This window comes from Talpa europaea (genome assembly GCF_964194135.1).
Source record: "Talpa europaea genome assembly, chromosome: 9".
NCBI classification, from domain to species: domain Eukaryota; kingdom Metazoa; phylum Chordata; class Mammalia; order Eulipotyphla; family Talpidae; genus Talpa; species Talpa europaea.
The window spans coordinates 47,163,926-47,236,014 of NC_140076.1; the positions used below are offsets into that span (position 1 = coordinate 47,163,926).

At 36.3% G+C, this 72,089-nt stretch overlaps 1 protein-coding gene across 1 annotated transcript; it reads right to left on the bottom strand.

Moving 5' to 3' along the window:
- Positions 1-11,666: 11,666 nt before the first annotated feature.
- Positions 11,667-54,240, bottom strand: PTGFR (prostaglandin F receptor; the record flags this gene model as incomplete). The annotated part of the gene is made up of 2 exons (XM_084241591.1): positions 11,667-11,969; positions 53,443-54,240. The coding sequence occupies 2 exons, from the start codon at positions 54,238-54,240 to the stop codon at positions 11,667-11,669; spliced, it is 1,101 nt and encodes a 366-aa protein (XP_084097717.1).
- Between the last annotated feature and the right edge of the window lie 17,849 nt (positions 54,241-72,089).

The window sequence follows — 72,089 nt, forward strand, 5'->3', positions numbered from 1 at the left end:
TCTAATTATTGAATTTTTAACTCAGCAAGTATTTATTCAAAATAGCAGTGTAGCAAGCAGGAAAAGGGTATTGATTCCAAGGTGACTGAAGCACAGAAACTGAACTGTTGCTTCCTTTTTTATATAAATCTTTGGCAAAAAGTATATAAAGATTAATATGATATTAAAATTAGTGTTTGAATTCTAATTCTGATTCTTAGTAAACTGGTATCATTTTTACCTCATTTAGCCTCCATTTTCAGAAGTGCAATACCACAGAATTATTATAAAGATTAAATGAGGTCATGTGTGAAAAAATAGTCATTAACATTAATTGGATGTGTAATATGTCCTAGCACTACACTGAACTCTTCATGCATACTCATTTCCAACTTTTACAGAACCCTGCAAGAGAAGTTATTATTTTTCTCTTTTCTGTGTTACTTCAACTACTTGTATCTTCTTCCAACATAACGCTTGACAATATATCATCATTATTTATTAAAATGCTTGTTTCTCTCCTAGTGCAAGTTCCTTCAGAGAAATTAATGTGCCTTATTGATCTTATTCTTAGAATCTAGCTTTTTGTTTTAAAGCATACATATGTGATGCTTCTGATTATTAAGTCAACCTTGAGTAGTTTATTGTGGTTTCTTTGAAACAGAGTAAGATCTTTCTGGTGAGTTTATTGCCCTGGGAAGCAATGATTCCAAAGGGAAATAGACTTAATATTTCATCCATTTTGAGCATATTGAATTTATCCCCTATTCCTTGCCTATAAATTAAAGAATTCTTTTCCTTAAGTGATTCATATGCTTTAAAAATCCAAATTATTGATTAACTTACTAAGCTTGAAAACATATGTTACCAACAAAAGGCAAAGTACATTTCTCAGACCACCCAACAGGTGTACCCAGCAGATACAAAACACTGCTGAGAGAAATTAGAGACCTAGCTAATAGATATGCTGTGATAATAGTTTAGAGGTGTCAGAATTATAGGGGTGTTCAATCTTCCCAGTTGATTTACATGTAACACAATCATTTCCAAATTTCAGCAAATTTTCTGGAGAAATTAATAAACTAAAATTTATATGGGAATGTAAGGGATCTGCTATTGCCAAAATAGTCTCAAAAAAGAAAAACAAAATTGAAGGACTTAACACTAACATTCCAAACTTACTCTAAAACTTACAGTAAAGCCATTATAATGCATAAGCTATGGTGTTGACATAGGCTAGACCAATGCCAAATAATAGTAACAATAATTGAATGCATACATTTAATTGATTTACCAAAATGTCAAGAGATAAAGAGAGATTGTTAAGAGATTTCACTGGTGAGAGCCACACTATATCTTATCCTTCCAAAAGGGAGCGCTTCCCTCTTACCTCAAGCTAGTAAAATGGTTTTTGTTATGGACTGAAAGTTTGTATTGCTCCAAAATTCACATGTTGAAACCTTAACCCCCAATATGATATTATTAAACACTGATATATAGTATTAGAAGGTAGGGCCTTTAGGAGATATTTTGGTTTAGATGAGGGCATGATGGTGGCATCAGCAGATGGGATTAGTGCCCTTGATTTTGGACTTCTCAGCCTCCAGAACTATGAGAAATGTCTTGTTTTTTAAGCCACCCAGTCTATGGTATTGTGTTATAACAGTCTGGTTTGCTCATAACAGTTCTCAGAGTGCCCTCTAGGCACTTAATTCATTTCCCTTGCAATTAAGAGTTACAGTGGATAGATGCCTGATGCCCTGGAAATTTAAGACAAAAGAGGCTGACTACCAATTGGTAGAAGAATCAAAAAAAGTGACTCCTTGTCACTGGCTGGGAGTTGTTGGGGGTGAATGTCATTGCATAATGTTAACTGGGAACAGATGGGGGCCACACAAGAGTGAGTCCCTGTTGAAACTGTGGTTAGATCCCATCACTGAAAGGGAAAAAAAATTCAAAAAAGAGAAGTCTCGCCTAATTAAAAAAAAAAAATAACCCAGGATGTTTCCATCAGCAAGTCATTTAGATGTTTTGAAGAATAAATCTGTTTCATTTCTTATTGTGGGAATCTTTTTTTTTTTTAAGATTTATTTATTTATTATTTATATAAGCACTGGGTACAGTCAGATGCGGGGGAGGGTGAGAGAATTCAGATACAGTCAGATGCGGGGGAGGGTGAGAGCCAGAGCGGGAAGCAGAGCAGGCAGAAAGACCGAAGTACACTGTTGAGGGGAGCAGTGGGCGGCAGGAGAGGTCTGCTGAGGGGAGCAGCAGGCGGCAGGAGAGGTCTGCGCACCATGTGGGACCCTCCTCTGGTGGCCGGGGAGCAGCCGGGGATCGAACCAGCGCTGCAGAGGCTGACAGGCAGCTTCGCAACCCAGTGCTCAACCGCTGCGCCACCGGGGAGGCCCAATTGTGGGAATCTTAGGTAGCACAATTAGATTGATGCAATCTCATATTCAATTCACAGCACATTTATCAACATTGGTCCAGACCCAGGCCCTCATCTTGGGTCTCTTTTATCCCCCATATCTTGCGTGTCTGCCTTTCTACCTGCCCAAAGGTATCCAGGGCAGTGTTTCTAAGTTTTACTTCAAAAACTGTGTTTCTGAAATGTAAATATCTTCCAATTTTTGCTGTGCTTAGCTCTAGTTCATCCCTTTTGAAATTGTACAGTATCTCATCACATGAATGAATGGTTTCTTCAGCCAGTACCTCTTCTAAACATTTCAGTTGTTTCTAGCTCACCATTGTTTTTAAAAAATGCCACAGGGTACATTCTTATGCTTAATTCTTTAAGCATACATGAAAAAAAAAATTCTCCAATAATACATCTGGTAGATTTTCTGTATCTTTAAGATGTGTTCCTATCTAGTTTTATTAAATACTTTATAAATTTATTTTTTTTAATTTTGTGTCATTTGCAATCAAGTTCTCATTTCTTCCATATTACTGTCTCTACTGGCAATTATTTACTGTTTAATTTTGTTGTTTTATTAGATATAAGCTTTCATTTTCTCAGCTCTTACTGAGTGTATATAATACATAATTTAGAAGCATTTTTAAAATCAGATTTCTGAAACTAAAGAAAAAGGAAATAATAGTGCCTATTATGTGCTAACTCTACAATGAACATTTTATAACTGTTAACTTACATAAACCTTAAAAGCCATTAAAGAATAACAATCATTATCTATTTTTAGTTAAACAAACTAAGGTTCCAATTATTAAAGAAATAAACTGTGTAACAATACAAATAGTGACATTAAATTCAAACTCACTTTGATCCCAGACCTCTTTCTTTGTTGGCAAAAGCATATTTTCCCCCTAAATGGCTTTAAATATAAATATACACAAAGTACACATTTCATACTAGTGAAGACACAAGCATACCTAGTTTGGTAACTAATTGAAAGGTCATATTTGATAAGGGAAACTTTTCTTCAGTAACCCCATTCTGAATGAAAACTTTCAGCCCCATGTGTTTACCCAATCAATGTGATAATGACACATTCATTCCTTGTTTCTCTTTCTCCCTCTGTCTCATGAAGAATCAACGCAAGTGAAGAAGAAAAAACCTAGTAGCTCTTTCTGGAAAACAGAGCAAAATTTTGTTTCTTCAGAAACCTCAAATTACAATAGTCAGTCATTCTACTTCTCCAATTAGCTGACATTAATAATGAGGCACTATAACTATAATTGTCAGGGCCTTTTTTTATAATTAAATGCATTTAATTATAATTAAATACATTTTTTATAATTAAATGTATTTTCTTACATCATTGTTCATTTTTGTACATTTTGTACATTTTGTACATTTTTGTTCATTTTGTTCATTTTCATTTTTGATTTCTCCCCTCAGGTGTAGTCCACGCAGTTCTCCCACCATCACAGCACCCGTGATCCATCCCCACAGTCCTTTGTACTCTTGCCTCCCCAATTTCAAAGTTCTCTGTTTTGTGTTTTCTTTGGAGTATTTCTCTGAAACTAATTTTATAAAGTAATGACAAATGTCACAATTTTCAGAAAACTATATCCTGCGCTGTTTTCACTAGTTCTAAGTTTAAGTTTTATAAATTAATATATTTGACACTGACATTTCAAAATGACATATTTAGAGAAGTGACTATGTAAGATATTTTATCTGTTTTTATGTTTGATATCCTTTGCAACTCTCCCAGTAAATAATGATATATTCTTTTTAAGAGAGAAAAATATATCCTGGTAAAACTATCTCACGAACTCTTCATTTGCTGACTTGTTTGTTTGGTTTTGCTTTACTTACCTTAGAAATGCTACTTATTTAGATTTGTATGAAAGATTTTTATTTTTAATGCCTTTATAATAAGATTTTAAGTCCAAGTATTATTAATTTTGGTCCATCATTCTAATTGATTTGAATAAAATCCACTATGAATATTTAATTGTCCCCAAAGTAATAGCACTATATTTTATTTGGGAATTGAAAAATGTTATGGACAATATCCTTGCTCTGTACTGAATTTCTGTCCAAAATTCATATGTTGATGTCCTAATCCCCAGCTTCTCAGAATGTAACAATTTAGAGAGAAGGTGTTTAAAGTGGCAATTAAACTTACGTGTGATAAATACAAAGGGAAAAGATGATTTCTGCAAACAAGGAGAAAGGCCTCAAAAGAAATCAACCCTGAGGATACCTTTATCTTACACTTGTAGCCGCCAGAACTGTGAGCCAATAAATATGCTGTTTAAGGAATCTACTCCACAATATGGTTATGGCATCCCTAGTAAACTGGTGGAACTCCTAATTAACCCACTTACAACCTGGAAACTATTGTTGATCACAGAACACATCTGGCAAAAAGGGAAAATATCATTACATAAAGTCATATTCCTACTAGTAATAGTCTTAGTTCCATTGCTGAATACCAAGGGCACTATTCCTTTCATTAACTGATCTAGACTGGTGTTTCCCAATCTAGTTAATAATAGAAGTTAGATTAACTAAATTCAAAATTTCCAAAAGTCTAATGAGAATATAGCCAAGGTAAGATTTAAAAAACATAACTACTTTTTTTTCTAAAATTGCTATCATATGTTGGGTTATACATTCAGGATAAGAAAAAGATCACTATCTCACAAAAAAAATTCCATGAAAACTACAAAATCTAAAGATCAAAAACAAACTACCAGTTGTAGAAAATTACATAGAGGAATATATTTATAATGTTTGAAAACAGAAAGACTTTCTAAACAAAAACAAAGAATTCATAAAAGATTTGTTTTGCCTAAGTAGAAATATAAAAGCTGATGATAAATAACACCTTTAATGCAAAAGAAATACAGCCTGGAAAAAAATGTTGGTACTATACTTTTATTGTATTATATATAATTGTTAATATCTATTATGGGCTGAATTTTGTTTCCCTACAATTTACATGTTAAGCTCTATCTCCCACAGTGATGGTATTTGGAGATGGGACTTCGGGCAGTAGTTTTCCAAGAAACCATAGGGGTGGGGTCTCCATAATGGGAATGGTGATCTTAGCAAAAGAGATCAGTCTCTCTCTCTCTCTCTCTCTCTCTCTCTCTCTCTCTCTCTCTCTCTCTCTCTCTCTCTCTCTCTCTCTCCCCCAACATGTGAAGATACAGAAATGAAGTAACCAGAAAGAGAACCCTCTTCAGGTACCTAAAAACTTTCACCTTCAGAAATATGGAAAATTTCTGTTGGTTTAGCCATCCAAGAGTGTATGGTACTTGGTTAAAGCAGCCCAAGATGACTGAGACAGTACTTCAATATCCAATGTTCTCCTCCAATAAGAAAAAAATTAACATATTAAAAGTGGGTAAAGGTCAGGAACAGGAAATTTACAGAGAAACACAAGTGACTAATGAAAGTAGGAAAAGATGCTCAGCTTCATTAGCAATGGAAAATACAAGTCATAAACCAAAGTATGACTTAAATGTGATTTATTTTTGCCAAGCAGATTGATGACAATAGAATGATTGCTGAAACACATGGTAGGTGATGCCAGGAATAGGACATTTTCTCTTAGCAGAGAATGGAAGTACACATTGTACAATTTAGCAAAGCATATCAACGCTGAAAATGAGTATGCCTTACCCCAGAGGCTCCACATACAAGAAGAAACAAGTATAAGGAGGAGAATATTAAAATAACATTATTTGAAAGAGGAAAATAACTGGAAAAAAAAGAACTCTCAATGTTCAGTAAGAACACTGTTATTTAAGTTACATCTATATTATGTGAGATTATTTTGCTGTTAAAAATAATATTCTGTGTGTACTGACACAGACTGTTGAATAAAAAAGTTTTGGAACACAACTGTATATCTAGAATGAATTTACTTTTTAAACTTAAATATAGGTGTATGCTAATGTAGGATTGCCTCACTTAAGAAGGGAAAGTTAACATGACAATAGAATGGATTTTGTTAATTTGGGGTTTGCCACTGGACATTGAAAAAAATTCAAGTGAGCTAAAAATGAAATTATAAGACTGAGTTTATATGCTTTTATAAGTGGACATGTAAAATGGCCTTCACATCCAAAATACAGTTCCTTTAGATGTAAATAATTGTCTCTCTTATGAATACCATAAACATGTATGTTCATTATTCATTCATAAACTATATTGTTAACTAAAAAAATGCTTTGGCAAATATAAAACTTTGGGTGGCATAAAAACCTTTCTTCTAATTGCTTATCATATTGTTTTTGATTGATATTTTTTCAGGGCAGAAAGATAACTCTGCCAAAAATTCTTTGCAGTAACTCCATATAGCTAATTTGAACTAAATGTGTGGCATATATGAAATTACCTATGAAGATGACTAAGATTTAGTTTTGTCTATGTTTTGGGTTCCTTCAAATACTGTCTTATTTGAGTTTGAAATGAAGTGACCGTTCTCACTTGGAGAAGAGGAAATGTGGTCGAATCTTGCTCCGTGCTGCTACACACTTTGGGTTTTCTGACAGTTTGATAGAATTCAATATGACAGAGTATATCAAGGTAAACATGTTCTGTCATGAGAAAATTTAAACTTAAAGGCAAAAATATATTTCGAACATCCTCATTTGTCAGAAAGCAATCATTTCAGGTAATGATGCAATTAAACAATGCTTAGACATGGTACAGAAATGTCTTTTCCCTGCACTTTTAATAATCAAGTTTTTCACTTTTTATTCTAAATTTTTGATCATCTAAAATGTCTACAAATTGCAAATATCACAATATATATGTGGTATTAATTCTCCCTTAATTTTAAAGATTACAAGATATTTAGAGGAATGAATCTAAAATATTTTCACCCCATGTTTCAAATTTTTAAAAAAAGCACAGTTCCAGTTTGAATTATCTAAAGAAGGCAAAGATGCAAATAATTAACCTGATATAGAAATCATTAGTGTTGCCCACCCAGATATTGTTTTTAATCCTGCTCCTGGTCATATCACAGCACGTCACCTATCTCTTCCCCCATATAACTTGTTTTACCCAGAAATGTGAATAAAGTATATGTATTATTTCCAGGTGGAAGTTCTAAGAGCCAGTGCATGTTTGACCACTTTTATTGTTTCCTCTCTACCATGGGAAAAAGTAACTTACAAGATGGTGGCGATTTTGTCACCTGAGGTTTAAACGATAATAATGAGAAAAACTCTCCTTCTAAGTGGACAGAAGCCATAGATGAGATACAAATCTTTGTGGGTTTCTCACACTGAGATTTGGGAGTTGTTTATTATCACAGACATACCTCAGGTCACTTGACTGACACAGCTGGGCCACTGTCTTAGAAATGAGCAGATTCCCATCCAAATTATGACCTGCCTAGGTAAGGTGAGACACAGAAGAAATAAAAAAAGCAGATGTCACAGTGGGTAGTAAAGGGATCCAAAAGGTAATGAGAGAAAATAAGTTGAAATGCTTCTCATCTAATAAGAGGGAAAATTATACTTTAACTTTCAAGAGTTCTAAGTTTTTTTAAAAAAACACTCTTCCTTAAAAAAAAACCACTCTTGATAAACACTGTTTCAAGTTTATTACAAAAATCATTTGTTTGAGGTTTTAAGCTAGCCAAGCACTAAAATTACATGATGCAAGCAACAAAATATACATACCACTATTTAATCTCTGGTACAATCTGAACAAGAATAACAAGCACAAAATACACTTATTCACATAACACATTTCATCTACTGTTAGACTATATCAGTAACAATTTGAACTCCAAAATTATTGAAAGGTAGTAAAACATTCTCACACCCAGATGAAGTAAGAAAATTCATTCCCACTCTTTATATTTTAACCATAGACAATTTATTAATTTAGAACAATGATGGCGATACAGGTGAAGTTAACAAGTTTCACAAAAAGTTCACCCTATGCTCTTAACTGGGTTCTAAACTCAGGTTAGACACAAAACTAAAGCAGGTTTTTAAGTCTGAAAGTGAGCAAACAAGACTATTATATAAGATAGATGTGTATGCATGTGCACGAAAGTGCTAACTTTTAAGTATTTTCTCTTCAGCAATAGAGTAATTAGAAGCAACTATCTACCTTTAAGGATATTTCTACCACAGAATTAAATCCATAAGTAAAACATCTGATGTTTGACAATGCGCCCAAAGCTAATTATGAGTTGACATTATTTATTTTTATATTCATAATCATAAAAATCCATCTATGTATTGTTATATATTGACATCATTTTTCTAAAAAAATTCACTAACATCAGTAAAAGTCTGGCATTTCAAGTCATTTGCCCAGAATAATATAGTAGAATCCCCCCCATATATATTATGGTCAAATAAATTGTTAAGTTGCTTAGATACTATTTCCCTAATGAGAAGGGAGGTCCAGTTACTCTAGTGGTCTAATTATAAACTTTAAGTTGAACTTGAAAGTTCAAAATTGGTAAATTTGTTGAGCACTATTTGCACTCTATGTTTTCAGTAATCTGAACAAAAAAAAAACTTCTACTTTGAATATTTATATGAAAATTATTGCTCTACACTATTACTCACTATACAATAAATTACCAGACTACACCAAAATCTATATAACAGAAATCAAAACATGCTCACTTCATTTCCTTAGATGGAATTCTAAAACAATAGAAAATGTGTATTCTTTTGTGAATTTATTTTCAATTTTTTGGTGTCTACCTCTTGCATTTAATATTGAAAAACCAATTTAGTGGCCATAAATCTATGCTTAGTTCATACAAATAACCCTTCTGATATATGCAGTGACCTCCCTGACACTCCCCAAAACCTTGCATGTTCACACTTTCCCACACACAGTCATGTCACATTATCTCCTCAGTGCAGACACACATGGCCAGGTTTCCTCAAGGCAATGATGAAACATTTCTGCCAGAAGGTCTCAATGAAATCTTCATTTCACATAGAAGAAACTATGTGAAAGTTTCTCCACACCTCTCCCCAGACGATATACATGGAAATGGTGGCTGCAGCATCCTATCCAGCATGAAAAAAATAGAATCTACCTCGGATTCTTTGTACCTCAGTTCACAGGACACCAATACTCTGACATAGTTGTGGTGGGAGGAAGCGGAAAGAGCGGGATATCTCTTCTAAAGTCATTTAAAAGTTGTTCTGGGCTTTAACTGCTCTTAAAATACACAAAGACATTTAAATATTGTAACATCAATGACAGATAATGACTTTTTTAAGCAGATACTTGACTATATGTGTGTACACACATTTTATACATTTTATTTATAGATCTACAATAACCAATATATAATTGTCAGTTTAAATTAAAAATACAAAAAAACTGTAATTCCAAGCTCTTTTTTTTTTTAAAGATTTATTTATTTTTATACAAGAACCAGATGCACAGGGAGGGTGAAAGGATTCACCAGAGACAGAGCGGGGAGTAGAACAGGCAGACTGACAAAATACACTGCTGAGGGGAGCAGCGGGTGAGTCAGGAGAGGTCTGCTTCGCCATATGGGATTCTCGCTGGCCAGCAGGGATCGAACCTGTGCTACAGAGACTGCGGGCAGCTTCACCGTGCAGCGCTCAACCGCCAGCACCACCAGGGAGGTTCCCAAGCTCTTTTTACACCATGGAATTTTTGCCTGTAATTCAGCTTGGTGAGTGTTTATCACCTACTATGGACAATACATATGACAATAGTGTAAATGTGGGTGCTTAATCATTTATAGGTCTTAAATCAACAATATCATGTACTAGTGTGTGTATGTATGTATATTTCCTTTCTTTAAACTCACTGGGAAATAGTTGTTTTTAAATCTTCAGTGAGGCTAATATATTTTCACTTATTCATGAGAATTTTCCAAAATTCACCAAAGCTAACAATCATTTCCAATGTAAATTACCTGTCAAAACCAAAAATTTGTGAATGTAATAATTTAAGCTTGTTTGAACTACACAGGTTCCTACAGAATCTGAAATCATTAGCACAGGAAGATTAACTTTACAATGGATACCAGTTAATGACGGCAAAGAACTCTTTTATAGAAGTGCATATAGATAGCAAAACTACCTATCCTATAAACTGATGGATATAAGACATTGAATGATTACTAAAAAGCTTTGGGTTGAATTATACAAATAATCAAAGAAAAGGTCTAAAGTATTATTGGGAAATCAAGAGAGATAATTATTCCTTGATCGCTTAAACATTTTAATGATTCCCAAATCCCTAATTGTCCACCTTCCCCTTGACATGAACAGCACAAACTTTAGAAGATGCCAGATAAATAGAAAACAGAGACACACTAGCTGTAGATAGTTTTGAATATTGTATATGTTGCTTTTCTCTTTTTCTCAGACATAGAAATTGTGGCTCAAGGTAAAAAGTCTGCCCATGCTCTTTGTACCTACTGCTAGGGTTTCAGCTCTTTGCATTATCCATGGTCATTTCTCTGGAACTGCCACAATGCAAGTTGCCTGTACATGTGATGACATAGAACCATTGTTTCTCTGAAAATTATTTATTGTACATTAGAATTTTCAAAGCATAAAAGGATTATTTGAAACCTGTGCAAATCTATGACTTACCAAAAAAAAAAAAAACCCTTCAAAAAACAATTGACCTTTATAAAAATAAATGTAAGCAGTCATGTTTGTCAAATATCACAAAGATGAGGTCAATCTAAAGAGGCTAGCCAGCTCAGGCAACCTGACAGCCAATTCTGGTAAATGCGAAGGTCATTAAAAGAAGCCACAGTGAAACTCATGTGACGTGACCATTTGTATATTAATTGTGGTGACATAATGAGGGTTAAATTAGACCCAATCAAAAAATGAGTGCACTCCTCTGCAAGAAATAGCTGTAGAGCAGTTACCCCAAAACAGCCATTCCACTGTGCAGGTAGCACTATAATATACTTTAGCAAATAGATCAAGTAAATGCTTTTGGATTCAACAGACTCACCCATTCCAAAAGCATGACCAACACAAGCCTAAAATTATTTTCAGTTTCACTCCCAAGGCATTGTTTCATTGTATTACCTTCAGTTGAAAAAAACAAGTGAAAATTCACAATGATGCTGTAATTTAACAAATTTCAAAAGCTGACTCTGACAAAAGTGCCTCCATACTACCTGACTTTTCCAGTTAGGCTTTATATATTTATCCAATTAACTGAAATATTGCCAACATTTTTCTCAATTTTGTTCTAGATCTATGCTGACTTACTGTCCTATTAAACTAGGAGCTTGCTGATTTACTTTCTCTGCAACTGGTGATTCAGAAATAGCAGCAACTTTTAAGGATTTTTTAATGGAACTCAGCTCCCAAACATGTAAGCTAATGATATGTACTCCACAACAGCGCCTGGCAAGTTTGTACAGATTCTTAAGGACAGCCTTCCGCAGAAGAATATATACCCAGGGATCTAAGATTTGATTCCAGGTTGCCATTCGGAGTGCAAAAAGTGTTGTTTCACAGGTCTCCAGGGATTGATTTCCATTTATTCCAATGTTGGCCATTGTCACCTGCAAAACAAACAAAACAGAGAATCAGCTGATACAGAAATTTTCTTGACCCTATGGTTGTTAACAATGCTACATGGTATTTATCTCACTTTTCACAAAATGATGCTATTTTGCAAAATAATGACAAAAAAAGAAATGAACATAGCAGAAATTCTGATACATCTACCTGAAACTTTGAATTCAAACTGACATCAGAACTATAAAATGATAATTTAAATGGTGAGCCAAATGTATACAGACCCAAAGGGGGATAAAAAGTGACTTTTTCTTAATTCTGGGCTGAAGTATATAGATAAGCTATAAATAAGAAGGATTTTTTAATGAATTTAAAGCATCTGATACTGAATTTCACATGCCTGGTGATATTCTAGAATATTACTTTTAGAATTTTTGACTTGGTATATATTTGACTTATAACGATATGTCTTCTCTTTCATATTCTGTTTTCTTTGCCTTTCACACTAACCTTAACTTCCCTTAAAAAAAAAAAATCCAAAACTAAGGCCTTTGAGAAATGAGATGCCCTCTTTCCTACCATTGAGACTTAAAAATAACTGTGAATTTTTATCTTATGTGTTTATATCTGACCAACCATTTATGATGTTAAAGTTGATTTGGGGGAATAAGTTCATAAATTGTCCCAGCTACATGTTAGAACTGATCTAATCACTTGGCCCAGCTTTACCTTCAAGTAAACAGTTGCAGAACAGACGAATAATGTGTCTCTGAAAACACCTTAGATATAAAAGCAAATGTGAAATAAATGAACAAAGATGAAACTGAAAACTTAAGAAAGGCTTGGGCCATTACACCACCATGATTAAGACAGGATTAACAAACCCAAATGAAAAGAAAATCCAGTCTTCTTGATCTTCTTAATTAAACCCTTACCAGAAGTAAATGTCTTAATCTAATGATCCTAATGGCTGACAGACAAATGTCCCTTATCAAAATCTGCATTGTCTACACAACAAAGTACAGACTCCTTAGCATCTGGAGTCTACTTCTGACCTCATCTCCCATCAAGCTCATCTCTCTTACAAATATCTTATTTTCCAACCATTGTGAAGCTCTCACCCAGATTCACCATGCCCTTTTGAACTTTAGTTTGTATAACCCTGTTTTGAACTACTCCCCCTTTCTCTGCCAGATAAACTCCTATCATGCTTCAAAACTTATGCAAAAGGTGGACTCATCTCCATGAAACTTCCTCCATATTAACTGGGATGAATGAGCAAGTGCCCCCTCCTCTATGTTCCCGCAGCAGCCTGTCCTGACCCCATTATATCACAACCACGCTGCATGATAATTATGCATTTATCTGCATATATATGAGTACCTCTTCTTTTTCTTCTTATTTCTAATACCCAGTATAATGTGGATGCCTAGGATAATACTCAATAAGTACTGGAATGAATAAAATTATATATATATTTTTTATTCCTTGAAGCTATTTCTAGAAGCACAGCAAGTAGTCATCAGAGAAGCATCTGATCATCCATTACATTGCTCTATTTTGAGGCTTAAATTTTGAGTGTGAATACAAGAGCATGAACTAGTGAAAGATTCCAAGGTTCACTTTCTAGGGGAATAATATATCAAACTGTAGACCTAAAGGTTCTGTTCCTGATAAGGCTGACCAAATTTCAACACAGAAAATTACACTCTCCACACTATAGTACTTGAGTCTGACACAGACTCATCACTGCCTCCTCAGTCACTCAACAGGATTGAATAAACAAATCTATATGGGCCAAATTCCTGAATGAAGAAAGCAGGGCAAAGACCCAAATGGCAGCTGAACTGAGGTATTTCCACTTCATATTTTTTCTTTACTCACCAAGTATTTATTATCTGCTATATGCTAGGTAAGGTACTATGTGCTGAGAACTCAGTGACAAATGAAACAGACATGTGTCTGCCCACATGAAACAGTCTAATTGCTGGGTTTTGGGGTCGGCAGGAATATGACAAAGATGAACGAATAAATTTCTCCTACCTCATGAATATATTAATTGAACACATGTCTCATCAATTACCAGGTGTGTTTCTGAGACTCTCAAAGCCCAGTTGAGACACTGCTCTGTATAGCTGGAAACAAAGATGCTCAGTATAACTGTATAGAACATCTGAGTCCAGTTTAGAGATAATGCAAAATAAAAGTGCCTGAATAACATGGATTGCACTTCTCTAACTTTCCTCTTTCTCTGAAAACAGTGGTGTGGCCCCTGCTGTGAAAAGACGCTGAGTTCTCTGCAGAGGGAAACCAGTGCCCAGGTTTCTCTCCAAATACCAGGCAGGGACCAGGCACTCTCACTGTCTATCTTTCGACTTCTAGCCTGGTTGACAAGTTACTTTAAAGCCTACCTGGGGAGAAATACTAATCCCTTAGCTATCAATAGAGATGTAAGTGGGATAGTAATATTAGAGAAAGATCATTAATATATTATTGATACTAATATGTTGTTGAAAATCCAAGACAATTTAAGTTTTCAACAAAGGATAAATTATAACAATTTAATGTAATGGAAAAATATGCAAGCATTAGTGTTTGTGATTGTTAATTTTTATTTAAAATTTTTATTGAAGTAACACTGCATTATAACATGATATAAGCTTCAGATATGCATTATTTAAAATCACCATGTGAATATACAACATTAAGTTAACCACTGAATGTCCAATTCTATCCTTCACCATACAATTGTTCACTTTTACCCAATTTACTAGCTGCCACCACCACCCACCCCCAGCTGCTTCCCTTCTAATGACCACTAATTGGCCTTATAGTCTAAGAGTTTAGCTTTACTTATTTCAACCATTTGTTTTTTCATATATACTACATATGAATTAAATCATACAGTGTTGTCTTTCTCCATCTGACTTATTTCACTAAGTATAATAACCTCTAGTAGGTCCATCCACATTGCTTCACATGGAAGGATTTCATCATTTTTTATAGCTGAATAGTATTCCATTGTATACATATATCACATCTTCTTTATCCATTAACTTTTTAAAATTCAAGTTATCAAACTGTATTGACTAAGCAATCCTAATTTTGCAAAAAAAATTAACATGTAATTTTGCTCATAGAAAAAAGATATTTCAGTGTTTTCACTGATTAACTATAGACAATAGAACTGCAAGGATTTTTATTTTCTACTTTAGGTTCTCTCTAACTTACTAATTTTTTTTAACTAGATACTACATTTTTTAGTAATGTGTGCTTTTCCCCCCAAATAATTAGCTGAAATGTGCACAACTATGTATAAGTAGTGATGTGCTATAGAACTTCCAGAAAAATTTAAGACTAGCAGAAAAATTTAGACGAGCAGAACTGTGAGTGCTGGGATAACAAAGAATGTCTGCCATTTTCCCTGGATTCTGTCAACAGTCACTTCATAAGCCTTCAAAGTGTTCTTTTCTGGCTGGTACACACAAACTTGATTACAGAGAGTTGTGTACAGGTTCTCCTCACAAACACAGCCTTTCATCTCATGTCCAAGAGCAACTGGGCACATGAAACTAAAGGAACATTACAAGTTATTTTCCAAATATCTTCCTTTAGAACTTGGCACACTATGACTCATCTTTGCTAATGATTAGAATTCAAACTGAAGAGAGGACAAAACGAAGTGTTTGTATTTTCTATGGAAAAAATCAATTAAAATGATACTTATGAACATTCAACACTAAGATGAGACAAACATAACAACGCCAAAAAAAGAATAAGGGAAGGAGAGTTTTTGTTCATTGTCAACTGCAAGGAGCAAAAATGATAGATTATGAAATAAAATCTCCTCCATTTGGGCAACAAAATACAATTGCATCAACTGTTAAGGTCACTGAAATTAATGACTCTGTCAGGCTACTTTATTACAGATAACAGCTCATACTCATTATAATTTTATTGCGGTTACTCCATCATCCCTTACCCTAAGTCTGTATATCTGTTAGCCAGTGTCAGGACCCCAGTGGCTTTTCACAATTTAAAACAACAGTAAATTCCAGAATTATACTTAATCATACATTTAATTATGATTTCTTCTTATGAAATTTCTCATGGAATAAAACAGAATAGATTATTTACCTGTGCTAGAAAAGCTTGTCTTACATGCTAAACCAAATAATCCTCATAATAATGCTATGACAGATGTATTGTTATCTACCTTTTACAGATAAGGAATCTATGGTTGAACAAGATAAGGGACCTGCCCCTTGGTGTCAGGGCCTAAAAAGAAGCCTGCCTAGGGTCTGATTTCTAATTACTATACCAAACTGCCTCCGGACCCTGCAGCTTATAATATTTGGTCAATCTTCTTACTTATCTTGGTCCAGAAGACTAGAGAAAGTTTCTGAAAAAGTGGAAGACACTTAGAGAGGTCTTAGCCTGAAGGAGCAGAGACCTTTTAGCAGTCCCTGGAATTTGTTGCAACCTCCTAAGTAGAACCCGTCCTGGTCCGGCCCTGCCCTGCCACTCTTCTGGTCAACATTTCCATCTGCGTCAGGGCAATGACAGGGTTGGAAGGAGAAAGCAGCATAGAATTCATACCCTGCTCCAGTTCTAAAAATGGCTGAAGACTTTTGTTTCCCCCCTTGAGATTAACAGATACATACACCCTGCCTCTGAGACAAGCCAAGAATGATAAGGCAGAGGTCACCCCTAAAACTGGTCTTCCAGATGCAACTTATTTATTTATTCATTTATTTCATTTCAACCTTTTTATTGTACCTATCAAATAATTCAAAGGTGCCTATTTACCTAAGGTTAAAGAATACTAGTACAGATTGAGTGTTTGTTTGTCTGCTTGTTTGTTTAAGGTGAGAAATGAAACATCAGCCCAGAAGTCTATAATTCCTTAGGGAAGGGTCATAGTCTGGTCAAAATTGAGAATCACTGGGAAGGTGAAGAAGAGAGACACAGATATGGAAAGTTCACCTGGACAGGGATCTGAGAAATGCAGGTAGGTGTACCTACAAGATACGACCACAGAAACTCCTCTCTTAAAAAGAAGTTAATTTTGCTAAAAGATTTTGCCAATTATTTGTGAATTCAACAGTTGTTAAATCAAACATACTAATTAATTAGTTTGATTTAACTTTAGAGAAGCTTTGGCCTATCTACTGCTGGCCATTGAATATTCCTGTCAGTATCCAACATTTCCAGCCCCAGGAGCAATGCGGGGGGGGGGGGGGGGGGGACACACACACACACACACATCCCCTGGCGTGGCTCAGGCCCAGTGTGAATTAAGGAATTCCTTTATTCCCATGTGTCAAGGAAGGGGCAAGAGGGAAGGGAAAGTCATGTTGGCACTTTATATATTTTAACTCATTTCATCCTCACAAAACTCTCAGAGATAGTCACTATTTTTCTGACACTGCAGATAACGAACCTAAATCACAGAGACATTTGTTTGCCCAAGTTTACACTGCTGATAAGAGGTAGAGGCAGAAATTAAATCCAAGTTTATCTGGCTTCAAAGCCTGTGATCTTTTACTCAACTATTCCATATAAAAATATCATGGTGACATATTGTATTTATCAGCTAGATGATACAAAGAAAAAGCAGCTAACATTCAGTGAGTAATTATTATGTTTCAGACACCATTTCAATACTTTATTTCTACAACTATATTTAATCTTGTTAACAAGTCTGTGGAAATCACTATTATCCTTATATTAAAATGAAGGAGATGAGACACAGAGGATGATATAACTTATCCAAGATCACCCAACTAAATGTGTTTTTTAAAAAGAAGTAGTAAGGATTCATATAATGGCCTCCTTGACGTAATTTTGTCTCACAATTCTCTAGGCTTTTATTTATGTCTGCTATGTCTAGTATTTCTAGCTGACTTGGTATTCTTCCCCCAGTATTTCTATTAATATGCTTTCACTAGTATCTTTTTCTTTTAACATCAAGACCCTCTAATAACAAATGGACTGCTCCAAATCGCTTGTGTCCATCAGGACAGATGCAACTGACAGATACATCAGATGACTTGTGACCACTGAGGTGTCCTGCAGAAGGATGGTTGTCAGAAAGATGAAAAAGTAGAAGAGCTCTATCTGTTTCTGAAAGGAAATATTTTTAAATTTTAACTAATAAATGTAAAGGAACAGAGTAAGTCAATGCTCCGCATTTTTCCCCTGTTCATATGTAGCCCATGAGGGGTGACATGATTTTCATTTTCACGGTCTCTTTTTTCTAACCCTTTTGACCTTTTTTTTTTTTTTTTTTTTTTTTTTTTTTTGTGGGACCCTCGCTGGCGGCCGGGGAACGAATGGGCGCTGCAGAGGATGCAGGCAGCCTCGCAGCCCAGCGCTTAACCAATGCATCACCAGGGGAGGCCCTAACCCTTTTTACTTTTTTTTTTTTTTTTTTTGGTGGAACAAAATCAGATTTAATCAGGAGCCAGCAGCCTTGAGTACACGGGATGCTACTATCACGAAGGCATCTGCCCACACTGGGGAGAAGCAGAGACATATGAGGGGATACTAAGGAAGGGCTGAGGCTAAAGATTTCAGAGAAATAAGCAGGGCTTTCCAGGGACTGCCTTCAAGCCCACTTTTCTTCCAAGTTTGGTCTTGCTGGATCTGGCAAGGAGGTGATAGGGCTGCTTTTTGCTATGATAATGAGGCTGAGGCTTAACCCTTGTCTTCTAGCTCCATCTTGGCTTCAGCTGGTTTTGCCTGGTTTTCTGGTTTTGTCTCATCACAGGGGCTGCGGGAACTCCTGTGGTACCCGTGGCTGATGCAAGTCAATGTGCACTGTATGTCCTGGCAGGGAGTAGCATTTGCAACTTGGCATTTTCTCCTGTCTTACCCAGTGGTTTAAATCAGAAAACTACGAGTCCTCCCCCCCTTTTGACTTTTAACTGGTCTACTGATGTCCTTTGGAATCTTGTTTTTTATTGTTTTTCTACCCAACTGATGGCCCTCCTTACTCCATCATTTCTGTTCTTTGGCATTGGTGAAAATAAAAAATCAGTAGACAAAATTTGTAGATCTTAGAAGAAAATATATGCATGAAAATATGTATATTTGTTTATTATATGTCCTGTCCCATTATAAACGTGATTTGAGGCATTTTACTTTCAACTATGCTTTTGAAACTGTAACCTCTGTTACTTTCTAACTATGATTAGGTATCTCAAAACCCACAGTTAGGCTAACAAAATACTGGTTATGCTTTAAACATTGGCAATGACAGATACAATCATTTTCATCCTAATCAAAAGATGTTTATCTAAAATGTCATAACTAAAGAATTAGCAATTCATTTACGAATTAAAAACACACAGTTGGAAATCACTGTTTCAGGAACAAAGACCACTTCTACTTCGTTTAGCAGCTGGCAACACTTTTATTTTATTTTTTTTTTTTAATAGAGGCATGTTTTATTTATTTATTTATTTGTTTGTTCGTTTGTTTTTATTTATACATGCACTGGGTACAGTCAGAAGCGCGGGAGGGTGAGAGAATTCACCAGAGCCAGAGCGGGGAGCAGAGCAGGCAGAAGGACCGAAGTACACTGCTGAGGGGAGCAGCGGGCGGCAGGAGAGGTCTGCGCGCCATGTGGGACCCTCCTCTGGTGGCCGGGGAGCAGCCGGGAATCGAACCGGCGCTGCAGAGGCTGCGGGCAGCTTCGCAACCCAGCGCTCAACCGCTGCGCCACCGGGGAGGCCCAACACTTTTATTTTTATTGTTTTTTTTTTTTTTACTTTTTTATTTTATATATTTTTTACATCTTTTTTTTATTTTTGCACAATTTATGCATTTTCATCTTGGTTATAGTCCCCATACAATTCCCACCTGCCTTGTTTTGATCCTACTCCTTTCTCACCCCACCTCCCATAGTGTGTCTCTGGTTTATAGTTGTTTGTTGATTTTGATTTTTACTTTATTATAATTAATCTTTTTCCTGGTCCCTTATTTAGGTTTTCTAAATTCCTGCTATGAGTGAGACCATCTGTCATTTTTCTTTTTCTTTCTGGCTTATTTCGCTGAGCATGATCCCTTCCAGCTCCACCCATGTTGCTGCAAATTGCATGAGTTTATCTTTTTTGAATGCTGAGTAATATTCCACTGTGTATATGCACCATATCTTCTTGATCCAGTCATCTGTTTTTGGGCATTTGGGTTGTTTCCATAGCTTAGCTATTGTAAACAGTGCTGTTATAAACATAGGGGTGCAGGTGCCCTTTTGAATTAATGTTTTTTGTGTGTCCTTTGGGTAAATACCTAGGAGTGGAATTGCTGGATCACATGGAAGCTCCATCTTTAGCAGGTTGAGAAATCTCCACACAGCTTTCCATAGTAGTTGGACCAGTTTGCAGAAGAGTTCCTTTTTCTCCATATCCTTACGAACACTTGTTGTAGCTAGTTTTTTTACTATGTGCCATTCTCACTGGTGTAAGATGGTATCTCATTGTAGTTTTGATTTGCATTTCCCTGATTACAAGTGATGATGAACATTTTTTTTATATGCCTGTCAGCCATTTGCATTTGCACTAAAAACCCCAAACAGCCAAAGCTCTCCTGAAAAAAAAAGAAGGGAATGGAGGCATCACACTCCCAGATTTCAAACTATACTACAAAGCCATAATAATCAAGACTACATGGTATTGGAACAAGAACAGACCCACGGACCAATGGAACCAAATAGACAATCCAGAAATAAACCCACAGATTTACAGTCAACTAATCTTCGAGAAAGGAACAAAGAATATGCAATGAAGCAAAGAAAGTTTGTTCAATAAATGATGCTGAGAAAACTGGATCACTACATGCAAAAGAATGATGCTTGACTACTACCTTATACCATGGCAACACTGTTTTAATAGCAAAAGCAGCTTGTAGCAGTAAGGTGTTTCAATAACATATCAACCCTAAAACACATTGTTTTTTCAAAGAGAAATTTCCAACAGGCAAACTTGTTTTATTATTATGGTGGCTTGGAAAGATTTTCTGAAGTGTTCTCTAAATTTTTTATAATTTATTACTTAATAGGAAGTGAGGTCAACGTTTAATGAAATGAGTGTCCCTTAAAATAAAAGATAGTCCTGATTTTTAAGAGCAAAACCATCAGTCATTGAAAAAGCCAACCTAAGCCCACAGGGCAAATGCAAAGAAAAGCTTTCAGCAATTTTATGGGTAAATATTTGTATATGCTCCTTATGGATAAATAAATTGTGACATACAGAATATATCCTAGGAAAGGGTCTGGGTCAGAATTACAATCAGTATATTTATCTCCAAAGCATAATATGAATATAGCTCAAAATTAAATTAACATTTGCCTCTGGATAGGAAAAAAAATCAGATCTTGTAGATTATCTACTCAATTTAAAATTATTCCATTTCAAGTGGCACTGTGTCAATGGGTTTTTTTGGTCACAAAATAAGTGAACGTGCTTATTATTAAGGTTTTGTCTACTTTCTGAACTTATTTCTCTGGAGTTTTATATATTTTTCTTCAGAGTATATAAATAAACTGAAAATTATCTTCTTTAGTCATAAGTGAATGCATATTCTAGTATTTGCTACATAACAGCCTACTGGCTTAAATCTCTGATCAGTTTCACCCTTCTCATGAAATTTTCAACAATTTCAATGTCTTATCTTATGGCCCAAAATATAAAACACAAAGCTTAGTTCCAAAACCATTTCCTCCATGAAACAACTAGTACAATTGCTATAATCCATGTGGTTCTCTCTCATTATATTTTATATATTATCCATTCTTTCAACAAAGGATAGGCCATAAATCCATTAAACTATTAGCTTCATCAACAAAATGACTGTTTTATGGACTGCTTTATCCCTATTGCCATGCTCAGTAATTGGCATATAATTGTCAATAAAATACCCAATGAAGGAATGAATGAATGAATGAGGAGAAATTTTAAGGTCCATAGAAACCACAAACCATGATTCTTATCTTACATTGTGCTGAACACAGTCTAAGTACCTAGCTGTTAATTCTCTGCAATGTACAAAACTCCCAATTTGCTTCAATGGCTGCATCATCATCATAAATAAATGAATAGCAACATTCATCAAGTTTATGATACTGTTACATCCAATATCCAATAAAAGACAGATTTAATGGGTTATGGAGTTTTGAGATTTTAAAATTTATTTTATTTATTTATTTTTGCTAAGAAACTAGTTTATTTGAAGTAGTAAGCTGGAGTCTCACAAGTTTAACATAAGCATGTCACTGATGTATTACTTTGACATAATTTTGTGGATACAGATACTATGACATTTTTATATTCCATTAATCTTTACTTCCCAAAAACTGCTGTCATTTACTGATGCATTAACATAATAATAATAAAAATTATAATAAATTATTTTATTAGCATAAGATACAGTTAAGATTGAGAGACCATCAATCATTGTCTAAAAATCAAACAACTTTACTGTAATATGAAAACTTACTGCCTTTATGCCATTTAAACTTTTAAATGAAGACTCCTGCTGTTTTTTAAAAAATTGCAAATATCCAAACTTTTAAATAAAAACAAAAATTTTGCAATGGAGCATATACAGTTATTACAGGTGATATTCTTTCTGAGGGATATATAGGCTACTTCTACTCTGTCAACTTACTCCACTTATTACAATCATGCCTTGCTGACAAATGATACCAAACAACAGGAAGGAACACCAGACATGCCAGCAGGATTTGGTCATCTCATTTAAAACTATCTCCAGAAAGCATCATTCCTATCAGAAGATTCAGGAAGACCCCTCCTTCCTCAGCTCTGAGTGTGGCATTAGACTTGTTATTCTATCAACTCTATGATGAACAGTCTCCCAGAGTAAAAGGTATTGATTGTCTTCAATTTTCAGTTACCAAATAGGATATCATTAATTTTTTTGTGTTCTGATTAAAAAAGTAATAATAACTTAAATTGTGTCTAGGTCTTGTAGTATGAGGAAGATCTGACTTTTGTGTTTGTGTGTTAGTTTTTGTTTTAGGTATTAGTCAAACTAGTAAAAATAAGTCTTAATAACAAGACAAAATCAACTACAGTTCTCCATGGTGCCATCATCATGTGAAAAATTATTAATAAGCATATTGGAATCATATGAAAGACTGCTTGCAATTTCTAATTATTGAATTGGAACAATTTCTAAGATTTTTAAGCAACAAACGTAATGCTTTTAGATCCTGTGGTATAATAAAAAAAAAATTGGCTGGTCATTTCCCTGGGTCCTAAGAGGAATCCTCTAAGCCCTTGGAATTTCCTGAGTGTGTCCTCAATATGCTGGATCCCTAGATGATTTCAGAATGAGACTAAATATGTTGAAAATATCACCCTTGCAGCTGCAATACTAGAACTTTGGGCCAAATGATAACAGCCTGGACTTCTAGAGATTTAAATTGTCAATGATTCAATCAATCATGCCTATAATGAAGCCAATAAAAACTGTGGGTACCCAGTTGGATGAGCTTCCTTGTTAGGTGATACACACTGATGTACTGGAAGGATGATACATCCTGAAGACATGGAAGCTACGCAATTGTTACCCTCCCAGATCTTATCCATTGGGTCTCTTCTTTTGCTAGGCTAATTTGTATCCTTACAATGAAGCTATTATAATAAATATAAGACCTTTCTGAGTTCTATGAATCAAATCTAGAGAAATATTGTACATGAGAAGGTAGCAGGAACTCCTGACTTTGTAGCCAGTTGGTCAGAAACTCAGATGACCTGGCAATCTCAAGCTGTCAGCTAGTGTCTGACACAAGACAAGGACAGTCCTGCAGGGAGCTATGCCCTTAATCTATGAAATCTGTAGTAACTCTGGGAAGTTAGCATCAGAATCTCACTGCAGGTCTCTTGTTACATCTTTGGGCATGTCAGACTAAGTAAGTCTGGAGGCACTACAATACCCTGGACTGCTTCAGTTTAGGCATCCTGATATTGATCTTGTGTGTTAGGACTGGGAATTAGGGTACCATTTTCATGCCATTAAGAAGCATGTGGAGGGCCTCCCCGGTGGTGTGGCAGGTTGAGCACAGCGCTATGAAGCCATCCGCAGCCTCTGCAGCATGGGTTCAATTCCCTGCTGGCCAGGGAGAAACCCACATGGCGCAGCAGACCTCTCTCCTCAGCAGTGTCTTTCAGTCAGTCTGCCTGTCCTGTTCCCTGCTGTCTCTAGTGAATCCTCTCACCTTCCCATGCCCCTGACCTGTACCCCAGCTCTTGTATAATAAATCTTTTTAAAAATATTTAAAAATAAAAATAAAAGAAGCATTTGGAGTGGAATTTTTCAATTAAGTCATGGTGGTTAACTGATGTATAACTACTACTAAAAAAATTTTTTTGCATTTGTTCAAAGTGAACTTTGAGAAACTCTACAGAGTTTTGAATGAAGTTACTACAATCCCCCTGTGAATGACATAAGGCAAACAGTTTATTATACAAAGGTGTAAAAGATTAGAATTGAAAAGGACCTTAAAAATCATGGAGTATAATGTGTTCATTTCACAGAGAAGAAAATAACTGAGATCAAGGAGATAAGTGATTTGCCCAACAGCTTCTTAGCATCAGAACTAGGACTAGATGAGATGTGTAGCATCTAAAATCACACAGCGATTCCCAAGCTCCTTGTGGTAAGACATTGTTCAGTAACTAAGAGATAAATTCTAGTCATTTTGTCTTGACAGAGACAGGAGCAAAAAAATCGTATGCAGAGTAGAATCAAATGCCTTTCTTTTTTTCCATTGACCATTAAATTAGCACTTTAAATGTCTTTACATTTCTGCTTACCCTCATGATGAAAGGGTAGACTACACATATATTGACTCATTCTATAAGCATGTATGAACCTCTTCTATAAATCAGTACTAAGCACTTGTAAATATCAAGATTGTTAAGCCTCTCTTCTCTAACGAAGGGATCTTCACCCTTCATTTAAAATAATAACAATAGATGCAGCTAGATAAGTGCTATAATCAAAGCCCATGACAGAGCACAGAAAAGAAATCTAGAGGTATCCTAGATAGGTCTTCTCCAGATGACTGAGTAATTAGCCATTATTCAGTAGGTATATTGAGTCATTAAAGGATTTTAAGGAGGGAGGAAGAAATTAGAGCAAACAAACTTTCCTATTACATACATGGGACATGACACTTGCCAAGTTGCTTGAAGCTCTGAACAGGAATGCTTTCTTATTTTCTTGCTTTTCTGTTTAGATGGCCAGCAAAAACAGTGGTTTTGCTAAAGATACAAAGAAGGCCAAATACAACTCTAACTTAGAATTCTTCACCCTCTATTATAGAAGTCTTATGATAAAGAATATAAATTGATTCCTTGTCTGAATAGATAAAAGTTAGTGCTGTGATTCCTGTTCAAGTGAGTGGCCTTAAGGAACTTGAACCAGACAGAGAGTAAAAGAACCAGACACTCATAGCTGAGGGTCTAAGCACAATCAAAACAAGTCCCCACAGACCTCACTCCATGGAGTAGCGAGGGCATTGTTTGGGAGATGGGGAGAAGAAAGTAGAGATTCTGGCTACAGAAGTCTTTCTAACAGTTCTACATGAAACAGTGGGAGGAATGTTGCTGCTCAAGTAAAACTTTGTTTTTCAGAATTCCAAGGCTGAAAGTGATACAGTCCATCAGAACAAATAGACAAATAAAAATTACATAAAACATATTCACCTAGAAAATATGAACATAATATTTAAGAGACCTAATGGTTAAGAATATCTGTTCACTATCAGAACAAAATTAAATTGAAGATAATCATAAAAAATAAGGACAAGAATTCTCCAAAAATGTCAAGGTCATAAAAGAAAAGTAAAGATTAAGAAACTATGACAGAGATTAATGAAAACATGACATTAAATGTTGTCCTGACAGTGTAATGCTGGATCTTGGATTGGACTCTGGAGGAGCAGACATAAGTAGAAAAAGCAATGCTCCAAAAAAAAAAAAATTTTTCAAATTAATTACATTGTTCTGATCTGGTTTTCTTAGTTTTAAAAAAAATTGTTCTACAGTAAAGAGAGATGTTAACATTAGATGTAACTGGGTGTGAAGTATATGGAACTTTCCAAAATATTTCTGCAACTATTCAGTATATTAAAATTACTTTTAAAGTTTTTAAAAGCAGGTATGTTTGCTTGTTTGATGGTTATTAAATATAGATTTAGAGTATAGTTCTGGGTTTAAAACATGAATCTATAACTTGTAAGCAATGTGACCTTAGACAAGTTAATTAAGCTCTCTGTGCTTTAGTTTCCTCATCAGAAAAATAGGAATAATCTTACAAATAAATAAGATTATAAAATGATGTATTTAAACACTTGCTATTGTGCCTCATTTAGGAACATATTATGTTCCTTAAAAATTATAGCTAGTATGTGCTTATGAACATTTCCATACTTATTATAGTTGTCCTTATAATTAAGGTTTTCTGGTACTGGATTCATGTCAAGAATAAAAGTCCAGTAATATATGTATATATAAATATGTCTAAGTATATGTAAATAACATATTTATCCTCTTCATTTTGTTGGCACCAGATGGAGCAAAATTTTTGATAAATTCTGGGTCACACTAAGTCATAAAGACATGTGTGGTGGTCTGAGTGTCTGGCAAGGGGATAGGTTGAAGGTGACAAGAATGGGGATGGAGAAGGACCTTAGCCCTGAACGTGTGTCCTCCTCAAGTTATGTCATTCACTTTTAGTGAACTGATGTCAATACTCACTAACCTACTACACTGGCTATCCAAAGGCAACATCAAGACTAAGCAGACCACACTCTGTTGTAGTCTGTCAGTTACAACCTCATCTCAGTTCCAAAAAAAGTCACTGAGATTTTCTTTTCATAAATCTGGTATTAATGATTTTTCCTGGATTGGACATATATGCTCTGTATACAGTTCCTAAGAGTTAGGAGTGTATCAAGTCAACAATTGAACTAATCACTTACCAGATTACATGAAAACCCCTCTGGATCTCTTCTTTAAACAACAGAATGAAGACAGTTGCAGTTAGCAGCTTTTAAAATCTCATTAATCTACAAGTTACCATTTAGAGCACTAAATGGTAGATAGTAGATACTACTTATTATAGTAGTATCTACTTATTATATAAACTAGTAGTATCTACTTATTATATAAGTATCTACTTATTATATAAACTAGCTTAAAATATTATGCCATTGACACAAAAAATAACAGACAAAATTATCTTATAATATTAGTAATCCTCACACACAAAAATAAAAGTTCTTTTCTAGCTTGAACTTTATGATCTACCTGAAAGCTATGTATAATTCTAATGCTCAGATTCCCTAGTTTCTGGTTAGACCAGAGATACTTTCACTTGCTTTTTATGTTCCCCTTTCCACCATAACCTGTTGTCAAGCTCAGACACTTCTTTATAATTTTCATTTACATGAAGCTTTATTTATATTTCTACTAAACTATTTCTCCTACTTCCACTACTCCAAGGTACTGACCATCTGGCACTCACTCTCTAAAGATCTTATTCCATAATTTAAAAGTGTTTTAAAAAGTGAGACTGGTGAAATAAGCCAGAAAAAAAAAAGAAAAATACTGGAAGGTCTCACTTATAGCAGGAATATAGAGGAAAATAAGGGATCAGGAAGAGAAAAAAATAAATATATATAATAAAGTAAAAATCAGAATCAACAGGCAACTATAAACCAGAGACATACTGGGGGGTGGGGTGGGGGAGAAGGGAGAAGGACCAAAACAAGGATGGAAGAGCAGAAGAGACCATGGTGATAGTTCATAGGTGAATGGATGGTGGAAATTTTATGGGTACTATAACCAAGATGAAAATGCATACACTGTACAGAAATGAAAAATGTAAAATATATCAAATAATAATTTTTTAAAAAGTGAGACTGGGGTGGGAGTGGGGACAGGACATGAAAGTTCAATCTTCCTGTAGGGCAATTTTTCAAAATACATTGTAAGTCTTCATAAAGGAGTTCCCCTTGAAACTATCAATTCCATATCTATGAATTGATTCTAAGTAAACAGGAACAGTATGCAAAAATCCACAGGATGCCCATCTCATTGTTTATGAAGTGGAAAAATAGGAGCAACCTCAGGGATTTGTGAAATTGGTAGGCTGGGTATGTGGTAAGCAAAATTTCTAAAATAATCCCCTAACAATGACCCAGTCTCACACCTGGAACCTCTGAAAATGAGATAGTGCCCATGATTATATTATATGGCACAGCTGCCCTTATCCAGATGGGTCTACTCTAAAGACATGACCTCCTCCAAAGCTGAGCACTTTCTCCAGCTGGTAACCAGAACTATCCCAAGCAGGAAGAGTCAGTGCAGTTTCTAGTTTGTCAATGAAGGGACCCCACGTGAGAAAGAAGGTAGACTACCTCTAGAAGCAGAGAGAAATCCCCATTTGACAGTCTGCCAGGAAAGGGCACCTTAGAGCTACAGCTGCATGGAACTGGATTCTGCAAAAAAAATTTGAATCAGCTTTGAAGAGGATTCTTACTGAGAGCCTCCAGTTTGGAGCCCCATGGCTCTTCACCATGACTTCAGTTGCCTGAGCAGAAAACCCAGGTGAATCTGCTCTGACTTCTCACCTACAGAAATGAAGTGATAAAGTGGGTGCTGGTTCACACTGCTCCATGTGGGCACTTGCTACACAGCACAGGAAATGAAAACAGTACTTTTGAGGGATCTAAAATTAGGAAACAGTAAAGTTTACATTTTAAAAACTTTAGCAATCATTATACTTATTAGAGAAAATATAGATGCATTTAAAGATCTGAGACAAGAATACCTATTATTACTGTCACTTTATCACATTATTGTAATTCCTGGCCAGTGTTCTAAGAAAAAAAAATGGGCGTACAAAAATTAGAAGAAAACATAATTTTTTTATCTGGAAATGATTAGAAGCAATAAATAATTGCAACCAATAAAAGCTTGACAACTAGCTTGACAACTAGCTCGAGAATACATGACTCATTTAGAAAAGTCAAAAACACTTCTCTACACTAATACCAACTATGGAATATAATAAACATGCCATTCAACATAGTATAGAAATTATAGAGTTAAGTAGGAATTTACCTAATAATGAAGCAAGATTTTTAAATGAGGCTTACATATGTAGTCTTCAAATTTTACATAGTGAGGGCCTCCCTGGTGGTGCAAGGGGTTAAGCACAGCACTGTGGAGCTATCTGCAGCCTCTGGAGCACAAGTTTGAACCCTGGGCAGGGAGCTACCCACATGGTGCAACAGACCTCTCCTGACTAGCCCAATGCTCCCCTCAGTAGTGGTAGTGCAGGAAGGCCACTGAGCAGGTTTTCTGATCCAGCAGACCGGGTAAAGGAGGAGTCCTGGAGGCCTCAGTGGCTTTCAGGCTTTTATTGGGATTTACAAGGTACAGAGCAGGCAGGGGTACTGGGGGGCCAGGAGGCTGGCAGGCCTCCAAGCCCCCAGCAAGTCTTCACTCTGTCTGGGCTCTCCGGTGTTCTCTGATGGTCTCTGCTGCTCTGCTCTCTCGTGGTTCTGCTTCTCTCTCAGCTTCTGTTGGCATCCCCGTGATGCTGCCCTTAAAAAGCCCAGTCTTAGCTCAGGTGAATCCCATCTACATATGCCTACACCCTATTCCAGGTGCCCACCATCAGGCATGCATTCAGGACCGCAGGGCTCCGTCATCTATGCTAATGGTGGGAGGGCAGAAAAGCCTGACACTTTTACCTTACCCTACAGTAGTGTATTTCAGTCAATCTGCCTGTTCTATTCCCCACTCTGTCTCTGGTGAATCCTCTCATCCCCACACTTCTGGCCTGTACCCCATTTTTTATATGCATAAATAAATCTTTAAAAAAATTTACATAGTGAGAATATATTACCAATAAAAATACACCATATCAATGGTGATTTCAAAATATTTAGAATATTGGCACTCATCAAACAGAATGGCACTGGCAATAAAGCTTCAGTCACATGGGCATGTGCCAGGTGAAGAGGAGTCTTAAATTTTATAAATGTTAATTGATGATTACATTTCTCTCCATGAAATGGCTGGGAATGATAAACTTTAGCCTCCACTTTCTCCAAAGACTTACTCTCAACTACTTGTCCTGTAGTCAAGAAAAGGGCATGAGTAGATCAAGAAAGCAAGATAACTTAATAGATTGCAAGGAGCAACAAAACAGCTGACAAATAGGGAGAATGGTGTGTCCAAGGAGCTGGAGAATAGTAAGAAAGCACAACAAGCCCAAATGCCTGCACCTGCCCAGCAGGCCAACCATCCTCTCCTAAATGAGGGAACAAAGCCAAAAAGTGTAACTCAGGCTGCACCTCCCTGCGTGAGCTAAGTTGTTCTCAGAATGAGAATTCTGGGAATCTTGCTATTACCTGTCTTCAAATTGGGAAATGATAGTTGACAACTCCTCATTGCAGCTTGATTCTTAAAGTCAAGATGTAATCAAAAGATAATAATTAAAGTACATCAACATGTTTAGTAAGTACTTATACAAATCCACCTAGGTAGTTGTAGGGTAAGGAAAAAATGTCAGGTTTTTCTGCCCTCTCGCCATCAGGATAGATGATGGATCCTTGCGGTCCTGAATGCATGCCTGATGGTGGGTGCTTGGAGTAGGGTGTGGGCATAGATAGATGGGATTCACCTGGGCTAAGACTGGGCTTTGAAGGGTGGTGTCATGAGGACACCAGTCGAAGCCAAAAGAGAAGCTGAGAGAGAAGCAAGAGAAGCAGAAGCCGAGAGAAAGCTGGAGAGCCCAGAGTGAAGACATGCTGGGGGCTGGGAGGCCTGCCAGCCTACCAGCCCCCCAGCGCCCCTGTCTGCCGTGTACCTGGTAATCCCAATAAAAACCTGCAAAACCACTGACGACTCTGACTCCTCCTTTACCCGGTCTGCTGGATCAGAAAACCTGCACTGTGGTCTTCCTGCCCTACAGTAGTAAGTATATTTAACAGAAAAAGCAGCTTAAGAGATCAAATTAGGGCCTCCCTGGTGGCACAAGGGGTTAAGACTGCAACCTATGAAGCTATCCGCATCCACTAGAGCATGAGTTCGATCCCCAGTCAGGGAGCAACCCACATGGCACAGCAGACCTCTCGTGACTCCCCTGCCGCTCCCCTCAGCAGTGTATTTCCATCGATCTGCCTGTTCTGTTCCCCACTCTGTCTCTGGTGAATCCTCTCACCCCCCAAACCTCCTGCCTGTACCCCAGTTCTTGTATGCATAAATAAATAAATCTTTTTTAAAAAGATATCAAATTATTTTCACTTTATGAAGACATTCAAGGGAGACAACAGAGATTCCCTCTATGTACTTTATCCATGATCAGTCCCAAACTGCAGGCAAACAGTCACCAACAGCACTAATGATTCCTGCAAATCATTGAGAGGTCCAAGGGATCATGTGAGCAGGTTTGAAAATGACCACTAGAGGCATCAACACTATTCTGTTAGATTGTCATCAAAAGTTCAGGAAATTTCTCTGTAAATCTACGGCTCCAGTTCCACTCACTTCTTTCCAGCACATAAATCTCTGTTATTTTTTTCCATCAAGCTACCAAATTTTGTGGTATGGTTTGCAAAATACCAGAAAGCTAAGCCCTTCTGCGGTTATATAAAAGACATTGTATTCTTAAGAGGTTTTGCAAATAATACCACAAAATGGCCTCACTCAAAAGAACATGACTTTTCCCAGAAGTAAACAAGAGGCGATAAACATGTAATCAATAAATAATTGGGCTTTGCCTTCAGGTAAGTGTTTTGATCTGAACTAGTCTTCAGATTTCCCTGGTTGGTTTATCCAGTGAAAGACACAAGATCCCAAAACTCCCTAAGCCTGAATTGCAAAGGTTCAAAATCCTCAAAGGTAAACTGGTGTCTGGTGGGCATCTTAGAGAAAAATTGACCTTATTAAAACATATTTATATTTAAAAATCATGAAAAGAAAGGAGGTGGTACAAACTGAAAATGATATTTACTACAAGTTTATGGAAAATAAATCACTGTGGGGAAAAGTTGAGATCATTAAACTCAAGGAAGAAAACAGAAAATTCTAGATCAATGATTAAATCAGAAGAAAATAACTGCCTTTCTAGAAGAGAATTCTGTCTCATGATTGGTAGTTAAGAATCTACTTCACTAAACCCAAAGACCATTAGTGACCGGGATGAACCTGAACTCAAGGGGGTTTTGGTAGAGAACTCTCTACCCTCCATGGCTTGGCATAGACTAAACACAGATGAAGTTTCTCAGCAAAGCTGCTTCTTGGCTATGGGCACTTGCTCACAAATTCTTTTGTAACAGAGCTGGTTCTGCTCTTGCTCCGCAAATAAACTACAAACTCCTTTGAAGTTACAATCCCATTTTAGTTCATGTTTATGTCCCCATGTTGCACATATGTAAATATCCACAGTAGGCACTGAATGAACATTTTTTTTAAAATTACCACTGAGTTTTACCATGGAACCAAAAATGAAATAATAATAACAATCATCATGCAGCAACTTTAACCAGCTGCTTACCAGTAACATGTGCAAAGTCATATCTTACTTGATTAAGTTAGTGATAGAGTCAGTGTGATTATCCATATTTTACAGATGTCAAAATTGAAGTTCACAGAGATCCTTGATTATTTTTTAAAGGTGACATGACTAATACTTCCAAATTCAGGTCATGAGAAATTTCCGCCTATAATAAAAGACTCTAGGAGCTCACCTACTTAGAAGTAGATTCAAGCATAGACTATAAAATATTCAGCAGAGTCATGTTGTGGAGTCAATGCTAATGAAGATGCTCATTGGTATAGACAACATAGATTGTCTTTGCTTATAGTAAGCACCTGCTAAATATCCAGTTATCAATGGAAAACTGGAGAAATTCAAGCAATTTTCCTAGTTTTTGACTCCTACTGAGGTCTTAACTATGTTGTTCAGTTAGCAATGAACACTGACGGATCTTTTCTTCCCAATAACAGATGTTGGAGAACTTTTAGGCACCTTGACTCAGAAAGCACAGCTACCTCTCCAGTTAGAATTTGCTGAGGTTTCTAACAGTGGGTCATCTCTCTTTCTCTGTCCAGAAAGATTCACTTCTACAGTGTATTCAAATTCAAAATATTTGAAGGCCCTGTAGAAAAGCTCTTTTAAAATACAATATGCCCTTTTCATCTTTTACACAGTTTAAATTGTAGAAGTTGTGGTATTATAGTCAATAGCCAAAACAAAGTGTCTTATTCCAGGATCAAATCCTAAATAAACTCTAAACAAGAGATATGTAAACTTCTGGCCCACAGTTCATCTGACATGCTCTCCTCTAACTGTATGCACATTTGTGTCCTTCCTACTCTAATCACAGTAATGACTGAACTTTTTTTTTAATAGGAAAGTAATTATTAGGGCATTTCAAAGTTGATTTCTCTAAAGTCAAGAAACAAAAATCCATTTGTAACTAAAACATGTAGTTATCTAGTTGTGTGTATGTGTGTGTGTGATGCTATGCAAAAACCAAAACTAAAACCAAAAATTTAATCACAATAAACAGAATTAAGAGTCAAGTGACTTTATATCCAAAGCAAAACATAGAAGGATAATTACATATTCTCAACCAAATTAATGCCTGCCAAAATGCCCTTTACTAAACCTGAGAAGAGATACTGATATTATTAACCAAGTGGAATAGAAAATATGTGAATAAATATTTCCTTTAAATTTTTTGCAACAAAATACAACTGTATTTTAAGCTATAAGGAGAATCATTTTGAAAATGTTTCCTTTGTACTCAAACAAATATTAATAGTCATTTGTTATTTCCTTTGTTTCCCAGTATAAGTTCTGAAAAGTAATTTAGTCATCACTCACCATGTCAAATTAAATTTCAAGCAAACAACTTCCTGCTCTATAGTCCTCATACAATTCCCAACCCCCTTGTTTTGATCCTACTTCCTCCTCTATACCCCGCCCCCCGCCATGTGTCTCTGGTTTATAGTTGCTTGTTGATTTTGATTTTTACTTTATTATAATTAGTCTTTTTTCTGGTCCCTTATTTAGGTTTTCTAAATTCCTGCTAAGAAGAGTGAGACCAACTGGTATTTTTTTTTTCTTCCCAGCTTATTTCACTGAGCATGATCCCTTCCAGTTCCATCCATGTTGCTGCAAATTGCCAAGATGAAAATGCATACATTGTACAAAAATGAAAAATGATGTAAAAAATACATAAAATGAAAAAAGGATAAACTACAATGAATTTTTGAGACAGTCTGAAAAAAAATCCAAACTATTAATAATATTTTACATTCTACCTGTTGAAACAATACTATTTTGGAAAATTATGTTAAATAAATATATCATTACCATTTAAAAAAATCTATATTAAAAAAAAAAACTTCCTGCTCTATTCCTATTCTTTTGTAATCCATACTCCATCTGGCAGCCAAAGTGGCTTTTTAAACCAAGCATCAAATCATATTCTTTTCTTGTTAAGAAACCCCCTAAAGATTTCCAACTGAAGTTTAATCCAAACTCACCATGGTCTTTACGGTCCTCTCTCGTTCATCCTCAAATCCTACCAACTTCACCTGTGCTCTACTTGCACCAGTAAATTGCCTTTGTTTTGCACCCCATTAAAAGACACTTCACCATTGCAGTTTTTTTTTTTTTAAGATTTATTTATTCATGCATACAAGAACTGGGATACAGGCCAGAGGTGTGGAGGGTGAGAGGATTCACCCAGAGACAGAGTGAGGAACAGAACAGGCAGACTGACTGAAATACACTGCTGAGGGGAGCAGCAGGGGAGACAGGATAGGTCTGCTGCACTATGTGGGTAGTTCCCTGGCTGGGGATTGAACTCGTGCTACAGTGGCTGCGGACAGCCTCATAGGTTAGGTCTTAACCTCTTGTGCCACCAGGGGGGCCCACCATTGCATTTTTTGTGCTGGAGGGTCCTCTGCCCAACCACCCTGCCCACATGGCTCCCTATGACTTGTTCATTGTAATCCAGGGTTAATTAAGCTCGGCATGAGGTCTTCTTGACCATCCAATCTAAAAGAACCCAGCTCACACTCACTGCTAGTTGAGATCATCCTGTTAATTTATAGCTTTATTTATTACCACTCTTTGCAAACAGCACCTTGCCCCTGGCAACCACCACCTCCAGAAAAATGTATGAGGAGGGCATTGCCTGTCTTGTCCAGCACCACCCATTTCCCTCCAGCCTGCAACAGTGTCTGATGCTTGGAAGATGCCAAAAAAATATTTACTGAATAAATGAATGAGCACCCCTAAACACATTATATTATGGATATGCTTTCATTGTTTTTTTATAGTGACTTCTCATGAAGGCCATATCTTTGACTCTCTAAAATCAAGCACAATCCATCTTCAAACATGCCTGGGTATGATTGCAAGCAGTAGTGTCCTGGTAACAAAACCATCAGATTTTGCAAGTCCTGTGGCATAAACAGGCTACTGAGTGACAGATGAGCATATTTGCAAGATAAAGGTTGTTTTACTGTAATTGAAATTCTGAAACTGCCTCCTCATGGTATCCTCTGGTTTTAATAACAGCCTCACTGGTCCCTCAAAACAATCAGCAATGATTTCTCTTCTCTGGATGGGACTTTAACATTGTGGTGACAGAAGACAGGGGAAAAACACTTTCAAAGGGTAAAAGAATTATGTACAAAATTTAGGTTATTTTTAATATACAATACCAACTAGCAGAGCTGCCATTTTTTTAACTTGTTATTTTTTAATTTACTCAGATAAGTTAGTACCCATTTAGGGAGGTGATTAAAGACATCAAAGATTTCCCATGTCAAGAATACAAGAATAGAGTTCAAAAATAATTCTTTCAGTCATGTTTGTCTATCTCTACAAATACAACCAACTCAGTGTCTGCTTTGTCTTCATATCAGAGTTCCTCCTCATGAATCCTGACTTAAATCTAAAGGTTTTTTCATTTCAACTAAAATATCAGTTTTTTAAAAAAATTATTTAAATTTTATTTTTATATTCCCCACACAATTACAACCCCCTTATTTTGACCCCAATCCCAACTTTCCCCACCCCCCACCCTCTATAGAGTATCTCTGGTTCATAGTTGTTTGTTGATTTTGATAAGTTCTCTAGATTCCTTCTATGAGTGAGACCATCCGGTATTTTTCTTTCTGGCTTATTTCGCTGAGCATGATCCAGCGCCATCCATGTTGCTGCAAATTGCATGTGTTTATCTATTTTGAATGCTGAGTAATATTCCATGGTGTATATGTACCACATCTTCTTGATCCAGTCATTTATTTTTGGGCATTTGGGTTGTTTCCAAAGCTTAGCTATTGTAAACAGTGCTGCTATAAACATAGAGGTGCAGGTGCTCTTTGGAATTGATTTTTCTGTGTCCTTTGGGTAAATACCTAGGAGTGGAATTGCTGGATCATATGGAAGCTCTATGTTTAGTAGGTCCAGAAATCTCCACACAGATCTCCACAGTGGTTGGACCAGTTTGCACTCCCACCAATAGTGCAGGAGAGTTCCTTTTTCTCCACAACCTCACCAACATTTGTTGTTGCTAGTTTTTTTTTAATATGTGCCATTCTCACTGGTGTAAGAGGGTATCTCATTGTAGTTTTGATTTGCATTTCCCTGATTACAAGTGATGTTGAACATTTTTTCATATGCCTGTTGGCCATTTGCATTTCTTCTTCAGAGAAGTTTCTTTTTAGCTCTTCTGCCCATTTTTTGACTGGATTATTTTCTTTGTTTTTGTTGAGTCTCATCAGCTCTTTGCAGATTTTTGTGATCAGTCCTTTATCATTAGTGTTGTGTGCAAAAATGTTCTCCCAGTCGGTGGGGTTTCTCTTTGTTTTTGTTATTGTCTCTTTTGCTGTGCAGAAGCTCTTTAATTTGATGTAGTCCCAGCTGTTTATCTTTGCCTTCACTATCACTGCTTTGGGTGATGTGTCTGTAAAGATGTCTTAATACATGGCCAATGATGCCATGAAAATGCTAATTACACTAAATGCAAATGATGTTAAACATATAATATATTGGTTAATCCTCTGAGCACATAATCATAAATATTTTTCATATCTGAAGAAATACACAACTGAAAATAGAATAAGAGCTCAATGGTTAACACTGATAAGGTGCTAAGAGCACTGGCAGGTAGTGGGAGTTATAGATGAAGATTTCAAGTAAATTAATCAACACACACTACAAAACAAAATTTCCAAACAAGAACTTCACTTCTAAAATGATCATCAGTCTAAAATAATAGTTTTAGAGTTCTATACTTCAAAAATTCTACTCATTTTTTTCAAAATACAATTTTTTAAAAATAAAACCCTTATGTGACATTCCCATGTAGTTAATGGCCATAGCTATAAGGATGTTGCTCCTTCATTAATTTCATTTGTGATTAAAGAATTCTAATAGATGAGCTCCATTTCCCTTGAACCTTTCCAAATACTTTACCAGACACCACAGGAAACAGAATAGAAATATCTATGACATTGACTTTCTCTAAGGGGGCCCCTACCCATTGACAGATAAGACAACCACAATACAAACAGGGCAAGATTTAGAATTAGATATTATGACTTATCGATAAAAAAAAAAATGTGGGCAAGAAAAATAAGAATGAGTTTCAAAGAGAAAATTATTACAAATGTGAAAAAAAGAAATAAAAAGATTTTAGAATTATATTTCCTCTAATAAAAAGAATAACAGATGTGAGTCAGTGTCATTTACTCCAGTAATATATTCTTCGTGGAGAGCCAATTTGAAGCCGCCAGCCATGTGTATACTTATACACATAAGTGTGTCTAAATTTCATGTTAAAAAATACAACTTCAAGAACTTTTGAGAGGAACCAGTGTTCATATATGAGTGTCTATAATTTAATAACAAAAGCATTCCTTAATGAACTGTTTTTACCTGTCCTTAAAGTCATGACGGCATGTTTATCTTCCCACCTCTCTTTAGGCTGGTAGGGGTGGTGGGTCTGTCTCAGAGGAGGGAGGCTTGTGCCCTGCTTTCTCCCTCTAACCATCACCAACAAGGCTCCCGACTTTCCCACAAATCCCAGTGGCTTTCACTGGACAAGAAGAATGAGGTTAATTCCAAAAATGGAGATGCTCATCTTTCCAACCAAAACATTTTTGATTGTTTGGCTCTTATTGGAGAGTGGGAAGTAGAAATTTCTCAGGACTCATTGGGTTCAATTCATTTTCTTAGTGCTTGAATATACTGGGCATCTTTAAGAAATCATGATGATGCATGATTTCACATTGATGGCCTGTTTGACTTTTTATATTGCTCAGCAGATAAATAATCTCTAAGTAAGTTGAACTGATTTTAACTTGTGTTTTTGACAGCCATGGATTCAGTCCAAGTGAAAAGTGGCACCATTGTTGTGGTTACACCTTAATGTCAATTCACACTCAAGGGAGGTGATAGAGACAAGAACACTGAATCCAGTAAAATTGGTTATCCATTTACTTGGACAGTCAAATACAAAATGGCTTGCTAAATCATTCATGTGGAAATCTACATCTATCTAAAACTATCTAAGTAAGCAGACTGGCTTTTGTAGCATAACCATTTTGCTATACCGACACATTCATAGTAAGCAATTAGGAGAAGGTCAATAGCACACAGTGGAAATTACTCCTAGCAGATGGCTGCCTTTTCCAACATCCAGGAAAGCTTTTAAGGAGCTGACTTTAGCATCAGTATCCATAGATCAGCCTGATGATTGTAAGAAAATGAACTAAAAGGCAAAGATCTCCTCTAAATGTCGTGCATTTAGAACAGCTTGGTACTTTTTTCTCAACTGAAAGCAAGAATTTTTTTAAAGAAATATATTTTATTAAAGTAACAGCATTATTTTGTTATGTAAGTTTCAGGTATGCTTCACTGTAAATCATATCACTGTAAATCAACATATTCTTTTTTTTTAAGATTTATTTATTTTTTATACAAGCACTGGGTATAGTCAGAAGCGTGATAGGGTAAGAGAATTCACCAGAGCCAGAGCAGGGAGCAAAACAGGCAGAAGGACTGAAGTACACTGCTGAGGGGAGCAGCGGGAGGCAGGAGAGGTCTGCGCGCCATGTGGGACCCTCGCTGATGGCCGGGGATTGAATCTGCGCTGCAGAGGCTGCGGGCAGCTTCACAGCCAGTGCTCAACCGCTGCGCCACCAGGGGAGGCCCGTAAATCAACATATACTACATCAAATTCACCAGTAAAGGTCCAATTCTATTCATCTATTAAAAAAGATGAAATCTTGCCTTTTGTGAAAACATGGTTAGAACTGGAGATGATTGTGCTAAGAGAAGTCAGTCAGAAAGTGAAAGACAATTATCAGATGGCACCTTTTCTACGTGGACTATACATAACCAAGCAAATGAACTGAAAAAAAAAATCACAATAAAAATAACTCTTAGACTCTGCAAAACATAACAGTCACTGGAAGGAGAGGGAGAGGGTTGAGGAGGGAAAGGAAGGGTTGAGGAGAGATCCGAAAGGCACTGGAATGCTGGTGGTGGGTGATGTGAGGCTGAGTATTATAAATCAATGATAAATCAAAACATTTTATTATAAAAAATTAAAAGTCCAATTCTATCCTTCATCATACTATTGGCCCCTTATCAATTCTTTATTTTTCTTTAAAATAAGAAAGAATTTGCCTCGGCTGTGTTTGGAATTCCAATGGAGAAAAAAATCACCACATCAAAATCACCTTATACTATCAAGTTCATAAAAACTATGGAATGTTTGCAAATTATTTGGCATGTCAGGCACATTCTTTATTTAGAAACAGTATATGACAGAAATATTATTATTACAATAACAAGGCTTGCTCTCAGTGTAAGATAAAGAAGTATACATGGCAAAAGTTTTAAAGTTGAGAAAAAGTTTGCTTTACATCTGTAAATGGAGTATTAAAGAAAAATGTAACAGATATGAATTTTTAAAAGTGATGACATTACATTGAAATCTAACTCACTTGAAATCCACTGAAAACCATTAAAATACAAACAAACTAATAAAACACAAATGTGTGAAATAATTCTAAGTAGTCATGACATTATTTGACAGGACAATTAGAAAAAAGGAGGATTATATAGATAATAACCTTTATTTACTAAACATGTACTGAACTTTGTGAAAAAGGAGAATGCAGATTCTTTCCAATGTCCATTGAATATTTACAAATTATGATAAAAAAAGAAATTAACTAACTTGAAAAATTAAGATTTATAAATTTATGTAAGAAATTCTTAAACTATTAATCTAGTCAAGCTTCTAGAAAGACTAATTTAAAAAGAAAAAGTTGGTAAAATAATCATACATAAAACTGTATGCATGTGTATATATAATTTGTATATGTATAATGACTATAGAGAATATCTTTATAAGCAAATTGTTGGTATAAGAATTTGCTACTAAATTCATACACTTAATGAAATTGATTAATTTCTAATAAAATATAGTAATGTTAACTTGAGAAAAACTAGAAAATTCAAACCAAGGAATAGAAAACAACCTTAAGACTCAAAAAGAATTGAAATAATGCCAAATCATCACAAAACAGCTAACATCAAGCTTACTTCATTATTCCAGTAGATAGAAAATAAATTTCCCTAATGCTTTTTAAAACTAGTATAATTCTAGTATTAAAAGCATAAGAAATAATAGAAGGAAATTGTAGACCAATGTTAGTTCTTAAATACACAAATTCCATGAACTCTTTCTCAAAAATATACATACAATGCCTAAAAAGAATGGCTGCCTAAAGATGACTAAAAACTTCATTAGTTAAGAAAATGCAAGTCAAAGTGCAATGAGTTACCACTAGATAGTCACCACAGTCATACCAAAAAAATATTAAGAAAATAAGTTTTGGTGGAAATATGGAGCCATTGAAATCTCATGCATTTCTTCTAGAAGGATAAAATCATAAGGCCATTATGGAAAACAGTTTGGAGTTTCCTCAAAAAGTTAACCATAGAATTACTGCATGACCCAGCAATTTCATCCCTAGTTATTTACCCAAAAGAATTGAAGACACATTGTGCAAAAATGAAAAATGATATAAGAATTATATAAAATAAAATATTAATTAAAAAAAAGAATTGAAGACAAGTGTTCAAACAAATATTTGCACACAGATATTCAATACAGCACTATTCAGAATAGCCAAAAGGTGGAAACAACCCAAATGTCCATCAATTAATGAATGTATGAATAAAATATGGCATATCCATATAAATGAATATTATCTCAGCCACAAAAAGTAATGAGGTGCTGATGCATACCATTATGGAAGAACTTTGAAAACAGTATGCTAAGTGAGAGAAGAAATAAAAAGCTACAGATTATAATATTACAGTTATATGAATGACTCAGAATAGGCAAATCCATAAAGATAGAGAGCAGATTAGTGGAGCACAGGGAGAGGGACTGGAAAGCACTGCTTAATGAATAGGGAATTTCCTTTTAGAACAATAAAAATTCTGGACAAGATAGTGGTGATAGTTGTATAATACTGTGACTGTATTTAATGTCACTGAATCATACCCTTTAAAAATAGTGAATTTTATGTTACATGAATTTCATAATAAAAATTGACTTATCAAGATTAGTGCTTTTATATTTACATGAAAAGTAAACAAAAATAATATTTTATTTTACAGCAGAAAAAGTTTTAAAATCCTAAGATAAAAAATGATGAAAAACACTGTTGTAAATATATCTACAAAATTCTTATTTAAAACACAACATCAACAGTAGAAGAGATAGATCATGGTCACAAACAGGAATATGCTATATTGTAATCCATAAATTGGGCACCATTCTAGATGAAATGTGAAGAAGATGGATATGGTACTTAAAGCTAACAAGATAGAGTAATTCGTTGGAATAAAGTTTTCAGAAAGATCCAAACACATTTAAAAATTCCTGCATAATAAAGGTAGAACTCTAAAACAGTTGCAGAAAGAGCATTCAATGATTTTAGGACAACTAGTTTTGCATTCAAAAGAAAATTCGTATTATTAACTTGCAAGCTAAACCAAAATAAACTGTGATTTTATTTTAACTATAAATGTATTAACACTCTAGGTGCATTAAATTGTACTAAGAGCTATAAATGTACAAAAATATAAATATAAGAAGCGAAAGTACAAAGTGCCAGGAAAAAGAGATGGATATCGGTACCATCTTAGTTTGAGAGAAGCATTTCTTAATATGAAACAGAAAGTGGTAACCACAGAAAAAAAATATTGATTTATTCACCACTTCTATAAATTAAAATATAAAATTAAAAGGCTGTCAAGGAATCTGGAAAAACAATCCTTTAATAACATAGTTGTTTTTATATATTAGCTTATCTGTTCGTTGTTATCCAAAAAGTGGGACTGCAATTGTATGGGGAATATAAAAATAAAATTTATTAATTAAAATAAATAAATAAATAAATAAAAATAAAAAAATAAAAATCATTTACAAATACCAGCACATTCCCAAAAGAAAGGGGATAAAGCCCAATAACATAAGAAAAAATTATTTACTCTATTAATCAAGTATTTAGCCAAATACATTTCCCTATCAGATGAGAAAAAAGATGTACCCACAATGCTAACAGTGATTATCTCTGGACAGAGGATTCAGAAAGCTTTAATTAGTAGTTTACTGTATTTTTTAACAATAAAATTTTAGAGGTAAAGAAAACTGCTTTTTAAAGTAGCACAGGGGAATACACAAAATTTAGAATGCTTCAATTAGTAGATGTTGATGGAAATAAAGGAGGTCCTTCCTTTCCAACTGAATTCCTACAACATGAACATGTCTTTCTGCACCCTACACTTACACTCCAGCTGTCTGCTGCCCTCCTCGCCTTGTCCCTGGCCCCTCTCCCCATTCCTGCAGTTTTGTCTCTGTCATTTGAGTGGATTTTATTTTCCTTGTTTCTGGTCCTCTGCCATAAACATAAATGCAAGAAGCAAAATTGGCAATATGGAATCATAACAATGACAACTACTGGTGCTGCTGCTACAGCAATGCCATTACATACTACTTACTAATGTGCCTTTGGGCACAGAAGATCCACTATTACTTAAGTAATTAACCCTCTTCCCTATCCCCAGGCAAGGCCAGAAAAATACAAATAGTTTATATATATATATTTATATTTATATATTTATACATATATATATCCCATATCAAATATGGAAAGAGAAGACAAAGGAGATGCATGTAAGACAGGTTGGAAAAGAGAATGCAAAGATCATAGTTAAAATGAAGATGCCAGAGAGTATGATTCCTAGAATTTAACCCAGGATTATTTTCCCAGACCTTGTCTTGTGCAGCCCCTTCCACCAGGAGAGCAAAAGCTCAAAGTGGGAACAAATCACTGAGTATATTAGCAAGTAAATGTTGCATAAATGAAAATTTTATTTTCTTCATTTATATTATTATGTTCACAGCAGTTTGTTTTTCTTTATTTACAGTTCTTTCTAATACTCTCTTAACCTAAATTCCTAGAGTTGGTGTTTTCTGTCATGCTTCTTTTCACCAAATTTGTGGATTTTATCCTAAGAGCAAATGCGGAGCAGGGACCGATGGTCTATGGTGGAAGATTATGGGATGGGTGTTTTGGTGGTGAGTGTGGTATGGTAATATATACATCTAAGGAGGTTGTCAACATATGCTACTAAATCATATACAGTGATGTAAACTAATGTTACCTCAATTAAAAAAAAGTTACAAAAAAAAATACCAATAGCAGCTATCACAATGGAAATCAGGGAAAAGTATAAGTCAGGACAAAGGAGACACTTAGTAATAAGTGTCTAATATATATATTGATTGTATACAATATACATATATATTGTATACAATCAATATGTATATATACAATATAATATATACATATTATCAATGATGCACACCTGAAACTTCCATAATGCTATAATGCAATGTTACTTTAAATATAATAGATTTAAAAGATAATATAAAATACCTAATTTTAAGATATTTATTATCTGGTTTCATTTTTCTACTGCTCATATTTCATTACTTGAAAAAACTTCTAGCATTTAATATAATTTATTATGACCTTCGGTATTTAACCTTATTCAAGTCTATTCCAAATACTGAAGCTTCTTACAATACATTTTTGTGTCTCCAGAAATTATATACATTATTTATTTTCTACTAAGATATTATCATTTACATTTTTTAGCTTTGGGTCACATTTTTTCCAGCAATTTTTCCTTCTGAATAATACATTATAGAAATGTTTCCCTTTTAGAACTTATCAAAAATAACGTATCACATCCAAAACAGAATACATGCTATTTATTCTGTTATAACAGAAAACATAACTGAACATCTGATTATTTCAGCTTCCTATACATGTCCTCTTTTTTCATTTTCTATAAGTATAGTTACTTAGGCCATAGATAATGTGATCAGTTAAATTGCAGAAATTGCTACTGTAGTATCTATTATACTGTCTGACACATGGTAGATACCTGATAAATACTGTCAAATAATTAATTTGCATATTATCAAATTGGAAGTGATAGCTTATTACTACAGCACTTATTATTCATTTAATAACAAATTAAAAAGTGCCTTTGAGGTCACGGAAAAGTCAAAACTAGCAACTGACCATAGAACTGAGGCATACAGCAAAGGACGAGGTAGAAAAGGGGACAAAACAGGGGAGGGATGAACACAAGGGATTATGGGGATGTTTCACAAGTGATACAGTGGCAGGAGAACTATGAGTACTACAACAATGTAAGAAAAAAATTTAATTAATAAAAAAAGTGTCTTTGATCATGTCACAGGCATTATGGACAGTCAGCATTAATATTTAATAATAACAGCAACAATAATGATAATATAACAACAGGAGCATATGATACTACATCAGTCACTATTTTAATTTACATATATTTATTTTTTAATCTTCACCTCAACCCAATAAAGTGGGTAATATTACTATACCTATTTTACAACAAAATTGAAACAATTTTTAAGATCACACAGCCAGGAAGTGGAAGAAACAGGAATTAGACCCAGACTCTTAACTATTATACTTATATTGCCTGTCTAGGGCTAGTAGCATAATGTTAAACAAGGTATGTCTTTTACTCCAATTAAGATCAAACCTTTAAAGAGTGTTTTCTTTAATTCCCTGGAATCCACAACTCCAAGCATAGTGCCTGAAACAACAGTTTCAATAATTTTGTCTAACTTTAACTAATTTAATTCCCATGATCTATAAATTATACTGTATCAATTATTATAATCACAATTACAAATCATTAAATTATTAATTTTTATTCAGATGAGAAGAATAGCAGTGAGACAGTGAAATAAGGAACTGAAACTTCCAGTAAAAAAGTCCAAGACAGGGCCGCCCTGGTGGCGCAGGGAGTTAAGCACAGCTCTGTGAAGCTATCCGCACAGGGAGCTACCCACATGGCACAGCAGACCTCTCCTGTCTCGCCTGCTGCTCCCCTCAGCAGTGTATTTCGGTCTGCCTGTTCTGCTCCCCACTCTGTCTCTGGTGAATCCTCTCTCCCCTCCCCAACACCTCTGGCCTGTACCCCAACTCTTGTATGCATCAATAAACAAAACTTTAAAAAACAATGTCCAAGTCAGTTTTTAAAAGTTATGAACTCTCTTTATTTCCACTGCAACCAAATCCTCCTCACTACAGAAGAAAATGGAAAACATCTGAACTGAACACAGATGATTACTTTTAATTGAGATGGTGGGTGGCAATAATAACAATAGACATTTGGATTTTGTTGAGCATTAGACAATCACTCTATTATGAAATTGTAGGGAAGTCAAATCATATTTTCCAATCATACTTCTGGATAAGTACTATTAATATTATGACTCCCAAGGATGTACAAAATTGGCTGAGAGTAATTCTAGGTCAGAGTTAAGAGGTGAGTGAGCTAGGACCCTAACACTGACTTGTACTCTGATTAAATACACTACTCTCAAGGAAGCTTGATTTGGACGATGAACAAAAAGCCAAATCCTTTTACAAATCCAGTCAGACACACTCGATTTTTGAATTTCACATCTGAATTTTATTTGGGGTTTCAACAGCTTAATATGAGTGGGGAAAAACACCTCCTTGTCTGTATAAAGCCACAATTGCATCCATTCCTTTGTGGCATCACCCAGGACAGATAATGGAAAGGACAAATTTAAAAGTTTTAAAAGATAAAATTTGCAAGTATCAAGGGACAAATTTCTCCTACTAGAAAAATTCCTTTCTAAGTATAGATAAATGGCATTGACATATCAGGGAAATTTTGTTTGACTATAAATCCCTTCCAAAGAAAATGCAAATGAAATAAATGCATTTTTATAACCTGTAAGGCTAAGTCTAAACCAGTAGTTAAAACTGGAAATTTGGAGATATTTGGGACACATCAATGTCTTAAAATGTTCTTCCGATGTGTTGGGGCTTAATAAAAATCCCGAAACACATTAAGCCAGATTTTTATATCCATGAGGGTATAAATTTAATCCACATGTTTCTGATTCGTTTACACTTGAATCATTCAAGTAATGTTTTTGTAAGTGCCTTCTCAATGCCCATGATATCTTTGGGCATTTTATAAGTATTTCCTCTTTAAAAACAGGAAGACATGTTTTGCCAAGAGTAAATGAACTTAAAATGATGAAGTGTTCCAGTCCACTATGCACATCTACAGCAACACATTTTTACATAAAATCTCAACCTAATACTGTTTATTTAATTGACTGACCTTTGCTAGGCCAATTTCACCACACACTTCATGAAGAGAGATGATATACTCAAATTAGTTCAATGCCGAAGGCCTATACAGAGCTCAATGTATTCTGCAAATCACACTATAAATTTATGTGTAATATACTTTATATTTAGATAATGTATGAAAAAATGGATTTCTGCAAGATTGTCTTAAGCTGAATTCCTCAGGAAAAAGACATTGAGATAAGAGTTCTGCATGCAGGAAGTTTTCTGGGAAACGTGAAGTGGAAGGGAAGCAGGATTGGCAGAGAAAGAAAAATGGAGCTGTGATGCAGTTGTAAGAAAGTCAACAGCAAGCTTTGAGGCATGGATGGCCTTCAGAATGCCCCAAATGAGGCAAGCGGGCAAGTGCTCTGTGTCCTCACATCCAGTTGTTCAGGCGTATAGGCTAATGGTGGAGGAGTCATCACAACATGGGTGAGGCAGCACCCTTTAGCTGATGCAAGACCCACCCACAATTGGATTTGGGTGGTATATCCCATTGTCCACTAAAAAGTTCTGTTGACTATAAAGCCAATCCTCTGTTAATATAAAAATCTACCCAAACTTTTAATTAGCAATACTAATTGAGAATTATGTATTCATTCAATCAGCGGCTAAAATTTTTAGGTAAGCAACCCCATTATAGAAAAATGTCAACATTTACATAAAGATTACATAACTTTTACATAAAGATTTTATTTTATGACAATAAACATTTCAGGAGATATTGAGATATTTACCAAATAAATTTCCTCCTCTTCTTTCCTGACATGATCGCCTTAAAAATAAAACACCAACAAAAAAGAAATACATTCTTTGGAGGTAACATTGGCTTAACAACACCATGTGTGATTCAGATGGATAGGATAGCGCCTTTTAGGTGTATGTCACCATACCACATACACCACACCAAGGCACACAGAGATCTCCACCATAGTCTACTGGGTACTTTTCCACACTTTGTGTTGGGGTAGGAGGGATGAGAAAAGATAATGGATAATGTTGAAGATAATGAGGCAAAAATCATGTTGACTAAGTTATATCACCTTATTATATTTTTCCTTTACTTTCTATAGTTCCCATTCAAAATTTTATTCATTTGTTTATTCATTCAACCAACATTGGCTCATGGCCTACTCTTTATAGAAACTAAAACACAACCAGTAACTTAGAACATTGCCATAAAGGACCACTGAGACTGACAGAAGGAACTAGCATATAAACAATATAAAAACAATTACTTTGTTTTTATTATCATCATAATAAAATAATAGCAATCCTAGTATACCTATGAAATTCCTCTGGATGGTGACAAAATTCCTAAATTCTAGCACTAGATTCAGAATTCTTCAAGACTCCTCTTCCAACTAATATTCCTAGGGAACCTCCCTTCACCCTTTCATACCATTCCAATCGAAATCCCAATTGGAAGTGTTAGAAACATCCCTGAAGCCAGCCAACCAAGTCCTGACATCGTAAGCAGAGTCCAAACTAGAAATGAATGCTGTATCTGAATACCACACTCACCTTTAAATGGTAGTTACTTAGCAAATACTTATTCACCACACTATGGGAAAGCCACTGGTCTAGTAACTGAGAAAACAGCAATAAACAAGTTCCCTTCCTTCAAAGAGCTTATACACTAGAGGCAGAAGCCAAAATACAACCAAACATACAAACAAATGTTATAGACACTGCTGCTAGGTACTATGAATAGAAATAAAGCAAAGGAAGGAAAGAATACCTTTTTTAAGATAGCTTAGATAGAGGAGGGAACATTTAAGAGAGGTTAAGGAAAAGCACCACATGGGTGTGGAGCAAAGTATCGCAGGCAAGAGAAAACCAGGCTCAGGGACAGGAATGTGCTCCCACATCTAGAATCATTCTTTTGCCACCTACTGTCATAGACCTCAGACCATTTTTCCCAAATGCAAAAGCAGCCCAACTCCTAAGTCAAACTACATTAATATAACTTTAAAACATTCCTTTTCTTCTGAGTATGAACATTTAAGTTGGATGTATCTAAGTCATTTAAGAATTTCATGGAAGTAGAAAACAGGCATCATCTGTTCCTTGTCCAGATAACATCATTGCTGCTTCCATTTTCCAAAAAAGGGAGCACCTCCACTTCACAAGAGAAGCTAGCTAAAACATTCTGTGACACTATCCTCTAAAAGCAGTAAACCAAGAAAAGAGCAGAAGGATTACTTTCCAAAATCTGATATGAAACTATAAAGGAGTCATTTTGCTTTTAATTTTGGAAATCCATGTCATTAGGTACAGTTAGATCCAATGGCAGATTATTTTTTTTAATTTTGGAAATGATTTACACATATACATATATAGCTACATGCTATAATATTTCCCACATTTCCTTTTCACTTAAATCCTATCAATGTACATCCATTCACCATCTTTGAGTAGAAATAAGAAGTGCATGAGATACATCGACACACAGATTTCTATCACACATTCTTAAACATGATGATGAGAGCCAACCTTTCAAAGAAAACAATCTGCTCTAATGGTCAAAGTGTTCTATGATGTCCAGTTGCTCCCTCATTTGCCATTAGCTCTCTAAGTCCTGTTCATTATGATGCTAATACCTCTAGTAGTTCAGTCCAAGTTCAATTAGCCATCCAGTTCTTTGATTTACATCTGACAAACATCTTAGTGACCAAATGTTTAACAATTACATAAGAGTAACAACCTTAAAAAATCAAATTCAAACACTGAGTATGCAAGAGAATACATTTCTTGGGTAAACTCACCTACATAGAAATCATTTTTTCTTCATAAACTTTATACTTCTTTTCCCAATTCAAAATGATCCTCTATCTTTAAAGAGAAGGTAAACAAAAGTATGACCTTCTAGTAAAAGATTGCTGAAGTTTAATCGTGTCATAAGCCCACAGTTGCTGACTTGGGGAACAGATTAAAAATTAGCATTTGGTTTCAGTATTTGCTTAATTAACTCTTACTTACAAATCTCAGAATTCACATGTTGGTCAATCATTTGCAATCTCTTGACATTCATGCCACTTAAGTTACAGTCAACCAGTCAACAAGTATTTATTGCTCTGCCAAACTAATGAAATAAGCACAGTAATAACAATAAATTCCTTTTAGGGTTACATATTCTAGAAATGGAACATTAGAAATGAACCATTACTTGTACAAAAACAGCAACAATGAATATTAAGACAATGTTGACTTGGAAGTGCTAGGAAATGTCTTTTAACCCCTTCTAGAAACATAAAAAATACGTCTTCAAGACATTGATTACGGAAAAGTGATTAACCTAAGACATGTATTTTATAATTGCTATTTGATTCTCAAAGATTTTTGTATTAACCAATTGTTAATGGAATTGTAAACTATTAAGTGCCTGTTATATTTTCCATATTTTTCAATTGGCATTGTAATTAAATGGCATAAAACTTAAGTAATTAAGTGACATTAAAACTATGAAACCCAGATACTATAAAATTTAAGAAGCCACTAATATGTTATATTTTATGTTAATGTGATGACTGGACTACATTTCTAAATCTTAATTCCTAAAAACAAATATACATTTCCCCCCTTTGGAAAAAAGAAAACACATTTTAAAAAAATACCACAGGGGAATTTTAAGACAATTAAACTATACTATATAATACTGAAATGTATCATAAGCAGACATATGTCAGCATATATTTATCAAGTGTACCATACCAATGCAAGTATGATGGACAGGATAAGACATGAAGAGGTATATGTAAACTCTGTGTTTCCCATTTATTTCTCTATAAATCTAAAGCTACTCAAGAAAAAAAAAATCCCTTAAAAAGAGAGTAAATTCAAATATCATGACATTCTTACCTTTGCATTGGTTAAAATTCAATCATAAAATTAAGAGTATCCCTTTAATCATCAGCTACAAATTTAAATCATTTGAAAAAATTATGCCACTATTGATAAGTAGTTGTGCTATCTATACTATCAAGCACAAACATATCATTACATTGCTCATTTCCTCTTTTTAGTGCCTACATCTGTACATTCATTTCAGTTGGAGTCTTGAAGATGACAGAGAACGCAGGTCCAAGAGTGTGCTGATGGACATTCAAATTACAAATCCAACAATTCATATAAATCAGTCATAGAGAGAAGGCATATAGTTTAAAGGAAGGCAACGCACTAGAAGCTGTCTATGTTATAATACACCTGTGGGAATCCAGAAGAATGATTTCAGGGGTATTTTTTTTAAATACACTTAAATTATGGTGTGAACAGGAGAATGATGGTCATTTACATCGATGCAATTCCTCCTAGGCATTTAAAGGGAAAAAGGAGAAATGTTTGAACCACTATAATAGTATCAGGAGTAACCTTGGCATTTCCAAGACTGAGTTTTTTTTGTTTTTGTTTTTTTGTTTTTTGTTTTTTACGAGGGTTCCATTTAGAGTTATCTGATGGTTTTAAACTAATGTGCCCAAGGCACTTGTGTCCAAACCACTAAAGTTATAAAACTTTAAGCTAGAACTTGCCATGAAGACCTAGGTCTCCACAAAAGAAACCAAGAATGCAAAGAATGCTTGAAACAACTCAACCTATCAGTCCATCAAGGAATATCTGAAGAACACTTACTACTCCTCTAACACAGAAATAAGGCTCAAGTTGAAAAGCATTGAGGAGTATTGATACATTGATGTCACAGCTGTATTAACAATTCATAGTTAAATAGAATGTAGAACTCAGAAAATATTTCATGAAAGAGAAATTATGTTTCCACTAGGAAATATGTTCGAAATACATGTTATGTCTATTTTAACAGGGAAGGAAGCCAAAATTTGAGGATAAACCAAAAGCAAAGCACCAGCATATACTTCAGTTGTCCAGATTATGTCTCTCTTGTTAACAATGGCATTGTTACACAAGGTTTCTTCAGTTATGATCTTCATTTTTTTCAATTTCTTTAAACATTTTTTAAATATTAAACAAAATTTTTTAAAACTCTTTTCTCACCATCTTCATATTCCCTTTCTGACTTCCAAATCAATTTCAATTCTGTGCAGACTCACCTTTTACTTTAAAAAAGCTCCTCTATTTCAAAGATTATGGAAAAAAAGAAAAAGAGTATTCAAGGAAATTGCCTTTGTCAAGTTGCATAAATTAACCTCTGTAAGAATGAACACTGAAGTAATTCCAAGTATTTATGGTGCTGCTATTCTGATTCAAACAATGACACTTCCAAAATACTAACAACAATGCAAACCAGTAGTACTTCAATAAAATATTAAACAAAAAACACACATGCTGTGAGCACAGATGAGACACCTTAGGCTTCCTAAACTGACAACAAACAGACCTCAAATTGTTGACTGCCATGGACAACCCAGGTAGGCTGCCCTTGGCTGCGTTCCTAGGACCAATTCGGGATTATAGGGGGGGGAAATTGCAAAATGATTTAATAATTCAAAAAGTTTATTCAAACTATAAAGTAATATTATGAAAACAAATACTGAAAAATATAAACTATGTTGTAAAATAAAATCTGCCAGCATAGGACATGTCTGCAAACAACAGTCCTTACAAACTTTTCTTGTATCAGGAGCAAATATTTGAAAAACGGCCTAGGAAAGCTGCACTTGTAAGAGTTGCCTTCACACTAAGGAGCATGTTATGTCTACTTTGTCTCTATCCTTTGCCTCACCTCCAGCTCTGCATCCCCTCTATGGATACAAGTGTACCCTTTTCCCATTGTTACAGAAAACAGCATAAAAACAATCTAGTTGCTGTTGGTACCTACAGAGAGGACTTGTTTCTCTTTCCTGGCAAGTTGTCACTCTTTCCAGCACAAAGTTTTAAAGGGAGTTAAGTTCATAATTATCAATTGTAAGTATTTTCTTTTGTCTTCTATGTGAAAAGTAGTATGAATGACTTATGCTTGTTATGTTTGTTGCTAATTCCTTAATTTTAGTCCTCACTTCCAAATAAAAATACCAAGCTGTCAAATATAGCTGGCTTTTAAGGGAGAATAAAATGAAAAGAGGAGGATTCCTGCCTTTGCTGTCAATCACATCTGCCTGCAAGATGAGCTGGCATGTTCTTCTGTTAGTAGACTAGTGATTTATTTACCCAAACTATCCAACTATTTCAACTCACCACCTTCCTTTCTAAGCTTTGAAGACCCCTGGCACTAATATGCATGTCTATCAATTAAAAGCCCTTGTGACTTTCTCCTAAGACTTACTGAAGTCCATTTCAATAACATTATATATGGTCTCTCCCCTCCCACATTTTAGAAACTATAACATATTAAAAATATATTATTTCCTTAAAATTGTTTTACATGGCACTGCAAGACAGTAAGCCTATGGTTAGAAATGTTTAGCAAATCATTTCTTTTAACTCAGGGCTTGAGGAGAAATAATCACTTGTATCATAAACAGATGAACTCTAAGCCAGAACTTAAAGCTGAAATTAACTTTTGAGTAGGAGTAAAATTCATCATTTAAAAGAATTGAACACTGTTTCCCATCAAGACTAACTAACAATTTTGAAAATTACAACAGACCCTGTCTTGAACATGAAAAAACAGAAGTCAGAAATTGTCTAAACATTACTCTCTTACCAGAAACGGACTCCAGCAAATGCAGGATACACACATGATAGCCAGGAGCTGGATGACCATTTCCAAATGATGAGACCTGCCTTGTCTGTGCTGTTGACTTTTAAATTTAACTCTTAAAAGTGTAATTCCTGTGATGGCATTGCACAAAAATGAAACACCCAGGGATAAGAGCCCCAGAAAAGAAAAAAGCAGAAGGTAAAATCTATCTTCCCAGTCTTTGATGTGTTCTGTTTTGTAGAAACACCAGGTCCTCGACGCTTGAATTTTATAGTCTCGATGCCCAAGGATGGGCAGCAAAGCTATGAAAACAGCAAACAAACACACACCACTCAATATCATTTTCACATGTTTGGATGTAATTTTCGTAGAATGAAATATCGGTTTGGTGACTCCAATACATCGCTCAATGGCCATCACGCTGCCTAGAAAAAGTGGGCACAGACCAGAGAAAACCATGCAGATGCCAAAAATACTGCAAAGGATGTTTGATTGGTCAAAGCGGATCCAGTCTTTATCAGAAGCATATACAAACACTGCTATCGCTCCATTGATGAGGTGGCCAAAGAAGTCTGTGATTACTAGGCCACTAGCCAAAAGCAAAAACGATGCCTTGGACTTCTGTCTAAATCTCTGATATGCCTTCATGAGAATAGCAATGGCAAGGCTGTTTGATAAGATCCCCACTGTCATGAAGATTATTGAAAAAAATACTGAAAGCCGGTTTTCCGTTGGGCAAGTTGTATTTGAAAGGAGGCCAGCTGCAGGAGACACTGGCTGTTTGGAATTGTTCATGGACATTGTTGTGGAGATAAAAGCCAATCACTCAAGTCATCTCCCTCTCAAAACATTGCAGACTTGCAGTCCGGACATCTGTAGCATAAAGACAGAGGAATTATGAGCACCGTATAAACTGCTCATCTGACATTTAAGACTGAAGCGCCCCGGCACCCTGTGGTGGGAATCAGATTTATCTGGCCTATCATAAGCAAGGTTGCATCATACTGAAAACAGCCCACATCTGCTGTGGTTCCACATTTCATTTTGAAGGTAAAGAAGCTGCCAAATTGGAGACCCCATGGTTAACTCTATGGATCCTCTACAAATGGGCACCTTCTCCTCCTGACACTTCACTGACACCCTACAACTTTCAAGTTTTATAAAATCACTAAGAAGATTAGACTTAACCCAATAAAGTTTCTTAAGCAAAATAGTGTAGATGACCTTTTAAAGCTTCTGCTTTTTTTTTTCTCTGATGCTGACTTTGACCCCAAACCACAAATCACATAAATCATTCCTTAGGTGAACTACCAGTTTGTCCAAATGGAAAGACAATCCTCTCTAAACGTTGGGAAGAGGCAAAGTGGACCAACAAGTTCCCTGATGTTAAGTGGGCCTCTCTGAATAAGTTCGAAACTATTTTATTTTGATCAAGTTGATCAACTGACAGCAAACTGCATGCATCAGTGACCCGCAGAAGCAAAGAGGTGAGTCTCTAGGAAGATTTTCTGGTTTAGCTTCCACCTGTGCAGAAACCCTGGCCGGTGACAGAGCAGGCTGCGGACCTTGCTGTCTCTGCACGTCTGCTTAGATGCCCTTGACTAAGTCATAGCCTCGGGGTAGTAACATCCAGTGAGAAGTACTTATTTGTCGCTTTCCCTAGTGTGTTGAAGCCTGAGTCACAGACACTGGAGATCCAGGACTGCAGTCACCCAGTCCCCGAGCTAATTCGATTGGCGTTTCCCAAGCAGCTTTCCGGGAGGCTGGGGATTCTGGAGCCACCCTTTCCTGGGATGGGCCCTAGAGGCTCCCCCACTCCCACCCCGCCTCCCTCCACCTCTGGCCCCAAGTCGTCCCAAGGGCGGCCACGTCCTCCAAGTCTTACGCACAGCTCCACTTTCGCTGGTTACTACCCCTCCGCCCCCACGCCCCTGCTTGCAACATCCCGCCCAAACCTTCTAGCTTGCTAAAACTTTGTGCAATTGCTCAAAAGCCAGAGGGGCCAGTTTCCCTCACACCCCGGGGGGCGCTAAAGTTCAGCGTTGGCTTGGGTGTGGGACTTGACTTGTAGCCGGCAGGAAACGAGGGATCTTTCTCTCTGCCAGTCTCCCTCTTCCCAGAGACCGCTTTGCACCGGGACCCCAATGAGCTCAGCTCAGAAACGGAAAAAGTCAAGCCGAGCACCCTTCTCTGAGGGTCTCCCCAGCTTGGGGTATCTGATCTCAACGTGTCGCCAAGGGCAGACTACCGTGTCCTCTATCGCGGGTGACTGCAACTGCTACCGGTGTCCCGGTGCTGGAGTGATTAAAGCTCATCCCGCGGCGCCCCAGTAAGAGCCTGCGGTTGGAGGGGTAGTTACCTTGGCATCCCGGGCCGCCGGCAGAGCTCTCGGCACAGAAGAGTGAGCGCGCACCCGGTGCGCCATGGCGCGCCCGGCTCTGCTCCGCCACCGCAGCAGCAGCGGGTTCCTCCCGTGCAGAGCTGCGCGCCTGCCCCGGGTCCCGTAGGGTCTCGCCGTTCTCCCTCCGCGCGCTCCCCCAGAGCTGAACCTGCCGGGCGCGCTCCTCAACTCCTATCCCTCCCGAGCTAGCGCGCCTTGGGCGGGATGGAGCGCGGTGACCTCCACCCCTTTCTCTTCTCTCTCCTCTCCGCCCCCTTTTTCCTGAACCCGCAGTCGGACCTGGAAAGACGAGGGCAAAGTGCTCGTGTGCTGTGGCCCCAACAGCATCAGAAAGCACCCTTTTAGCAACCCGACAACCACTTAGGGGGAAAGTTGTGTTTTTAAACTCATTTTCATCGTGGAGGATTGTTGGGGCACTGGTGGGGGACAGGGTGTGAAAATGCACATTCGGAACAGTTTGAACTTAAAACTCCCGGAGCATATACAAACATGTAAACCTATGTTACCTCGATCAACATAATTTGGAAAAAATAAACCTACTTTCAAACTAAAGGCACCATTTCTAATGTTGCAAAGTAGCAGTCTGGAGTGCTGAGGAAAACCTAGACAACTGTCTTGACAGCGTGTGGATAAAGAAACAAAATAGAAAGAGGTGGTGTATTTGAGAAAAGATTTCATAGCCCCTATCGCCAGGGAGGCAAAAACAGATACTCAGGCCACGTGTTGTAAATGGAAACAGTCACTGCCTTAGGGTTTACTGTCATTTAGAGGACTGAACAGTGTTTGTAGCTTTCTAAGGAATGTGAGAGGAAAAGGATGAGAAACATTCTTGAAGGACCCCTGCAGATATGGGATCAGCAATATTTTAATGAATTTTGAAAGTCCAGTGATAAGAGAATTTTTATTGATGTTTCCCCAAAGAAATGTGCACCTAATGCATTTTATGGAAATCATGTTATGATCAAGTTAGTCTTTATTTGTAATTATCAATCGAACCTTTTTTTTTTTAAGATTTAATTATTTATTTATACAAGCACTGGGTACAGTCATAAGCACAGGTGGGTGAGAGAATTCACCAGAGCCAGAGTGGGGAACAGAGCAGGCAGACTGACGAAATACACTGCTGAGGGGAGCAGCGGGCAGCAGGAGAGGTCTGCGCACCACGTGGGACCCTTGCCCGGGATGGAACCGGCGCTGCAGAGGCTGCGCGCAGCTTCGCAGCCCAGCGCTCAACTGCTGCGCCACTTCGGAGGCACCAATAGAACCATTTTAATACCGTAACCATGTTTTGTTAATATTCATCTGTACCTGTTAATTGTGTCTCATTTTTCCAGCTAAACCTCATTAGGAACCTATTTTTTATCTTTTTATTTTTAGTAAAATATTTTCACCACCTATGTGGAAAACCAGTGCTACCCAGAAATAAGCCTCTTTTCCCCATTCTAAAATCTGAAGTTCCTCTAAATTCCTAGAAATTGAAAAGGATCATAAAATGTTAAAGCAAGATAAAATAAATTAGCCATTAACCATAGAAAAGAAGGATCGTGCAGTTTTTCACTATGGTAGACATTAAGGTTTTTGTTGTTGTTCTCTTTTTTAATGGTATGGTCATAACTTGAAAAACAGTTACTTGAGTAGTGTCAAGAAATTGATTATTTTTGGTTAATCAAATATTTTCCTTAGTAGAAAAGTATTACATCTGGATGGTCAGTATCTAAATAAGAACTCTGTAATAAAGCAATTTTTTAGTACTACTATTTATTATGTCTTTCCCATTGAACTGAATTCTTACAGAAGTTTTCTTCATTTCTCCAACCTAAGCTAGGACTGTGCTTGTTCACTTATCAAATGTGGAAATCGTAAGTGCTACAATCAGCATGTCCACTTTATAGTTTGAGATCTTGAAAACGCTCCAGCTCTCACTGAAGCACTTTATAATATCAGCTGCTCAATCTACAGGGTTAGGAAAATAATAAAACTTTATTAATGCAATGTCACAGCAAAAGATTCATTATACAATATATTCAAAATAGTATTCATTTATTTTTCAAAACACTAAAATCCAATTTAAAAAAAAAACTATCTGGTTTGCATGTATTCTTGGAGTTCCTATTTTAGAATAATCCATTCCTTAAGCAAGATACATTTTACCTAAGTATCAATTAAAAAGTATAAAACAACTATATCTCTTCTTACCAAGATAAAAATAGTAGTAGTAAGCTACTAATTTGTGTGAGAGCATGAACAACAAATTACTCTTTATTATTGGGGTATAATTGACATATACCATTAGTTTCAGGTGTATGCGTCAACATTTGTATATATTGCAAAATGTTCAGAACAATAGTCTACTAGTTAACATCCATCATCAGTTATAAAATTTTTTTCTTGTAATGAGAACTTTTAAAATCTACTGTTAAACAACTTCCAAATATATAATATAATAACTACCCCTCGGCACTCTTTTGTACATCTTCATGACTTATTTATTAATATTTTATAACTGGAAATTTATACTTTGACCATCATCCATTTTACCTACCTAATCCTTCCCATTGTCTTTGGCAATCACCAATCTGTTCTCTATATCTAATAGCTTGGGTTTAAAGTATTTTTTTTATTTTCAGATTCCACATATAAATTAGTTCATATGAAATATTTGTCTTCCTCTGTCTGACTTATTTCACTCAGCATCATGTCCATGTTAATGCAAATGTCAGGACTTCATTCCTTTTTATGGCTGAATAATATTTCAATACATTTACACCAAATTTTCCTTTACCATTGACCCATCATATCTTGACTATTATAAATAATGCTGCAATGAAATGGAAGTGCATGCGTATTTTTGAGTTAGTTTTTGTTTTCTATAGAAAAACATCCTCAAGTGGAATGGCAGACATACATAAAATTAACATTCATGCACCTGCTACCCAATTTAAGGACTGCATTAATTTCCTAGTGCTACTATAAAAAGTACTGATAACCAGGTGACTTAAACAGACACTACCTGCCTTAAATAGTCTGGAGGCTATAAGTCCCAAGAAAAGGCATTGTCAGGGTTAGTCCCTTAGGTGCACTGTGAGGGAGATCTGCTCCATATTCCTTTCCCAGCTTATGGTGACTTGGGGACAATATTTAGCTTATCTTGTTTGTAAATGCAGCATTCCAGTCTCTGCCTGCCTCTTCGCCTGTCACTCTCCTTGCCTCTGTCCTCACTTGGTCATTTTCTCATAAGGATCCTAGTCACATTGGATTGGGGTCCACCCTACTGCAGTATGAACTGATCTTAACTAATAATAATTACATTTGCAACAATCCTATTTCCAAATAAAATTGCATTCTGAGATACAAGGTGTTAGGACATTGACATATCTTTATGAGGGGGGGAGCAATTTACTCCATTATAAGGACTATATTAGGATATTATTAACATAGTTACATCTATCTTTGTTTCTGCCTCCATTCCATTCTTCTACATAGCTCCCTGAGATATACCAGAGATAACCACTATCCTGAATTGTGTTTATCATCATTCTCTTGTATTTTGTATTGCTTATCACATAAATATCAAGATGAATTCAATATTATTTAATTTTCCTTGTTTTATAACAACGTTCTGCAATTTGCTTTTTTCATGTAAGATTAGATGAATACATATTATTGTATGCAGTAGTAGTTTATTCATTTGTAAACTTCTAGAATACCTCAATTTTGTATATCAAAATTTTTAAAATATTATTCTGTCAATAACCTTTGGGGTTATTTCCAGTTTTAGTTCTTAGGAAATATTCTACTCTGAATGGGCTTCTTATATAGTAGCTTTTCTTGGGGGAAGGCATATAGCCAATATAAAATTACTGGCTCAACCCAAATGCCCAAAAATAGATGACTGGATCACGAAGATGTAGAAAATATAGACAATGGAATATAACTCCATAATCAAAATAGATAAACTCATGCAATTTGCAGCAACATAGATGGAGCTGGAAGGGATCATGCTCAATGAAATAAGTCAGAAAGAAAAAGAAAAATACTGGATGGTCTCACTAATAGAAGGAATTTAGAAAACCTAAATAAGGGATCAGGAAAAAAGACTAATTAAATAAAGCAAAAATCAAAATCAAGAAGCAATTATAAACCAGAGACACACTATGGGGGGGGGGGGATGGGGAGGGGGAAGAAGGGAGTAGGATCAAAACAAGGGGGGGTGGGAATTGTACGGGGACTATAACCAAGATGAAAATGCATACATTGTGCAAAAATGAAAAATAATGTAAAACATATATAAAATAAAAATTAAAAATGCTGCAACCTGGGAGTAATAAATACAAAGGAATAAAAAAATAAAATTACTGGGTCATAGGGTATGAGGATGTTCAACATTGAAAGATAATGCACAAATGTTGTATCAATTCACTCTTTCATACTGCCTAAGAATTCCTCTTCACTAACATCTGAGACAATGCTTAAAGTCATCTAGTTTTCTTAACTACCACCAATGAGATGGTTGTAAAATGATGTTACATCATGGACCTAAATTATATTTTCCTTTGCACTGATGTTTCTTGTTTTATGAAATACCTGTTTGTCTCTTGTCTGATTTTTTATTGAGTTGCTTGTGTTCTTATTAATTCTTTATGTGTTCTAGAAACTAAGCCTCTAGCAGTTATATATTTTGTAAACATCCTTTTTCCAAATCACAGCTTGCCTTTTCTTTTCTTTATGCCATCACTTTTTACAAGCAGCTCTTAGTTTTAATGTGATGAAATTTAAAATACTTAAATTTTCTGTTATATTTCAGCATTTTTCTGTCATATTTTATGTCTTTACAGAGGAATCTTGAATATGTATTTTATAAACATTTTAACATTTCTGCTTTCCCACTTGAGTCTTTAATCATTTAGATAATGATTTTTTACTTACATGAGGGAGGAAATCCAGTTTTCTTCCTCCATTTTGATAATCAGTTTTCATGGTGCCAGTATTAAATAATCCTATTATGGGTTGAATTGTGCTGCCCAAAGTGCATGTGTTGAGCTCCTAAACCCTAGTACTTTCAAATGTGACCTTCTTTGGTGATAGAACCTTTACAGAGATAATCAAGTTAAAACATGGTCATCAGGGTGGACCATAATCCAACATAATTGGTGTCCTTATAAAAAAGGAGCATTTAGAGCAAACATATACACAGGGAGGACACAGTGCAAATGTGAAGATGACCAACTACAAGCCAAGGAATGAGGCCTGAAATAGAACCTTCACTCACAGCCCTCAGAAGGAACCATTCCTGCCAACATCGTGATTTTAGACTTCTAGCCTCCAGCAGTGTACAACAATAAATGTATGTTGTTTAATCCATGCAGGGGATGGTACTTTGTGACGGTAAACCTAGAAAATTTTATGCACCCTCCCTTCCCCACTAGTCAGAATATGCACCTCTTACATGTCAAATTTCCAGACACACATGGGAAAACTACTTGTCGGCTGCTTACATTATAATAAAAACTATATTAGCTGTTCTAATCATATTATTATAATAGTTAATCATCTTAAACCAATGTGTGAAGTCCAAGTAGCCACCATCTCACTGGAATTATGGCAGTAACCTCTTCATTTCCTCCAGTCTTTTGACCCCAGTCCATTGCCTCAGGCAGATTGATAAGTTGAGTATGGGCTCCCAGGTCAGATCGCAAAAGTCCACATTCAAGGCTTTCCACACATAACTATTTCTATTACCTTCGGAAATTGTCTAATTCTTTTATGTTTGGTTTCCTTACTTTTACATGCAAAAAATATTAATATGTACATCATACATTTAAAGGAAATATACAAGTGCTTTGAACTGCAACTGGAGCCTCAAACATGGTAGATATTATTACATTTTATAAAATGTAAATAGGGGGCATCCCTGGTAGCGCAACGGGTTGAGCACAGCACTGTGAAGCTCTCCGCCTCTGCAGCACAGGTTCGATCCCGGCTGGCCGGCGAGGGTCCCACATGGCGCAGCAGACCTGTCCTGTCTCACTTGCTGCTCCCCTCAGCAGTGTACTTCAATCAGTCTGCCTGTTCTGCTCCCTGCTCTCTCTGTTGAATTCTCTCACCCTCCTCCTCTCACCCTCTGAAGCCTGTATCCCAGTTTTTGTATAAATAAATAAATATTAAAAAAAAAGAAAGAAAATGGAAAGGCCATAAATTGTGAAACCACAAACTAGGAAAAAAATATTTTAAAAAAAATGTAAATATGGCTATGTTGGTCCTCAACTAACAATATGAAAATGGTTTCCAATTTCTCACCCAAATATTTATATTTGGGAAAGCTGTTATACAAGCATGAAGCAATTTTTTCCTGAAGAGCATTAACAGATGCTAATATGCATTGTAAATCATATGGAAAGAAGAAAATGCCTTATGGATTCCACTGGACTCTGGCCTCACTAGGAAGTACTGTTTGGGAAATGCTATCATTACCCTTAGAATAAAATGAATTTTCTAATGTGGTTTTCTAAGCCCTTCAGAATCTATCCAGTTACAAACCTCTCCCCTAGAACTCGACCTCAGCAACAGTATTGAAGCCTGTCTCTTGGCTTTCATTTATTGTCTACTTTTCACAATCTTCAACCCCTCCCGCACTGTTTGACCCCTACTCAGGCTTCAGGGCTCAATGCTGCCCAAGCCAGTGAGCTTTTCATGTGTCCTGCCAACTGCACAACTGTCAGAGTCACCGGATATGCAGCACCTGGCACAGCTAGAGGAGTTGCTTAAGAATGAATGGATATTGGGCCTCCCTGGTGGTACAAGGGGTTAAACACTGCACTATGAAGCAATCCGCAGCCTCTGCAGCACTAAATCAATCCCTGGCCAGCCAGGGAGCAACCCACATGGCAAGGCAGACCTCTCCTGTCTTGTCTGCTGCTCCACTTGGCAGTGTGTTTCAGTCAATTCACCTTTTTCTGTTCCCCACTCTGTTTCTGGTGAATCCTCTCTCACACACATACCACCCCCACCCCACATCTCTGGCCTATACCCCAGCTCTTGTATGCATGGACAAATAAATCTTAAAAAAAAAAAGAATGAATGAATGGCTAGATGAAGAGAGAATTGGGGCTGGTATACTGCACATGCGATATGCAAGCACAAAGAACTTAAGTAGTTTGTCTGGAGAATGGCAAGCACATGTAACAAAACCAAGTCTGACCACAAAATTCGTACTCTTACCAAGTCTTCACTTCACCTCTGGGTTTAATAAAACAAAGTGCTGTTCTCTGTGTACAGAGTTTGTTGCTGCTAGTCCTACCACCAGAAAAACAAATGTCCTTATTGTTTTTCTTTCAAAGCAAAAAGTTTTGCAATAATCCTTCTACATTCTTTCACAATATCCAAGACCAACAGTGGCACTTTTTTTAGCGCTAATATTTTAACTCTGTGAGAGAATGGAAATTCTGGGAAAAAGACAGAAGGCAACAGCTGAAAGGAGGCAGAAAAGAGCCCATCACAGGCTCTTTTATGCACACATTAAAACCAGCAGGTGCTTGTTTTCATCTTCATTACAGAGCAGTCACCCCTTATCTATGGGGATACAATCTAAGACCCCCAGAGGATATCTGAAATTGTGAATAGTACCTAACCCTGTTTATACTATGTTCTTTCCAAGGCATGCATACCTATGATGAAATTTATAAATAGGCACAATAAGTGATTAACAACAATAGAACAATTATTACAATATACTATAATAAAAGTTGCATGTATGCAGCGTTGCTCTTTAATAGCATGTGCAGTATATTTGGACCATGGTTGACCTCAGGTTACTATAACCAGGGAAAGTGAAACCAAGATGAGGGGAGTCTGACATACAGGGGAGAAGTGAGGAAAATGAGAGCACAACTTATTTGCCAAGATCACAGAGCTATGATGAACATAAGATACAATCCAAACTGTAAAGTGCTTCACTTTTTCTGCTTCATTCAGAAGACAAAGGTAAGTGGGGAGCCTCTTAAACTTTTTTTTTGTAAAGATTTATTTATTTATACAAGAATCAGGGTACAGGCCAGATGCGTGGTGGGGGGTGAGAGGATTCACCAGAGACAGAGCAGGGAGCAGAACAGGCAGATTGACTGAAATACACTGCTGAGGGGAGCAGCGGGCAAGACAGGAGAGGTCTGCTGTGCCATGTGGGTTTCTCCGCAGCCAGCTGGGATCGAACCCGTGCTGCAGAGGCTGCAAACAGCTTCACAGCGCATGATGCTCAACCTACTGTGCTACCAGAGAGGCCCCTGGAGCCTCTTAAACTTGCTGTCCATTCCCACACCTGCCCTCTGACCTGCCTGGAGTTCTGCTCCTGCCACTCCTTGGAGAGTCCTGGATGCCTATCACTATTTAATACTTTTTCCACAGATTTGTTGAACTTTTCAAGTGCATAAGCATTATGATAAGGATATTTAAAATACAGAAATCATGTAGTCTCATTCTCTACCCTCAAGAAACTTCAAATCTTGAGTGGCAGGCTTGTTCTTAAGAACATTTTCATTCTTTTTTTTTTCCTTCTTTACATTTTTTTCCCATTTTGATTTTTTGGTATATTTTTTAATTGAAGTGACATTGTTTTACAACACTGTATATGATTTCAGAGAAGTTCACACCTCTTCAGATGTATATCAACACATCGCACCCACCACCAAAGCACCCACTGTCCTCCACCATAGTCCACTGGGCCCTTCCCCATTTTGTCTCACCCTCCCCACCCTGTCTAGTAGCTTTAACTCTACAGTGACATTTCTAGGTTAAATTTGGTTTAGTTTTGTCTGTTCCTTTGTTTCTTTCTAGTCAACGTGAGTTAAATCATCTGGTGTTTATCATTCTCCTCCTGACAGTTCATTCAGCGCATCCCCTGCAGTCCCATCCATGAAAACAGCCCTATTCTTTAGTTTTTTCTCCATTTCATCTCCATCATTTTTGGGTTTCCATCTGTTCCTTTGAGGCTTTGTCTTTCTGACTTATCTGACTTCAATATCTGATAGATACCTAAAGTCCAACTAAGAAACAAATTTAACCTACCCTGTAGCCTTTTTTCAATGTCCCTAAGCATGGGGGCCACAAGGTATACAGCATTCGACGAGGTGAAAGTAAAACCAAGAGTTTATTGCATGGGAGGGAATGAATGCATCATACCAGAGACATAACTATGGGGTGGGAGGAGAAGGGAGTAGGATCAAAACAAGGGTGGGAAGAGCACAAGGGACCATGGTAATGGTTCATGGGTGAATGGGTGGTGGGAATTTCCTGGGGACTATAATCGAGATGAAAATGCATACACTGTACAGAAATGAAAAATGATGTAAAAAACATATTAATTAATTAATTAATTAAAAAGAAACACCTAAAGGCACTGAAGCCCCAGGGCAGGGTGCCAAAAACAGACAATAGTTTGTGGGGAAAAACTGCCTTGGTCCCTTTTTTGGTTTATTCTTGCAATTCAAAAAGTTTATAGCTCTTGAGAACTGATTGTGCCTTGAGCACCATAAACATCCTGTATGTATATTCAGCTAACTTTCACAAGAACTCCATGAGAAAAGGCAAAGCTATGATCCCCATTTGGCACAGGAGGCACAAAAACATTAAGGGGTTAAATCACAAAGAAGAACTCAATCCCAGTTCTATGCAACTCCTGAGCTCCTTGACCTTCACTCCTGGCCATGCTGCCTCACTGAAAATGACTGAAAATGGCTCATTGCCAACACTCCCCTGCTCTCTGCAGTTGGACACACAGAGCTGTCCAAGCCCTTTTGTGGCTGAGCATTTATAAGGAGTCATCTTGATTTCTTGGCCACATTCAAGACTTCTCCACAATTTTCACATGAACTTTGCTAGAGTGAGGCTTCAAAACACCAGCATCCAAATCCAAAGGAAATCTGAAACCACCATGAAGGAAGTTGAGACCATCCTTGGAAAAGTAGAGACAATCAGCCATTAAAAACATTAACATGTAGTCTCTTGACCTGCAATTCAAGTTAAAAAAAAAAAAAAAAAAAAAAGCTTGAAGAGGGAAAGGGAAATAATTGCTAAGCTCACTGTTTCTTTCACTCAGCACAAAAAGGAAATTATTCTTTCCTGAAAGATGTAGTCATCACAGTTGTGCAAAAAACGGGAACGAGCTGAGCTCCAGAGCAGGCCTGGCTTCTTGGGTGTGCAACCAGTGTGACCTTAATCACTTTATTTTGGAGTTTGTATTTTGTACATGAGGTCCAGTGGGATAAGGGAGCATGGACCAAGGGCTTAAAATCTCTGGCCCCTGTGCAATTCTACTTCCTTGGGGTGGGCCTCCCTGGAACAAATATCTGACCACCTACTCCTCTCTCCAAGACCCCAGCCAGCCCCCCTCCTAGGCCTTACCCCTTTAGCCACTCTTTGACTAAGAAGGGGCATGGTCCTGAGCATAGGTAGAGCTGGGGTCAGACACAGACCCTGAAGACTGCCATTTAACCCTGCAGGTGAGACTTGTCTGCACCAGGGAAAGCCTCATACCCACCCTCACCCAGGTAATAAACACATCCCATCACAGTGGTTTAAGATGTTTTGGAGTCATCCATCCATGGGGGACCCTGTCTCAGCTGTTTCAGCCCCAATCCCTACTGGGGCACTCACACAGGTCCCTTAACTAATGGGAGGATGAATCCCAGTATTCACCAGTCCCAAACAAAAGTACAAAAACCCCAAATCATGGAGGACCCATGAGTGTGAATGAGGGTCAGTAAACTTATACACTGAGTACCCCCACAGCCAGCTCTATGCGTGAGTATTCTCTCTTCTTTCTTCCAATCTTATTCATTGTGTCTTGAATTTGTCTCTCTAGCCAGCTAGAGGCACCCTCAGACAAGCAACAAAACACTAATTGTCTAATTTTAGTGACTCTGCACATAAATCAAAAGCTCTGATACTTACACAATGGAAACTTGAAAAATAAAATTCATAAACTAAGTTCAATCACTAATTTAACATTTTAATGTGTTTACTGAGAATATTAAATAATGAACAACACCATGACAAGTTGAGACCACAAAAGAAAAAGCTTTATGTTTTAGTAGTTTTAACAGCATTTTTTCCTGCATTGCATTTCTCTCATCATCCACACATTGAACACAGTATACAATATGTATACTGTAGTATACATACATATATACACATATATAGGACTATAACATATAATAAATATCTGGTAATTATTTAATATTTATTTATATCTTAACATTATTGTTCATTTTACAATGTTTGCTTTCATTTCTCAGGTGTAGTCCCCATAGAATTCCCACCACCAATTCACCTGTGCACCATCACCGTAGTCCCTTGTGCTCTCCCTCCCCTTCCCCTGCAGAATGTCTCTGATTTGTAGTTGCCTGTTTGTTTTGTTGTGTTGTGTTTTTTATTGTTATTTTTTCCCCTGATGCCTTGTTTGGTTTCCCTATATTCCTGCTATAAATGAAACCATCCGATATTTTTCTTTTTCCTTCTGACTTATTTCACTGAGCATAATCCATTCTAGCTCCATTCATGGTGCTGCAAATGGCATTAGTTTATTTATTTTGGTTGCTGAATAGTATTCCATTGTGTCTTCCATTCCACATCTTTTTGATCCAGTCATCTATTTTGGGGCATTTATGTTCTTTCCAAGTCTTGCCTATAATAAATAGTGCTGCAATAAACATAGGGGTATAGGTTTTGTTTTGAATCAATGTTTTTGTGTCCTTTGGGTAGATTCCAAGGAGTGGAATTGCTGGGTCGTATGGCTCCATTTTTAGTAGACTGAGGAAACTCCATAAAGCTTTTCTTAGTGGTTGGTACAGTTTGCACTCCCACCAGCAGTGTAGGAGAGTTCCTTTTTCACCACATCCTCGCCAACATTTCTTATTGCTAGTTTTTTTAAATGTGCCATTCTTACTGGTGTAAGGTGGTATCTCATTGTGGTTTTGATTCACATTTCCCTGATTATGAGGGATGTTGAACATTTTTTCATATGCCTGTTGGCCATTTGCATTTCCTTTGTGGAGAAGTGCCTTTTAAGTCCTTCTGCCCATTTTTTGACTGGATTGTTTACTTTGTTTTTGTTGAGTCATATGTGAGTTCTTGTATATATTTGTGATCAGTCCCTTATCAGTTGTATGGAGATCAAAAATTTTCTCCCAATCAGTAGGGTTTCTCTTTGTTTGGTTAATGTCCCTTTTGCTATACAGAAGATTTTTAGTTTGATGTAATCCCAGGTGTTTATCTTTTCCTTCACTTTCTTTGCTTTAGGGGATGAGTCTTTGAAGATGTTACTGAGATGTATGTCTTGTAGTGTTTTACCCATATTTTCTTCTATATTTCTTCTATATTTTATGGTTTCAGCTCTTATGTTCAGTTCTTTTATCCAGTTTGAGTTGATTTTTGTGCATTTTATGAGATAGTGGTCTAGTTTCACTTTTTGCTTATGGTAGTCCAGTTTTCCCAGCACCATTTATTGAACAGACTATCCTTGTTCCATTGTATATTCTTTGCCATTATGTCAAAGATTAGTTGTCTATATATGAGCGGCTTTATTTCTGGGCTTTCTATTCAGTTCCATTGGTCTGTGTGTCTGTTTTTGTTCCATTACCAGATTTTTTTAATTATTATGGCTTTTAGTATAGTTTGAAGTCTGGGCTTGTGATACCTCCATTCTCCTACGTTTTAGTCAGGAGAGCTTTGGCTATTTGACGTTTTTTGTGGCTCCATGTGAATTTCATCAATATTTGTTCTATTTCTTTGAGAACGTCAGTGAGATTTTTATTGGAATAGTGTTGAATCTGCAAATTGCTTTTGGTAGGATGGCCATTTTAATGTTAATTCTTCCAATCCATGAGCAGGGGATATCTTTCTATTTCTTTGTGTCTTCTTCTATTTCTATTAACAATGTTTTATAATTTTCTTTGTATAGGTCCTTCACTGGTAATTATTTAAATGAATTCCTATAAGTTTTCCCCTGTGGCACTAAAAGCTGAACAACTGAACTGATAAACTGTGTCCTCCATATTTTTTATTGTTCATAAAACTTATCCTACGGTTCTTTTGTGATGATCATTAATGTGTGTTGAATGACAAATGCATGTATCTCTTTTCCTTATCTCAATAACAGCTCTTTAGACAATAAGAAGTAGAGATAAAAATTATAAATAAAACAAAAATTTACTCTCAAACTATCCAATACAAAGTCGGGGGGGGCGGGAATTGAGAGGAAAAGTCATTCTCATGCTGAGTTATGCAACTAATTACCCATATTCTCCATGGCATGTCTCATATCTAGACACGACATCTAAACATCACATCTCATTTTCTAAAATCCAGTTTTAACTTCCTTTAATGTGATGGGTATTGCTGCTTCTTTTGTATGATTTTTAAAAAATAAATTGAAAATTGAATGCACTGTATTGTCATGAATTCTTTTCAAAGTTTGTAAAAACTTCAAGCTTTTAGAATGTGGCTGACAGTGAGAGAATCCCATCTTGTGAAAACGTCAGTCAGAGCCAGCTCTCACTCACCAGAGAGAACACTGCTGTCAGAACGCTGTGTCCTTGACAAATGGAAACTTTACTTTTTTCACATGTTAGAAGTTTGTTCTTTCACGTAATCCAATCTTTATTCTCAATAATCATCAAATAGAAATGTCTCTCTTTCCAGAGGCCTCTATCACACATCAAATACCTCCTATATATCTCTGTTACAGCTGATGGTTTAAATACGGTGATAAATGGTAAAACTTAGTCTCAAAAACATGTGCAATCTCCTGGCATTTCTATTCAATTTTAAAGCAATGCCGGGTGTTCAGCAGGCCAAAATATGAGTCACCCCTATAGCCCTCTCTCCCCACCCCACTAATACCTCAACTTGCCAACTCAGTCACAAATGAAATGATTATCTTGGACAGAGTGATGACTTCTTCTCTGAGCTCTAGATGTCCCAGCCACACACTGGAAAGCAATAGGCAAAGGAATGAAAAAGAAGAGAACGGCTAGGATAGAATGGATTTTAGGATGCTGGATTGATCAAGATTCTCCAGAAGAAAAAAAAATAGGCTGTGTGTGAATGTGCACTTACACGTTGTTATAATTATATATATATATATAATTTTATATCTATCGCTACATCTATATATACACATACATTAAGCAGTGACCCAGAAAGGTCATGGTCTAATTTCAGTCCAAGTTTCAGTCCCAGTTTCATCTTGTTTGGGAAGGCCAGGCTTTTTGCCCTACTCCAGTCTTCAGTATATGCGTCATATTGGTCCTCTTTCTCTGGAGAACACTAATCCTGCTCTTTGGTCTGCTAAATTAAACTGGCCTTCCCATATACCATGTAGATGGTGAGGACACCAGCCAGGCCAGAGGGGATAGCATTCCATAGAGAGAAACAGTCACACAAGATTGGATGAATATAGTGGGACTACTGGAAGATTCAGTTCACTGGACATGCAGGTGCCTGGGACTTACCCCAGGTCCCACACACACAAAGTCTTCTCTAATTCCCCTGGGTCTGTGATCTGATTTCACTGACATACCTGCATCTAATAGCAGAACAGGATTAGGAATCTGCAAACTTCAAGTTAAGAAGAGTTGAAGAAGGCAAGGACAGGCATGCCAAAATAATTCTAACACTGGTTTGTTCAGTTATCCAACAAATGTTTTATTGTTTAACTTGAACAAAAGTCTGGACACAGTAACTCTACATTGGTTCTGAAAGAGTTTGCCATCAAGTTATACAACCAAAATCCATGTGAGCAAGAAAGCTTTGATAGATAGCACAGGCATGGGAGCTATAATACAAATATAACATGTGAAGAAAGAGAAACTGAGTCCATACCCACACATCTGTTGGCAGTTTTAGAATTTAACCACATCAAGGTGTGGAATGGAAAACACACTGAGAAAATCTTGATGCCATTGAAAGGCTAAAGGTGCTTAGAATACAGAATGAACCGCTGAGTCAGCACTAGGCTGGCAAACATTGTGTAATTGTGCCTTCAATTTGCCAGGGCATCTGCTCACAGCAGTCACTCTCAGTTGATCTACCAGCAGGCCTGCAGCTGATCCACCCAAATAAAACTTAGTTACTATTTTTTGACACCCCTGCTTCACATATAGAATCCACCACAGTATATTAAGGGTAGATACAGACTTACAAAAATGGGTGCTGGAATCCAAAACTATATGCTGAAAGAAGAAAAAAATTGTTTCATCAAACTGTAGGAAAGTTTAACCTTAAAACAATTAGTCAAAAAGTTGTAAAAGGAGAGTAATATCAACAAAAACTCAGTTCAAGTTCTTCTATATCTGCACTCAAAAACAAGAACACTTTTGTCCCACATACACAATCAGTTGGTTGAATACATTTTCAAAAATGAGTATCACAGGTTTATTTGGAATTCGTAAAACTTCTAGAAACAAAGAGTATCAGAGATGACTGAATTAATAATTTTAATCCACTCTGTTGAACAATATTTCAAGCTATTAATATCGGATATATTCATTCATTCGTTCATTAGCCTGTTCCACAAAAGATCTAACTTAGAAGAGAATATTAAAACATATGGTTAAATAAAACTTCATATTTGACAAAGGACTAATATCCAAGACCTACAAAGAATTCATGCATCCCCGCTCCCCCCAATATAAAAAAAAAACAAATAACCCAATCAAAAAATAGGCAGAAGACCTAGATAGACATTTCTCAAAAGAGGACATACAGATGGCCAACAGACACATAAAAAACATTCATCATCAATAATCTTTAGGGAACGCAAATCAAAACCATTATGAAATCCCACCTGACAACCATGAGAATGGCCTATACTAAAAAGATCAGAAGCAAGTGTTGATGATCATGTGGAGAAAAAGGAACCCTCATTCACTGTAAGTAGAATGGAATGTAGAATGGAGGGTTCTCAAAATATTAAAAATGGATTATATCCACTCGTAAGTATCTATCAGAACAGTGCCAAAATACTACTCCAATGTTCTGTATAGCACTATTTACAATAGACAAGTTACTGAAACAACTTAAGTGCCCAACAATAGAAGTTCTTAGTGGACTCAGAAGCTATGATATAAATACACAATGGAATACTTCACAACTATAAAAATAGATGAAATCTTGCCATTGGTGACAACATGGGTAGAACTGGAGGAGATTATGCTAACCAAAATAAGTCAAAAAGAGAAAGACAAATAATGGAAGATTT